This window comes from Hydractinia symbiolongicarpus, chromosome 8, assembly GCF_029227915.1.
Source record: "Hydractinia symbiolongicarpus strain clone_291-10 chromosome 8, HSymV2.1, whole genome shotgun sequence".
In the NCBI taxonomy this organism is placed as follows: Eukaryota; Metazoa; Cnidaria; class Hydrozoa; order Anthoathecata; family Hydractiniidae; genus Hydractinia; species Hydractinia symbiolongicarpus.
The window spans coordinates 5,690,547-5,761,076 of record NC_079882.1 but is presented as its reverse complement, the minus strand read 5'-3'; the positions used below and the strand labels follow the sequence as shown (position 1 = coordinate 5,761,076).

General features: G+C 33.5%; 7 protein-coding genes and 2 long non-coding RNA genes across 15 annotated transcripts; 5 read left to right on the top strand and 4 right to left on the bottom strand.

Annotated features, from left to right (window-relative positions):
- Nucleotides 1-2,641: 2,641 nt before the first annotated feature.
- On the bottom strand, nt 2,642-4,340 carry LOC130655568 (uncharacterized). The gene is made up of 4 exons (XR_008984688.1): nt 4,232-4,340; nt 3,960-3,994; nt 3,125-3,229; nt 2,642-2,794 (listed from the first exon to the last, which is right to left on the bottom strand). It is a non-coding gene; the product is annotated as an uncharacterized LOC130655568 (long non-coding RNA).
- Nucleotides 4,341-8,137: 3,797 nt separating this feature from the next.
- Nucleotides 8,138-8,950, top strand: LOC130653661 (zinc finger MYM-type protein 1-like). Its single transcript, XM_057456182.1, has one exon. The coding sequence runs from the start codon at nt 8,138-8,140 to the stop codon at nt 8,948-8,950; it is 813 nt and encodes a 270-aa protein (XP_057312165.1).
- Nucleotides 8,951-11,067: 2,117 nt separating this feature from the next.
- On the bottom strand, nt 11,068-12,706 carry LOC130653660 (tigger transposable element-derived protein 4-like). The gene is made up of 2 exons (XM_057456181.1): nt 12,399-12,706; nt 11,068-12,253 (listed from the first exon to the last, which is right to left on the bottom strand). The coding sequence occupies exons 1-2, from the start codon at nt 12,704-12,706 to the stop codon at nt 11,068-11,070; spliced, it is 1,494 nt and encodes a 497-aa protein (XP_057312164.1).
- A 1,672-nt stretch (nt 12,707-14,378) lies between these two features.
- On the top strand, nt 14,379-25,385 carry LOC130655473 (adhesion G-protein coupled receptor D1-like). 2 transcript variants are annotated; one of them, XM_057458236.1, is made up of 20 exons: nt 14,796-15,079; nt 15,249-15,405; nt 18,400-18,470; nt 18,588-18,795; nt 18,915-19,015; nt 19,439-19,495; nt 20,067-20,184; nt 20,496-20,633; nt 20,705-20,771; nt 20,944-21,043; nt 21,534-21,701; nt 22,001-22,110; nt 23,183-23,288; nt 23,453-23,603; nt 23,696-23,762; nt 23,849-23,915; nt 24,059-24,135; nt 24,210-24,336; nt 24,512-24,553; nt 24,815-25,385. In XM_057458236.1, the coding sequence occupies exons 4-20, from the start codon at nt 18,711-18,713 to the stop codon at nt 24,911-24,913; spliced, it is 1,680 nt and encodes a 559-aa protein (XP_057314219.1). In that variant the 5' UTR covers nt 14,796-15,079; nt 15,249-15,405; nt 18,400-18,470; nt 18,588-18,710; the 3' UTR covers nt 24,914-25,385. The 2 variants fall into 2 exon arrangements, with proteins under 2 accessions (XP_057314218.1, XP_057314219.1); XM_057458235.1 differs by lacking the exons at nt 14,796-15,079; nt 15,249-15,405 and adding an exon at nt 14,379-14,515 and having other exon boundaries at nt 24,815-25,384.
- Nucleotides 25,386-28,924: 3,539 nt separating this feature from the next.
- Nucleotides 28,925-44,337, bottom strand: LOC130654870 (adhesion G-protein coupled receptor D1-like). Of its 5 annotated transcripts, none has more exons than XM_057457515.1 (19): nt 44,048-44,337; nt 41,909-41,992; nt 41,758-41,783; nt 41,430-41,531; nt 41,179-41,307; nt 38,994-39,099; nt 38,579-38,689; nt 38,126-38,195; nt 37,167-37,272; nt 36,858-37,028; nt 36,295-36,392; nt 36,072-36,177; nt 35,696-35,846; nt 35,435-35,501; nt 30,137-30,203; nt 29,960-30,036; nt 29,496-29,622; nt 29,365-29,406; nt 28,925-29,240 (listed from the first exon to the last, which is right to left on the bottom strand). In XM_057457515.1, exons 1-19 carry the CDS (start codon nt 44,127-44,129, stop codon nt 29,103-29,105), a joined length of 1,860 nt encoding a protein of 619 aa, XP_057313498.1. In that variant the 5' UTR covers nt 44,130-44,337; the 3' UTR covers nt 28,925-29,102. The 5 variants fall into 5 exon arrangements, with proteins under 5 accessions (XP_057313498.1, XP_057313499.1, XP_057313497.1 ...); XM_057457516.1 differs by lacking the exons at nt 28,925-29,240; nt 29,365-29,406; nt 29,496-29,622; nt 29,960-30,036; nt 30,137-30,203 and adding exons at nt 32,784-33,099; nt 33,224-33,265; nt 33,355-33,481; nt 33,819-33,895; nt 33,996-34,062 and having other exon boundaries at nt 41,909-42,041; nt 44,048-44,330; XM_057457514.1 differs by lacking the exons at nt 28,925-29,240; nt 29,365-29,406; nt 29,496-29,622; nt 29,960-30,036; nt 30,137-30,203 and adding exons at nt 32,784-33,099; nt 33,224-33,265; nt 33,355-33,481; nt 33,819-33,895; nt 33,996-34,062 and having other exon boundaries at nt 44,048-44,328.
- A 4,767-nt stretch (nt 44,338-49,104) lies between these two features.
- LOC130655219 (uncharacterized) lies at nt 49,105-50,945 on the top strand. Of its 2 annotated transcripts, none has more exons than XM_057457953.1 (4): nt 49,105-49,561; nt 50,065-50,208; nt 50,336-50,544; nt 50,623-50,945. In XM_057457953.1, the coding sequence occupies exons 1-4, from the start codon at nt 49,355-49,357 to the stop codon at nt 50,933-50,935; spliced, it is 873 nt and encodes a 290-aa protein (XP_057313936.1). In that variant the 5' UTR covers nt 49,105-49,354; the 3' UTR covers nt 50,936-50,945. The 2 variants fall into 2 exon arrangements, with proteins under 2 accessions (XP_057313936.1, XP_057313935.1); XM_057457952.1 differs by lacking the exon at nt 49,105-49,561 and adding an exon at nt 49,568-49,963 and having other exon boundaries at nt 50,061-50,208.
- Nucleotides 50,946-51,900: 955 nt separating this feature from the next.
- Nucleotides 51,901-53,596, bottom strand: LOC130655220 (uncharacterized). Its single transcript, XM_057457954.1, has 4 exons — nt 53,226-53,596; nt 52,997-53,149; nt 52,802-52,915; nt 51,901-52,635 (listed from the first exon to the last, which is right to left on the bottom strand). The coding sequence occupies exons 1-4, from the start codon at nt 53,395-53,397 to the stop codon at nt 52,283-52,285; spliced, it is 792 nt and encodes a 263-aa protein (XP_057313937.1). The 5' UTR covers nt 53,398-53,596; the 3' UTR covers nt 51,901-52,282.
- Nucleotides 52,468-53,228, top strand: LOC130655221 (uncharacterized). Its single transcript, XR_008984598.1, has 2 exons — nt 52,468-52,609; nt 52,774-53,228. It is a non-coding gene; the product is annotated as an uncharacterized LOC130655221 (long non-coding RNA).
- Nucleotides 53,597-55,212: 1,616 nt separating the features above from the next.
- On the top strand, nt 55,213-55,821 carry LOC130653659 (uncharacterized). Its single transcript, XM_057456180.1, has one exon. The coding sequence runs from the start codon at nt 55,213-55,215 to the stop codon at nt 55,819-55,821; it is 609 nt and encodes a 202-aa protein (XP_057312163.1).
- The last annotated feature ends 14,709 nt before the right edge of the window (nt 55,822-70,530 follow it).

Here is a 70,530-nt window from a genome sequence, read left to right as displayed (position 1 = left end):
TAAAGTGGTAAAACTACGGGGGTTACTGTTATTTGTTTGGCTATAAAGAAACTTTCGTTTCTAATCTAGAAGGATTCTTAATAACTAAAAACCTTACTTTTGGGAAAATTTTAGTTCCTTTTACAGCAAAAACACAAAACGGCCGATTTACCTCGTACAACACCACAACCCTTGACATTACTTTGCCAAAAAATCTATGAAATTTTGCCTAACCAGAAAAAAATCCTAGATCCGCCCCTGAGACATTATATGATATCGTTAAAATTTTAATCAAATTAATATAATTGAAATGATCGACGTCGATCTAATTTGCACATGCGCAATATTTTTTTTCGAGTTGTCAAGGTAGACCTTTTTCAAATGTAGGAATAAATTCATACTTGTTCAACCATTGATTGAATTTGAACCAATTCAGTTATTTAAAATTAACTAGTTATCACAACATTCAATAATACAGTTGTGAAGTGAGAAAAATAAAATGGCTGCAAATTTTGTTGTTATTGTATATGATACTTTCACGTTGATAGTTTTTATTAACTCCTTTAGTCAATGGGAATAAATGTTTGCATTTTCATTAAAATCTCTACAACAAAGTAATGTTATAATGTTTTTTATTTTTATTGAATCAGATTTAAATTAGTTGTGAACGTCATAAAAAGCAAGAAAAATCTGCCGCTGTGACATATTTTCATCGACAACTAAAGTGGTCAATATTCATAAGCAGTGATGTCTTATGCAATTAACATTAGGAACAAACTGCATGGTCTACAAATCCCGAATTTTTATATACTCACGTTTATCTTTTGCTCTCTAGTATGTACTAGCTTTCTATATAAGAGTATGGTTTATAAAAACATCAAGTTGGGTTTTCTGATTAACAACAAACCTGGAGATAAGTTTTCTTTGCACTAATTACTCAAAACGAATAGCTTAACTTTTGACAAACATCAAATTTTTCCTAAATGTTAATTTTTTCACTGGGAGGCCATAACATAATATGTCTATACAACAAACTACACTTTTTTAAAATGGATTGTTTGTGGGGACTTAAAGTTTACAGTGTTTCCAAGAACAAAAGATGTGACTTTATATGGTGGTTTTCAATCGCAGTAAAGGCTAGGCTTCTCAAAGTTTTAGTGGGAGAAACATATAACAAGTAATTAATTTCTATTTTTTAAAGACCGTCTCCATTTTCAAGCTCGAAAGGAATGAAAATAAATTTACGTTACTATTTTTTCTAGTGAATTCTTTGAAAACATCTTCAGGGTTTTAATCTAATGTTTTAAGTATTTTATTTGCGTATAAAGTTAAATCTGGAGCTGCGGCTGGAATTTTTTAATGTTCGTATTATCCTTCGTATTATCCTTAACCCTAATCGGTCCGGGGTTTTTCGAACATACTATGACCGGGGGCAGGTTCCGCCTTTTCATAGGATTGTTCAAATCGAATCAAACTTAGCACACTTATAGTACGTCATAAAAGGAACAAAATGGCGGCAATAAATTTTTGCTTGCTTCACCACATTTTCTGTGACGTCATCAGAAGCTTGAAAATTGTTAAAAATGCCACTATCTGCTTAAAATATAATTACTTTTGTTCTAGAGCGAATTTTTACATTCTGTTTGAAGTTTCTGAAAGCTAAATAAAATTTTTTTAACATATCTTCTGGTTTTTATATGGATCGGATAAAAAAGTGCCAAAAATTGCCCCAAATTCGTTATTTTCCGATTTTCGGGTAAAATCCGACAAAATCGGGAAGTCGGATTAGTCACGTGTCAAAGTTATTCAAAATGATTCCTCTTGATGAAACAAAGTTGTGTTGCAAGTTTCAAGTTCTAAGGATATTCCTAAAGGGAGTTATTATATTTTCCCCATTATAAGGATTTCATAGAGATTCTAGGGGTAGTTTCGAGTAATGGCCAATATCAAAGCCTCTGAAAGGTATGGGACCTAAAATTTTAGCATGCAGGTTTCTAATAGATAAATGCTCAAACTAAGTAAGTATCATAGCCATATAAGAAAGCATCAGGAGTTATTAAAAAAAACCGTCAGGGCAGGGGGGGAATCCGCCCCCCCCCCCTTCCCCCCCGGCCCGAATAGGGTTACGTAAGTGAGAATTTGATCAACTATTAGTGACAGAAACATCATTTTACAAGCTTTGTAGCGCCATGGCTAAATACAAGATTGCGAGAAAAAGCATAATTACCTAACTAGCTGGTTATAACTATTTGTAACTAACTAGCTCTTTTATTAGCTCCTGTTGGGAATACGTTTGTAACCAAAATGTCTTAGAAAAGTATTCCTAAAAAATAAACCTTTTAGAAAACATGATAGGGTGTATAACGGTAAAGCAATTCATTATGATTAAGAAGAATAATATATTTCATATCTGGCCTAATGTTATTTTCCTTAGTGCAAACCAAATATTCATGGACTGGATTACCTAGCAAATAGGGGATACTTGCAAAATTTTTAGACAGTTTCAAGTTCAAATGTTTTAATGTGGTTAGGTTACGCTGTAGTTAAGGTTATTTTTCAGAAATCAAAACTGACAAGTTCATTTTTGGCAGGGTATAACGACAAGGTAATGAAAATGCATAAAGGAAATGAGATGGGGTGTGTTTACAAATAAAACTAGCTGTTATAAATGACGCATTTTCTTCTAGTTAACTTTAATTAGACGTTGTAATTAGTGTCAACAGCCAATTGCACATTTCACCCCTTTACTACTACACGCAAGTCGCTCTCGTATGGTTGATGCTGCATCAGCACATTTTCTTCGTTCCACGTGACACTAAAAATAATATACGAGTCACTCTTTTTGAAAAACAGATTTTCTCAAAATAATCATCGAGAAAGAAGAGAGTGGAAAAGTAAAGGAATTGACGACTTATAACGAAATTTTATGACAAATTTAGAAATTTTGATAAGAAAAAATTACTTTTAAAAATAATGATAATTTTTACTTCTCCTTAAAAAGTTTTATATTTAACGTAACTAATGTTTACAGTAACGCATTTCGATTTACTTTTAGTATAACTGAAAACTTTTGTTAAATTTGAAACAGTTTGGTGGAGGGGAAACAAAGCGTCTTATAATTTCTAAACATAAAATACGAACATACCTGTTTCACGCAGGTGGAATAGCACATTGTACGTCCTTTAAGACACTGTACTTTTTGTTTGACATCGCTTGCAGCTTTCATACATTTTGTGTATTCTGCTCGGCACTGAAAAAAAATTATTAACAATAAAGTAATATTTGAGTATTATCAACTCATAGCTATTTTCAACCGGTAAATACCAGAAATTCGCAGCGCTGATTGGGTAAAAATCCTTCACTACGGGCTTTATACAGCACTGTGTAAGTTTTGCGCCCAGTAAACACAAGACGTCTTATGTTGGTAAAAAGAGTCAATGTCAAGGCTGGCCATATAGAGACTGCCATCTTGTTTCACACTTAGGCCCGCCCCACATTTGCTAATGCTTTTTTGTGCTATCATGAGCAAAATTGGTTGAACAATTGTCCAACAGAATTCAAGTCCGTCTACTCTAAATGGTACGTTGACGATATTTTTGTGTTGTTTTCATCCCCGGACTACTTGCATCATCTTGCAACATCTGTTTTACATCAGAGACGGAAAAAAGCAATAAATTATCTTTCCTTGACATATCCTTTACTTGTGATGTGGACCGAAAGTTTATTACATCCATATATAGAAAGCCTACTTTTAGCGGAGTGTACACGCACTTCGATAGTTTTATTCTTGAAAGCTATAAATTCATCATTAAGAACAATATAAACTGAAATATCTATTTCTTTCAAGAAATATTGCCCTCGGTCAGCGTATCGACATCTCAAGCTCGGTTTATAGTTTTGTCGTCTGGTAATATTATTCGGTATAGATAAACAAAACAGCTTATATCCTATTATTATCAACGTATATAAAGGCTTCATACCGTTCCACTTGATTCATCATCAGAAGTGAAGTCTTCTAAAAAGGAAAATACATGATAAGTTCATCTTTGTTTTTGTCTTACGACCTACAGGAAATAAAAAAACAATAAAAAAATTTATAGTTTTGTCATTTTAGTTCGGGCTAGAAAAAATACACATTGTAAGTGTGTGTGTTGCAACCCAAGTTAAACATTGCAATATAACTACCAAGGACACAATCAATTTAACCTCTACGAGATGGAACCTTGAAAAACAGAATAAAGCAAAGTTTCACCTTCAAAACTGCTAGCGTAAGCCAGAACAAAGCATAAAAATAAGAATGCACTTTTTATGTTGCAAAGAACTTCCCTGCTCTCTGAAATTGTCTAAAAGAATGAGTGAAAACAATTTAAGGCCAACAAGCAAAGTTTCGAAACACAAGCTAAACAAACACAGTAGAGCTGATCAAATAGTTTGTTTAACCAGAAGTTTTCAGAACTAACATTATTCTTTTTTTTATCTTGCTAGCGAGATTTGGGGATTCTGATATTCCAGCCTGGTCTAAAGAATTATAATTAAAACTAATACAGTAGAGTCTCCATAACTCGAACAGCCACGGGGAAAAGGAAATCGTTCGAGTTATGGAGACTCTACTGTATTAGTTTTAATTATAATTCTTTAGACCAGGCTGGAATATCAGAATCCCCAAATCTCGCTAGCAAGATAAAAAAAATATCCTCCCTTTACGTGAACCAGCTGGATAAAAACGTTATATTTAATCTTAAGTCTAACTTTAAGGGGGCTATTAGGTTAATGAAAGTCAAAACAATACACTTTTAATCCTGCCACAGACGACATTGTTATGAGAGTGTCTTTCTTTTGAAATTCTTTAGATTTTCTCGAAAACGTTCGAAAAAGACGTTCGAAAGGTTTGGATGACGCATCATTAATCATTCGAATTAATAATAAGGCCTGCAAAACACGTATTAACAAGATTTTTAGACCCAATTTATCAGGAAAACTGTTCGAATTTTGATTATGATGTCAGAAAATTCGAGTTATGGAGAGAAAAGTCTCCAAGGGACAAAAAAATTTGTTCGAGTTAAGGGAAGATTCGAGTTATGGAGGTTCGAGTTGTAGAGGTTTTTTTATAAGAGTTTATTAGAAAATTTTCACGGTGCCAACGAATTTGTTCGAGTTAAGGAGAGATTCGAGTTATAGAGGTTTGAGTTATGGAGACTCTACTGTAACGACTAATATATTGGAGAGGTTTCCCCAATTTTTAATGTTAAAATTCTAATAACATAACACCTACATTTACTTTGCTTCTTATTCAAACAATCAGATACTCGAGGTTCTGCCGCGATACCTAACAAAGTTGATTTAATTAAAATTAGTTTTAATTAAATCTGGTTTTCATTAAAGAAGAACTAACGATTGATTACAAGTTGTGCCTAAAATGTTCATTATAATGTGAATATGAACGGTGTTAATTTTTTTAAATTGGTGAGCATTAGTTGTCGAGATATTTAAGGTAAAGTAGTCCTACGATCTTCGTCGTGGCAGTATTAATTACGACTGTCTGTTCGGTAAAATACTTACTTGTGTGTCGTATGTCCGCGGAGATGTAAAGATACGCATTCTGAATGAACGAAACGAGGGAATGTTAAACTGTATCTCCTGTGATTGTCTAAGAGTAATTTTATTTATCATGTTTTGAAATATTTATCTTTATCACAATAAAATAATGTTTTAATCTTATAAATATAGTTTTAGAGTTTCAGACATGAATTATCACTTGGAAAAAAATAAGCATTACGTGTATTTAACTTTGTTATAAAAATTTGCTTGTGTTACTTTTGTGTGAAAACATCTTAAAAACAACAGGCGGTTCATTAATTTGATAGACTTAAAAACAACACGTCAAATGATTAGGCGCAATAAAATGTACTAGAAGTGATATTATGACAGCAAAACAAAGCAAAAAGTCTCAAAGTTTTTCTTTGTTTACCTGCATGTTGTTGAAAATAATTTTTTCTACGATCATGTTGTTCTACTGGAATTTAGCTTGTCTACTTCATCGTTCGAACCTCGCAATAAATTATAATCTCTCTTGAAAAACCAAGACGTAAGTGCTTTCTCACAAGTCCTGCTGAGCTATGTGCGCCGTGTGATGTCACAAACAAAGCTGGCATATATTCGGTAATGACGGCGACCTTTAATGCAATAACTGTTTGGAAAGTTTGAACATAAAAAAAAATGAAATATGAGATATGTAAGAATGTTTTGTTCCAAAAAAACATATATGTAGGTTTTTACGTGAGTTCTCTCCTTAAAATTCGTTTTTTGCATATGTACCATTTACACCTAAAGTTTAAACACATTTGCCACGATGAAAAATGAAAATTATCATGTTAAAAAATTGTGACTTGAGATCTCTTTTAATAAATTAAGAAATATTCTATGGACAGAACTATGAATTGGGTTTTAAAAAATCTTTCTGAAGTAGGCTACACCTTAATAATACTTCCTAAAAAATTATTTAAATAAACGTTTGCGCGCAGATCCCAACAAGAAGCGTCTCTACTTTTAAAACTTTGTCTTTAGCTTGCATAACAAAGTGTCTTCAGTTATACAGCCTTTAGGGTTATAGTACAACTTAACATAGAATACAACAAACACAACACAATTAACAACTTAATTAAAAACGAGTTCAATTACATTTAATCTTTTGCTCAATTTATCTTCTAATGCTGTGAACAACTTTCCAGGGCTGCACGAGCACACCAGCGATTCGCGATTTTTGTTTTGTGCCTAAACATAGTTGCACAAAAAAACCTTGACATGTTTAACAATGACAAATTATGAAGTGTCTGGCGTTATAAAATAGATGAAAAGAAATTAGCACAACACTGTACGTATATATATGATCGTACGATCGTATCGTATGATCATAAACTAATCCTAAGGGGAAGTCAGCTATCGGAAAATAGAAATAATGGCACAACGTAATGTTTCTTTTGAGAATTGACTTGTTCTTACGGATCAACAGACTCTCCTCTAACTCCAATTCGTAATTACTAGTAGCGGTGCAGAGTATAAAAAAGTTCTCCAAAGTAGGTCTATTTTTACAGAAATCTGCATGTTCTAAAACGGAAGAAATCTTGAATTCTACAACCAGATGTGAAAGCAATCCTAAGCATACAATATGAAAGATTATCATCAAATGTGTTGGTTTAACGAGATCGCAGTTTCCAAGATAATCTACAGTGCCGTAACCACCGGGGGGGCCAGGGGGGGCCGGGCCCCCCAATAATTTTTTTCAAAGATGGTTATGACAAGTTAAGAAAAACGTTTTGTCTTATGTCTAAGACCATTTGTTATATATAAACAAACTAAACACTTATTGAGAATGATTTATAACCGATTTCCACTCTTTTATTTATTTAAAACGCGTGACTCTTATACTTGCTGCATGGAAATGATAATGAAATTGGATGGAAACTACATTCTGATAGTGTTTGCTGCATGGAAATGATGATGAAATTGGATGGAAACTACATTCTGAAAATAGTGTTTGTGAGAAGACGAGAACGAGTTGGACTGACTTCAAAAAAAAAAAAAAAAAAAAAACGTGTAAGAATATAGAATTAACAAAGTAACAGACTAATTTGAAAAAGAGTGAAAATGCCGAAGAAAACAAGTGATTTATCAAAATGGCTTATTAGACCTGAAAAGTAAGTGACTTATTAATAAATAAATATTTAATTACTTTGTTAACCCCACCACTGCTTTTTAATTCATCACATAACTGTTATCCAAGCAACCTTTACACTTGTTTTGCTTTTCAGACGAACAAACGAAGAAGCAACAACAACACCTACAACGACGACACCTACAACGACAGCACCAACAAACCCGGAGAATAATTTTAAGGAAACAACGAGTGATCCATCTAAACCGAACCAACCTCGTTCTTTGAGTTTTCCAAAAACAACGTTTGGTAAAGATCCGAAACAAAGATCGTTTAACCCAACATGGTTTGACAAGTTCCTCTGGTTACATTACGACCAAAATAAAGACGCTGCTTTCTGCTTTACTTGTCTCAGTGCTCTTAGAAAAAGCATGATTTCTGCAACAAAAGCAGAGACAGTTTTTCATGGTAGATAATCTTGCAGCCACAAAGGAAAGGGATAGACGAATGCTGTTAAAACTGTTGCAAAGCGTTCGATATCTAGGGCGACAATCACTTCCGTTTAGAGGCAATTTGGATGAGGAAACACACAGCGAGTTGAATTCGAACTTCCACCAGTTACTTTTACTCCGATGTGAAGATGATAAGGAACTGAGTGCATGGCTTGCAAAAAACCAAAACTACACGTCACCAGCTATTCAAAACGAAATGCTGCGAATCGAAGCACTTAGTATTTTACGTGACATTGCAAAAAATATTCAGTCAGCTGAGATTTTCACAATCCTTGCAGATGAAACAGGGGATGTCTCAAATACGGAACAACTTGTCATTTGCATTCGGTGGGTTGATGATGAATTACAGGCTCACGAGGAGTTCATTGGCCTCCATCCACTACCTGATACTAGTGCTGACCAAATCGTTTTTTTAATCAAAGATATTCTTTTACGAATGAACTTGAAATTAGAAAATGCTCGCGGCCAATGTTATGATGGAGCTGCATCCATGGCTGGTCACAGATCTGGAGTTGCTACCCAAATCAAATCGTTGAATGAAAAATGTTTGTACACACACTGTTACGGACATGCTTTGAATTTAGCTGTTGGCGATGTGATAAAAGAAATCCCTGAACTTAAAGAAGCGTTTGGAACTGCCTATGAAATATGTAAACTTGTCAAAAAATCGCCAAAGAGAGACACACAATTAAAGAATATCAGAGAAGCAACAGGAATTGAATCCAATCGGTCCATGAGTTTTCTCCTACACGATGGACTGTGCGAGGTGAGGTTCTTGAATCCTTTCTTGAAAACCATAAGGAATTAATGGAGCTTTGGACATGGTCATTATCGAATGTTAAGCTTCCAGATATGAGAGCGAGAATCAACGGAGTAATGACTGTTATGTCTAGTTTTAATTTTGTCTTCTGCTGTTGTCTTGGTGAAACCCTATTGAAACATACAGATAATCTTAGCAGGTCTCTCCAAGGAGATATTTCGGCAGCAGAGGGACAGCAACGGGTGTCGGAAGTCTTAGCTGTGTTAGAGAAGATCAGAAGCAACGAATTGTTTGAGCTATTTTGGGAGCGAGTTCATGTCTGGAAATCACAACTCGGAGTATCTGATCCTAAACTCCCCACGAAAAAGAAAGATGCCAGATTATTTTAACAAAGTATCAGATGGCCCTCCTGAAACATATCATTTTCATGACACTGCCAAAGATCACTATCGCCACGTTTACTTTGAAACTTTCGATCTAGTTATTAACTACATCAAACAAAGATTCGATCAACCTGATTACAAGACATACGTCAATTTACAGGAAGTTCTTTTAAAATCGATCACTGGTCAGGAATGAGAAAGTCATCTAAAAGCAGTTTGTCGTTTCTACGAAGGAGATATCAACGAGTCACTTGCTAAAGTCCAAATACCGCTACTCCCAGTCATCGCATCCAACCTTGGTTACGACAAAGAGAAATTCAAAGTAACCGATCTAATCAAGCTGTTACAAAGTTTTGATCAATCTCAAAGAACTCTTCTAAGTGAAGTTGTCAAAATAGCGAAATTGTTGTTGGTAATGCCGTCCACAAACGCCATCAGCGAAAGATCGTTTTCTGCTTTGAAACGAGTCAAAACGTACCTTAGATCAAAAACCACGAATTTACGTTTGAACAATTTGATGGTCCTCCATATTCATACTGATTCCGTTGACAAAAAGGATTTAACTCAAATAGGAGATGAATTTATCGATAAACACCAAAGCAGAATAGACACTTTTGGCTATTACAATAGATAACATTTTTAGTCTTTTGTTCATGAAATTTATGTAAACGTTTATTTCCTGATTTAAAAAAAAAACTCAGAAAACTGGAGCAATTGTCTGTATTTTCCTTTATTTTCGTGATTTCTAGTGATTAAATTTCTTTAAAAAGTACTCTCAAAAAGGCTTTTTTAGCCAATCTAGCGCACTCAAAATTCAAAAATTTTCTTGGGCCCTCGGCCCAACCATGGTGGGGCCTCCTTAGACACTAAAACTAGGCTGGCCCTCCCAAAACGAAATTCGTGGTTACGGCACTGATCTACCTAAGTATGGTAAAATAATAAAAACTTCTAGCTTCGGCACGGTGATGAAACCTTATTTTATCTTCGAAGGTTCTGTCGAGAAATGACTTAACGCATTGATCGATAAGCCTTCAGATATAGCCATTTTTTAACAGTATGTTTCTAAGAAGAAGATTCGGAAAATAAATCAATGTCAAAACAAAACCAGTTTAATATTAATCTGGCAAAAAAGCTACTATAATTAGTATATTGATGTAAAAGAAAAGGCATAGCAAGACTGAGGCCAAAAGGTGAGCCCATGGCAGCATTATCGACTTGCTTGTATAACTGACCGTCAAATGTAAAATACGAGTCTCCTGTAGCCAATGATAGAATTTTTTTAAATAACCCTTACATAATTTACTAAATTTGTCAGTGTTATCATTTAATGCTCTATCAATGGTTTCTTGTGAAGAAATATTCGTGGAAAGAGAATCGACATCTAAGCTTGCCATAAATAAATTACAATTCTCTGGCTCTTAATTTCATTTGCAAACGAAAAGGAGTCTGAAACATTAAACTCATTGACTGTTAAGGGAGTCAAGATTGGAACAAGGAATTTAGCTAACTTGTAATGTGGATGTGTCAATAGTTGATAAAATGAGTCTAAAAGATGAATTACTACAGTAGAGTCTCCATAACTCGAACAGCCACGGGGAAAAGGAAATCGTTCGAGTTATGGAGACATTCGAGTTGTAGAGGTTTTCAACTTTTAGCGCAATATCCTCCCTTTACGTGAACCAGCTGGATAAAAACGTTATATTTAATCTTAAGTCTAACTTTAAGGGGGCTATTAGGTTAATGAAAGTCAAAACAATACACTTTTAATGAACTTTTTAATGTTTATTTAGAAAAGAAGTCGGTGATAACTGTTTGCTTACAACTCATATCAAAATCTTTGGCGATATTACGATTCAAGTCCTTCAGGGAAGCTATCATTTCTTCTCCAAAATGTGAAAAAATACTCAAGTCTTCGAGGACGTTGATAGCTGTACGCACTTGCTCGGCCGTCGGTCTTGTGATCTTATCTTCTTCCTCCTTGTCTTCTTCGTCGACCTCTTTTAATTCTTCGTCTTGAGTCCCAGTGATCTCAGCAATGATGTCAGCAGTCTTCAGACGCCCAAGGGATGTACTGACTTCAATGTCAAAATCAATGAAATCTTCAGTTGATAAGTCAGGATCAATGTGGTCAGGAAACCTTCGTTTTATGTAAGAGAGTTCAGCATCGAGGGTTGGAATTGGGTCTTCTTCTACTTCGCTGGTTAAACTTTTAAAAGGGTCGTCATCTTCGTTGATCGCTCTTTCTGCATCCTTTTGGGAAATTTCTGATTTTCGAAAGCAATTGGTGAATGTTTTGTTGGAAACATCATCCCATGCTTTCCTTAGCATGTACATAGCTGCAAGAATCGATTTTTCCTCGTCCAAGGCTTTTATCAATTTCCGCACTGCTAGCGATCGATATTTTGCTTTCAGGGCGCGGATAATTCCTTGGTCCATAGGTTGGGTTCGGGACGTGGTATTTGGAGGAAGAAAGATCAATTCTACCCATTCCAGGTTTTCAACATGAGGATGTGCGGTACAATTGTCAATAATCAAAGCAATTTTTCGCTTAGAGACAGAGAATTTTTGATCAAGCTCGCGTACCCACTCTTCGAACAGCTCTCCAGACATCCAACTCTTCTTTTGCGAACGGTATCGACAGGGTAGTGTTTTGACACCTTTAAAGCAACGAGGGTTGGCGGACTTGCCGATTACAAACATTGGCAATCGTTCCCCCAAGGCATTACCAGCAGCTAAACCAGTAAGTCTAACTTTGCTGTGTTTTCCTCCAGAACACTTATCACCTTTCATATGCAAAGTTTTATTGGGAAGGCATTGAAATAAAAGCCCAAATTCGTCGGCGTTAAAAATGTCTTCCAGAGGATAGCGGGAGAGAATGGTTGGTGATGTTGTCTCCGACCATGGCGCTGTCATTTCCTCAGTGACGGACCGTGATTCTCCAGCGATGGTTTTGAAGGATACTCCATACCTGAAAGGAATGGATGAGAAAAACGTTTATCTCTGTAGTTGTGACTAGTGTAGATGGAGCTTTACATTTTGTTTGATTCGAATCATGGAATTCTAAATTTAGAATGCCATGGCCATGATTCGAATAGAAAACATTCGATTGTTACCATGTTTTGATTTGTGATGTTTGCCCGTTGTTAAACTGCTTGTAAATCTTTTCTTTATTTTTTTTCCAAGTTGACAGGGTGCTTGGAGGAATTTTGAACTCTTTTGCCACATCCTTTGGCGCAGTACCCTTTTCCAACGCTTTAAGAGCTTTGTACTTGATTTTGCACGACTTATTGTCAATTCGACGCTTTGATCCTGCCACAGACGACATTGTTATGAGAGTGTCTTTCTTTTGAAATTCTTTAGATTTTCTCGAAAACGTTCGAAAAAGACGTTCGAAAGGTTTGGATGACGCATCATTAATCATTCGAATTAATAATAAGGCCTGCAAAACACGTATTAACAAGATTTTTAGACCCAATTTATCAGGAAAACTGTTCGAATTTTGATTATGATGTCAGAAAATTCGAGTTATGGAGAGAAAAGTCTCCAAGGGACAAAAAAATTTGTTCGAGTTAAGGGAAGATTCGAGTTATGGAGGTTCGAGTTGTAGAGGTTTTTTTATAAGAGTTTATTAGGAAATTTTCACGGTGCCAACGAATTTGTTCGAGTTAAGGAGAGATTCGAGTTATAGAGGTTCGAGTTATGGAGACTCTACTGTATTAAGAAGTCTTACAAAGACCATAAGTTATTTTAACGTTAAGCCAGTTGGTTTCATAAATATAATTAAAGTATGACATGTTTTTTAATTGGTACAAACACTTTTAGCTTCTTTCGCACGAATCTAAGTACTTCTTACAAATATTTCTGAGCTGTTAAAACTTATAAATACTGCGTATTTCGTGCATAGGAAAAAGAAATTCCCGTTCTGTTGAAATGCACGTATTTTCGTGTTATAAATGTTCATCAAATTTAAAAATGCGACAAAATCGTGTTTTTCTGCATGTAAGACTACAACGTGCGACGGGATTACAAAGTAATACACTGCACAGTTATTTAAAACATTTAATTGCTATGATAAGCACAATGAAGGTACATTTGACATCAAATTGTTTTCCGCGCTCCGTTTGTTAGGAGCAAGTTATTCTGATCATATTTTTATAAAAAAAATCAGGCGCGCGAGATGACCCTATGATTCCAGTTTTGAAAAGATATCTATAGCTGTGAAGTAAAATGGTTCTCCTTCTCTATTTCTATCCTTCCTACACAAACACTTAGAATAAATCATACATGTATTTTAAACTTAGGTGTGAATAAGGTCAGCTTTGAATTTAAATATTTTTTAAGTTTTATACTATTTACGCGTGAAGCAGAAATAAAGTTTCCTTTGAATATTTACCACAATGGCACTGCAGTGCGGCTTTACAGTTTCCAATCAAATGTTTCATACATTTGTTTTGCCTCTTGAAAGTTTTTAGAAGTTGAATTATTGCAAAATTGAAGATGACACGCAGTAAGTTGAGAACTAGTGTCTATAATAGCAACCATATTTTTTTGGGCGCACTATAAGCTGCAAATTCACAATGGTATTATAAAGTAATAGACGCCTTATTCGTCCACAATCACGTTATTTTGATCAATAAGTACGATTTTCTTTAGTTTTTTAAGAATTTTAAATGACATTAAACGGTAAAAACATTTTGTCTAACATAGTGATGTTGGATGACATGCTAGACTCGTTTCTTCTCGCTCTTTTTTTTTACAACTACATGAGAAAGGGTTTCCTATTTCCTGAAGCAAATAATTTTTCTGTTTATTTAAATTGAAAACAGCTAGGTCATAGAAAGCAATTGTAAAATGATCCACCCCACCTAGTGTGCAAACATTGAATCTCATTTTAAAAAAGGAGAAACTTATTGCTTTTAGAAAAGTCGCTTTCCAATACGAGTTAATTACTCCGCCGTACAAGATAAAAGGGGAAACATCTGCTCTTGACTTTCTTCGTTAAATAGTTGTTAATGGTTTCATTATTTTCTTAATTTGCTAAGAGCAAAATCACCAAAAAAAACATCTATTTATAAAAAAACTTCTGACGAAACGAAAGGAACATTACTTACTGATTTTTCGAAATAACGCTTCCATATAATGTTTGTCACAAGAGTTTGGTGAAATTTAAATAAATTAGCAATGTTACTAATTTTTCAAGTGGTTGTCATTCTTTGTATTTTTGGATCAGGTAAATTTTTTTTAAGCGATTCCTGATGAACGAGTTATTAAGAGTGGTGGACCACCAATAGGGTGCTTGTGATTAAGTTTTAGTGTCACAATTCCTAGCTGAGATTGGAAGAGAGATTCTTCTTTAGTTGGAACGGGAAGAAGCCATTGCATTTATAAAACTTGTATACATTATAAAGCATGTGCACAAAGGATGACAGACAGTTTTTTGCATATAAGAAAACATCACTATGAAAAATCACCTCATTTTGTGCTGTTTTATGCAATAAGGTGTAAGCCATATTATGCGATTTTTGATACGTTATATAAGAAATGCTTAATATATTTTTACAAGTGTTTAAAAGAAGCCTTTACTTATTCTTATTTTGTCCATCTTCCTCATGACAAGAATCTTTGCTTGACCAAAGATTTAGATGTATTTGGAAGCAAGGAGGAATTTCCATTTCGTGCAATGTTGTGACATAGTGCAGTTTTCAAATGTCTTAATTTAGCATATGTGCATTCTTCACACAAGAAGACACACAGACAGACAAGATTAACACAACGGCCAAGAAAATCATCCACAGTATGTAACAAAACTCAACTTTGAATAAAACTTTATTGTGATTATTTTAAAATGATTCAAAATATCTTTAGTGTCAAGATAATTATAAAACGGGGGAAAAAAGATAAATAAAAAAATGAATTTGAAAATATGATTTCTTTCTATTTTCTGTTAACATTTTTCCATTTAGCTAAATCCAAGTGTCAAAAATAATAATGAAGATATTACAACAATATCTAAATATGAATCAACAACCAATGAAGCAATAGGTTTCCACACAGTCATCACTGGACATTCAACTCTACAAACGCTATTTTCTTCCTCATCGCCGCCACCGTCAACGCCAAGTAAAAATTAATACAAATTATCGGCATAAAACGTAATAAATTTATCCCGTCTCCACCATAGAATCGAGTTCCCTTTTGGGGGAAATTTATATAATTTAGAGCTTGGAAAGATCGGAACTGTGATTAATTTTAAAATTCTTTAGTTATAAAAAAAGAAATTTTAAGATTAAAGTAGGCGATTCTTCAGTCAATGATGTTATTAACCTTAATTAATGATTACTGTTATTAAGCCTAATTAATCCTTGCCTAAGTTTCCAGTAAGGTCTGTGGTAAATGTCTTACTAACTAATACTGTAAGAACTGTTTAAGTCTTATTTTTTTACTATTTTCGCGGTAAAACTTAGTTCAGACCTTGCTGCAGGTTTTATGACCAATAGCGGCTTTTCATATGTAGAATATGTTCTTGGTTGGCAAGAAAATGTTTTAGTATGATACTAGTCCTGCTTTCTGATAACACGAAGGAATAAAAAAGCTTTTCCGGGTGATAAAAGGAATCTGTTTTTTACTTTTGAAATACGGAACAGTATCCATTATCCCACCTAACCAGAAAACGTCTGTTCATATAGGATAAGGAGATTTTATTCATGCGCATCTGAGATCTCAGTAGGTAGGTAAACATTTATTTATTTATTTGTTAATTTTATTTAAAGTAGTTTATTTATGAACCAAGATCTCAGCACTAAGATCATGCTAAAACATTTTCCTGGTCTTCCAGCAAATATTTTTGTATGAATTTGCGCACTGTACTCAATGCTCCTTATAAACTTCACGCCTTTATACATAACCAACAGTGGGGAACAAGGAAAAGGAAAGAAAGTAAAAGGAAAAAAAAATATTAAAAGTTTATGTTCATTTAAAATAGCTTTACGGTTTTTTTCACATATGTTATCCAGCCTTCTCCCCAGGGCCTCTTGTATCTTTTCTGACATCGAGACAGTGATACTAATATGACCATGGCGCTGGCCTTTCGATTCTGTGCGGTGATTGGACAAAGTGATGTCAAGAATTTATGCGCTAACGCAGCGAGTTCGATTTTATTTTAACTGGAGTTAAAATAAAAGACAAAATAGTGGTTTTAATTATGAGTTTTGCTAGAAACCTTTAAGTTTGATGATCGAACTTGTCCAAAATAGTGACAAAATAATATGGCAGTTCAAATCTAATGTTTAATATAGCTATTGCATAGCTACTTGGTGTAAATATTGACAGTGACAGTTAAGCAATATAAATATGACTGGCTAAAGGGCTAAAGCTTTATAGATAGATAGCTAGATCGTTGAATATTATATGTAGATAAAAAAACTCAATTATTGACCAGGGATAACATATACCCCCTAAGTAAGTCCTTAGTAGTGTAGTAAGTATAAGGTACTATACAGGTGTACCATTGAATCAATAATTTCTTTACATTCACAAGCATTTTGACATTTTAAGATGACTTATCAAAGTATGAGTAAATAAGTTTATCAATAGAAGTGTGTTGTGTCAAATATGTTCAGTGACAAATAATGAGCGTCCAGTAGTGAATTCTAATCTTAGTTAGCACAGTTTTAGCTATAATAAAGTTGAAGTATTATTTTAAGATTAATTTTGGCACATTTTGCAAGGCTTTAATTCTGATATTCTTGTAAAACTAAGATTCTAGAATAAATTGTGCTGTAGTTGTCTACTGCGCAGAGTACTAATTTTATTTAAACCGGGTCGTGACATATCGTAATTTGTCAGGTACATCTTAATAAAAATCATGATAACAAGCTCAGTTTCCCAAATAAAATTTTGCGGTATACATAGCCTTACCTTACTTATGTGCCGAGTTAAGCTTAATTACCACTTGGCCTAAAAAGATGCTGACAAGCAAAGTTGGTCTGAAATTTCTTAGCGTTATTAGCACTGGCTTTAAACACATCATTTTGATAAATAAATTTCCGTTAAAATCCATTATTTTCTTTGGAAATGTTTATTGCCCTCCCTTAGTAGACTTAGGAAATAGAAAGTGTAGCTGATAAAGAACTATTTTTTAAACTAATTTCTTTATATTGTTCTAAAAGCACCTCATAGCAACTTTTAAGTCAATAACAGGATTTGTACTCAAGTTATTGCTTTCTTTATATTCACGAAATGCGCCCCTAAGAACCTCAATCAAGACGCTTTTACTGATGGAATCTTGTCTGTTTTTCGTATACAAGTTAACCGCTTCACCTTAAGTGTGAGAGAAATTATTTTATAGCAAAAGAATTTATGTAATGTTACAACTGGTGTGCGCCAGGCTAATATTAACGTAATTTCATTGTTGTCAGAAAACGAAAATTTTCTGTTGACACTTTCTTGCCACGCAGAAAACAGTTGTCGTTGTAAAAACACAAATAACAACAAAGTGCTTATTTACTATACAAAATATTCATAAGTAAATATCAACCAAACCAAATACACAACATTTATCAAGACAAGTGAGAGTATGACATTTCCACTATTTGCAAAGACGTCTCAACTGTCTGACCAGCATAAGTTTTAGAAAAAAAATCTTTGAATATAGTAATTTAAATTCACAAAATTAAAAACATTAAAAGCTAGCTAGCTCAGCGTAAGCAAATATTTTTATCTCCATAACATAAGAAAACAAGATAATCAGTATGATTCCGGAAAACTCAGCAGGCACACGAAGTTGTACAGACGTCCGTTACTAGTCGCTGCTACGTTGCGACGTCGGCCACGTCGTTACAACGTCGCTTCGACGTCGTAATCTTCGACGTCGTATTTCGACCATAAACTGACGTCGATCCGACGTTAGGTTATCAGACGTCGGATTTATACTTCAACATGACGTTGTACCAACGTAAGATTCGATAACTCTTTCAAGGAAATATAATTCTTAAAAATTTCTTAGAAAAATGAAAAACTTGTAAAAATACGTCTTGATTTTTATATTTTATTATCTTATTATTAAAATGCGTTTTTCAGCAAAGACAGTTATTCCATAATTTTATAATTTATCAGATACGGACAGTTCTACAGCACAAAGAGAAACAAACGGACGATCAACACCTCGATCAAAGATTTCAACTGTTGTATGTATTTTTTAATTGAGTTTTGTTATTTTAAAATGAGAAAATTATTGATACCAAAAAAGTTTATAGAGCTTTTTTTTTGCATTATTCTTCGTTAGTATCTTATCATTCTTGTAGCTTAATTCAAATGTCACCTATAAAAATGACATTATTACAAGAACTTCAAAGTGTGAACCAACAAACGATAAAAAACCTACCATCAGTCCACACACTATCACCAACAAAGAAAGAACTCCGCGAATGCTAAATTTTTCATCTCCCCGGTCACCATCTACACTGCATCATAACAAAAAATGTCTTTCACATAGTTGCCATCACAGACCGAGTAAGTAGCAAAATGTCAAGAATTAAAAATAAACTCTGTTAATAAATTAGTTTACTGCATCTTGAGATAATGACTGAAGTAAACTTCCCAACTTAGTTTGAAAATTATTTTATCTATAGATTTGAAACATCATCCATTATACGGAGTTAATCCTAAAGATGCTATCAAAAGTTTTAGATCAAAATTACCTAACTTAAAAGGTGATAGGGGATATATTGAGGTAACTTTTTTTAATCTTTGGAACATAAGGAAATACTGAACCTTTCTTTTATCAGGAACTAGTTGTTAGCCCGTAGAAAAGATCTCTTTCGTATATACTTCCTGCATTTTTATTTCGTGCATCCTTGCCCACCTCTTAGCATGTTGTAATGAAGTTTACTTCTAAGGGGGTTATTACTGTGATTGTAGGTGCGATTATAATAATGTTTCCAAATAGTTTTTATTTAGGTCACAGACATAGAAATACATTCTTTTTATATATTGTATTTTCTTATTTCTTCCAACACCATTTATTATATTCTACATAACTTTCTCACTCCCGTGTTGAACACTCGTCTCCTCAGTAATATTTGAAATTTAAGCGTAAGTACTCATAAAAACTTAAAAAGTAACCAATACAAATCTACACTTTCTCATATTACAGGAACTTGTAACAAACATATCGGTTGTCCTTCATACTTCAAATTCCGAAAATCGAACAGTAAGTTATATTGTGTTATATGGCAATAGCTTTGTCTTAGCCTGGTTAAAAAACTTAATGATTTTAGGTGATGGTTGTTAGGCTTACGTGTTGCTTTTAACACACTGTTACGGTATATGTATTTAGATATTGACAAATGCTCAGTTGGGTTTCATTTTAGAAATGCATGTAATAACAAAGTGGCGGTGTAGTTTTTAAGGAGATTATTTATGTAAATGTTATGCGTGGTGAATTTCAAATCCATTTTAATAGTTCTACGTTTTATATCTTAAACTAATAAAAGCAGGTATTCCGTAATCTTTAAATACTGTAATGATTTCAATTGTCATTATAAACTTCGTCGTTATAAAACAAAGACGTGACTGTTGTAGGCTTAAGGTAACAGATATATTACTTAAACAATATTAATAAAAATAAAACTACTTAGGCCGTTGATAATGCTTTACATCGCCAGATATTTGCGTTTATATCACCATGTGATGAAAAGCAATAATTAAGGAGTTTATGCAAAATTAAAACCAGCACAATCTAGCAAACTGTTTTAGAAAAGTATTAACAAACTTTTACTTAGGACAAATCTCAAGAAGTTATTAATTTACTACGTGATGTGGCTGATAAACTGTCTGATGTTTTGGGGCATCCTGAAAATGCAACAGATGCAGATATAGAGGCAACCGGGTATAATCTAGGTAGGAGGAAATTAAATGTTTATTTAAACCCATTCTTTGCCAATACTGCTTCAAAAAAGTACAAACACAAAAAAAAGTAGAAAGCACAAACACGATGACAGTGGTTTCTACTTCTCTTTTTAACTATATATCCTCCGTCTCTGCATTGGATAATGATAAGAATAACTTTCTATGTGGAAGCTGTTCAATGTCAAAATAAGTTAAAATGTTTTTTTGTAATATGTCCAATTTAGATCGAACTGTAATAGAATGGTCATCAAGGAAAGCATATTATGTTTACTATTTCTACGTCAAGATACCCTTTTGTTTAGTATTCGGTGTCCGCAATATCAACTTTAAACTCTTCAATGGTTACCATTTTCCAAACACATTAAATGGAAATTGGACATCTAGTGAATTTGTAGATTTGCCCAACAATATATTCAACTTCGTTAACAGGACAGGAAGGGGTAAATATTATAGCGTATCCCCCCGTTTTGGGATTTTTGTTTATCTTGCAATTCTTGTTTTATCCATTTAGCTTATGGAAAAATTGTTTCTATGATTTTTGAGCCAGTTAAACAAATGAATGAAGATGCCATCAAAAGGTAGGAAACTTTAGATTTGAATTTAACGAATAAGCCAGAAGAAACGCCATCAGAAATAATTCTAAGGAAAGTAATTTAAATATTTATTTTTTCTCTGAAATAATATAACTAAAGGATTCTCTTACACAAATTAACCATATAGAAATTCCAAACTCAAAAAATTATTTTACAGCAATTCAATAATATATGAGAAAGTAATCTCCACATCTATTGTTCCAAAATTGAAGAAGGACTTACACCATGATCACGTAATCAGACTGTACTTTCAAAAGGTAAGTATAAGCATTCTGTTATTCTCACAAGTTATACCAAGGAGGTTATACATATAAATACTGAATAAATGAATAAATTAAATAAATAAATTAATATTTCACTGCCTCAGCGATAAGGTGTCAATGCTTTGATGTTTTTTCTGCCTTTCTTACATAAATTTGTTAAAAAATTTTCAAGAAAAGGTTTTTGTAAGAACCTCCATTATTTTCAGTTCAAAGTTGTTAAAATGTTGCTTGACGAAATACTCAATTTTACAAGCTTTCGCTTGCTTTTTTTTTCATATCAATGTTAAGTTTATTCCAAAAAATGATTTTCCATTCTTTCCAAATAACTATTTTATATGATTCATGTTAGACTATCCAGGTTTTAACATTAAGCTTTGAAGCCTTTTCCATCGCTATTGCTTAATATTAGTGGTTAATTTAGTACAAAAAGCTTTTAGACTAACACTTGTTTTTAGCTATAATTACAAATTCATTCCTCTTAAAGGGAAATAACACTCAGGAAGTGGATCATGAATGTGTATTTTGGAATTATACTTTATCAAAATGGTCGACAAACGGTTGCAGAGTTGATGATGGCATATCAAACGAAACTTATGTCGTTTGCAATTGTGTTCATTTGACAGACTTTTCTATCCTTATGCGAGTTCGAGAGGTAAGATGCTGACATTCTTCTAGGTGATAAAAGAAATTAAAAGCAGGCGCTCACCATGTTTGTATATGGAAAATACAATGCAACAGTAAAACAAGACATTAAACATTCTTCTGAAGTTAAACAGGCTTTTGCATCTCTAATAATGTATCAAATGCAATAGATATCGCTATTATCATGCTTATCAACATCGATCTGTTTCAAGTCTCTTTAAGAAAAAAAGAAAGAATTAGATATCTTATAATTATTTGACAACTAAATGTTATATTTATGTTGCAATTATATTATTAACTAATTTTTAGAATAACTTGTCTACGATTGATCAAAAGGCTTTGCACTGGATTACAGTTATTGGTTGTGGAATATCATCGACTTTTCTACTACTTACAATCTTCGTCATATTGTCATCAAGGTAAATTGATCCATACGAGCATTAATCTTTTTCGATGGACACAGTTTCTTAGGTTTCATATAATTTATCCTTTCAGCATATATTTACTTTTTTCTGCATTTTTATTGGAACTTGCCATATTTTTGTTAACCCTTTTATTTCTAATTATTTAAAAAATTACAGTTTACCTAATACACTTGACAAAAAATTCAAATCTTCCTTTCTTATCAACCGATCTATTTACATTTACACGAAGTTATTTGTAAAAATTATAAATACGTCTGTACCTGGTGTACTACTGCCTTATTTTCTAAGTTACTTTCAGTTATAACATCAGCATAACAAACTAACAAAGTTGCCGCCTTATTTTTATGCTTGGCACGTGGTTTGGCATCAGTGGAACTTTCAAAAATTGAGACATATTGATGGCTGCAATTTGAACTTTTCTCGACGGCTTAGGAGTCCAATTTCTTCTACAAGCAATGAATAATAATATTTTAAGACTTTTATCTTGTTTTCAAGCTTTTTGCACCTGCATCAAAATAAACATTTTATTTACTTCAGGTTTACTGCAGTTCTTTAACATTAAAATAAGCCTCCATATCCCTAGACTTAGAAATATATGCAACTAAGTTGTTATAGTTTTGAAAAATATAACGAAAAGTAAAAATGCAAAAAAAAACTGTAAGGACCTATTTTCTGCTTTCATTGTGTAAAAGGATGTGTATGGGCGTAGAATGAGGTGGCAATGGTGCAAATTAAAGGTAATAATATAGTTAAAGGTTATAGAGGTTCAAGTTTCCGCATTATGACAAATGCCACCTGCTCTGGGCGCATACTTTATGCTTTGAGGTTAGCCAATACCATACCAAATTAAATATCGGCTACTGCAAGTTTCAAGTCAGCTCTTTGAGTCAATTAAAAGTTACAGACCGAAAATCCCAGGGTAAAGCAATTTGACCCCTTCCCCGGCCTCCAACTTAAATAAGGTTAAGGCAGAAAATTTAATTTCACAGTAAAAAAGGTCCAACACTGATTACTTGTTACCATTGCTTTACATAAACCTACTTTTTTGCACTCTATTTTATTTCAGTGCTCTACGAAACCAAGATCGGTACAAGATTCATATCAACCTTTCCATTTCTTTAATATTTGGAAACCTGCTTCTTTTAAGTGTAGATAAGATCAAGGAAAATAAGGTAAAAATAATTCGATTTTAAATACTTTTGATATTGTTTTTGTGTTTTGTCATCGAAATTTTATTATCTATTGTCATTTGATTTTCCGATATTCAGATGTTTTCAGTCTATAAGCTCTCTACTCTACTAAATAAACTTTAGTTTACTTTAATAAACCGTTTTAGGAAACTTGCATCACCTTTGCTGTTTTGATGTATTATTTTTACATGTCTTCGTTTTGTTGGATGTTATGCGAAGGGGTTTTTATCTACCGTGCATTGATTCGTGTTTTTACTGAAAGAGACAGATTTATCTGGTATGCCATCTTGGGATGGGGTATGCAGATTTTGTGTTGTAAAACAAGTTCTTAGTACATGATACCATGTCATAAATGCTACATACATATACGTGTATTCTTTTTATTGTAGTTTTGCCATTGGCAATAGTGGCAGCATGCGCAATTACACTGGAAATAGAAATGATCGACACATATAGGTACGATGCTATTTATCATTAAAAAGTTTAAGTCGTATGACTCTTTACCTAAGCTGAAATAGCTTCTCCACCGCTCTTCTTTGCAGTTGCTGGCTTTCGTGGAGAAATCATGCAGTGTGGGGATTTGTTGTTCCTGCGATAATAATTATCATTGTAAGTAGTACAACCTAGCTAACCATTTTTTACTTAACTGAAACATTTGACTTGCTATTGTACACTTTGTCGCCTATGAAGAAACATAGACCCTAAGGCCTTTTTAAGTGTTTGTAGTATGTAAGATCCTTTAAATATCGTAGATCAATGCGATTGTGATACTCACGTCATTGGGTGTGACAATGAAACACGTGAAACAAACAAAAGAAGGAACCTTCAAGTAGGTGACAGAAAAAATTCTACCTTTTCTATTTAGAATTTAAAGTTGGTTTTTATTTCCAAATTTATGTTTAGAACGTATGTTCGTTTGACATTCTTCCTTCTGCCGATATTTGGAACAACGTGGATTTTTGGCATTTTGGCTTTTCATAAAGACTTGAAACTATTCCAGTATATATTTGCAATCTTAAACTCGCTACAGGTATGGTGTAATTGCACAAGTACCTATACTAGAATGTTACAAACATTGTGTGATGCTTTTGCATCTAAAGCAATAATAAGCTTAAGTGCTAAGCAACTTGCCCAGTCTTAGTTTGTGGGGAAACGACTAGACGTGAGAGAAACAACTAATACAAACTTATTTTATTTTGTTTTAGGGTTTCTTCATATTCGTATTTTATATTTGTTGCAGTCGAGAGGTAAACGTCGGTTAACTATTTTTACCATCATGGCTATTTCATTAAAGATTTCGTGGCCACAGCCTCTAATTTCAGAACATGAGCGCTATATAAGTCCAATTTTCATTAATTTGACAACATTTTTATGATTTTAATGATTGTGAAAGATTACTACGACTTGTTTTATTTTATGCTTTATTGACCGCCCATTTATCCTCGTTTGCGTTTAACCGCCCATTTATCCTCGTTTGCGTTTAATTATCTTTTTTTTTTCATTGTCAGGTACGAAAACATCTTCTGGGAACAAAAGTTTCAATTTTTGCTGAATCTCAAATATTTCCAACAAAGGGACATGGTAACTTATCTACGGCGCAAACCTGACTGTAAAAACGTTGTCGGTCCTGTAACAAAACATTAGTGAAAGTACGGCAAAACTGTTTTAGCAAAAAGCTCGTGGTTGATTCGACTTCGAATGAATTTGATACATATACGTATTTGTACTAACGAATTATAGTGTCATAGTGTCATAAAAAAATATTATAGTGTTTCGGATGAAATATATGTTTCGAAAAATAACTTTTCCGTAACTTTAGGGGAAACAAATATACAGTTCGTAACCGTTGTTACTCGTCATATTAAAACAGTCGGCCAGCATTTTTTATTTAGCGAAACAAATTTGCAAAATTTATTGTCAGTTTACATAAACACACTCCTAAAGTCTGTTGTTATAAAATTAATAGTTGGGAATAATATAAACTTTAGACCACCTTCAAAGTTTATATTACAGTAAAATGTTTAGCTACGTAACTGCACTTAGCATACGAAAGATAATTTAAAAACTTTGTTCCAGACAACTGACATTAGATTACTTTCACTTTTTAGTTACAATCCACGTTGCAGCTTAGCAAAAATCAGATTGGTTGAGATAACAAATACAAAAAGAACTAATAGGAATGGTTAGAATAAAAAGCACGATGCATACCTATTTAACAATTTTAAAACATTGAAAAAAAATATTACCTAAATATAAAAAGCTTTTAGTAGATAACAAATTAAGCAAAAAGAGACTTGCTAAATGGCTGTCATCACGTTTCATATTCCTTCAGCTGCATGTCGGAGCCGCGAAAAACGTACTCACTTAATTTGCTATTTATAAGAATCAGGTCTGTGATTGGTCAACTATTGGCGAGCTGTTAAAGAATCAGGTCTGTGATGGGTCAACTATTAGCGAGATGTTAAAGAATCAGGTATGTAATTGGTCAACTATTGGGGAGCTGTTAAAAAAAATTAGTGAGTAAGAATCGGGTTCTGTGGGATTTAAAAATAAAGCTGCAGCTATTTTGAGCACCCAAAATACGACTATTATTAAGAGCTAGTTGTTCATTAGTGGAAATTCGACCATCGCAGCAAAGTTGATAAAAGATATCACATTTGTTATTTTCACTCAAAAAATCCGCGTGTTGTTAAAGCACGACTCGGTTTTCGCCGACAAACAGACAGAATACGCTTTTTATGATAGAAAAAACTAGCCGGGAGACCGGGCGTCGAAACGCTGGGTTAAGCCACAAGTAAAGGTGTGACCCAGCGTTGAACACTCTGTAGAGCGCCTAATAAAAGCCGTACAGGTATACAGTATGTCGTTAATCAAGTGAAGCGCATACACTATTATAGTGTTGCGACTGTACATACTTTTTTTTAAAATAACTTCCCTGCAACAATAGCTAAAATAAAAACAGAATTTACAAACGGTTGTTACTCCATCATTATCTAGGATAAAAAGCTTTTATACCATACAGAATAATAATAAATAGAGCTGTAGCTAGCTAGCCTTCAAAATCTACGTTTTTAGCCGTAAATATTAAAACTGGTGTGTCTAAGATCTGTACGTGGCTAAAAAATATAACAATATATTTATCTTAACAATGAAAACAAACAGAAAACAAATATTAAAAAAATATGAAGCTTTCAGAAGACAAAAAGGTAAAACAAGCCTTCAAATCTCACACTGAGCACACACGAACACTTTCAAAATCAAAATGGCTTTCTTCCGGTCGCGAAAATCTTGGATTATTTTTTTATAGAATCAGGCGTCGTGATTGGTAAAACAAAGTCGTAAAAATATATCTCATTTGGTATTAAAAATTTTGTATTTCCGTAACAGGACGCATCTTTCGCGGACACACAGACAAAATACGTTTATTATTAAAGAGAGTAGCCGTTAACCCGTGGAAAAATCCACGGGGTCGCCCGTCCTTTATATATCGCATTTCGTGTTTCTGTAACAAGGACGCGGTTTTCGCGGACAGAAAGACAAAATACGGTATTATTAAAGAGACTAGTCGTTAGCCCGTGGAAAAATCCACACGGTCGCCCGTCCTTTAAATTTACTCGTCGCAACAAAGTGGACAAAAATACATCGCATTGGTGCGCATTTTAAAAATTTCGTGTTTCCGTTACGGGACGCGGCTTTCGCGGACACACAGGCAAAATACGGCTATTATTAAAGAGACTAGTCGTTAGCCCGTGGAAAGATCCACGGGTTCACCCGTCCTTCTTATACCGCATTGCGTGCGTCTCGCTACTTGCGCATCTAAGCTACCATTTTGCGTGACAAACAGACAGACAGATATACGTATACGGGTATTATAATATAGACTAGTCGTTACCCGTGGAAAAATCCACGGGGTCGTTCGTCTTTATATTACAAGCTGTTTTTGTGTGCCTGTTACACGACACTTTACTTGCGCACAGACAGACAAAATGCGGCTATTATTAAAGGACTAGTCGATGGCCCGTGGAAAAATCCACGGGTCCGCCCATCCTTTTTATACCACTTAAGCGCGTCTTGCGTTTGGCTTACCCCGGTGTCGAAACGCCGGGGTAAGCCAAAGTCAAGGTGTGACCTGACGTTCAACACTCTGTGGAGCGCTTAATAAGAGCCGTAAACTGTGCCACACGATCAGGTGGAGCGCTTTAGTACAGGTATACAGTATGTCGTAAATTAAGTGAAGCGCATACACCATTATAGTCTTGCGACTGTATCATATTTTTCAAAAAATATTCCCCGCAACGATAGCTGAAATAAAAACGCAGTTTACAAACAACAGTCGGTACCCCATCATAGCAAAAACAATCAGTCAATATTATTTTATTTTGCGGAATAAGTTTTTGTGAAAGTTAAATAATTTATCGTGACACTGGGCTAAGCGCTTTCTACAGTTAAACCGTGTTGCACAGGCATATAGGAATAATACGCATTTGGAAAAAAATTTTCTCATAGACTCTGTTTAAAAAAACACAACAGGGCTGAGCGGTTAGTCCAGGTAAACATTGTTGCACATCCGTACAGGTGTAATTACCGAGAAAGTTTGAAAATGAATTGTCACATTGGGTTGACCCCTTAGTACAGGTACACCACGTTACGGTTTACTGCATTTTTATACTCTCACTTCTAGCCAAAGATAGGAGCTAGCTAAATGGCTACAGTCTCAACACAAAAATAAATGGTGGGTAGGATAAAAAGCTCTTATACCATACAGAATAGTAATAAGTAAGGTTCTAGCTAGCTAGCCTCCAAAATCTTCGTTCCTAGCCAAAAATCCTAAAACTGGTGCGTTTAAGGTCTGTACGTGACTTAAAACATAACAATATATTTATCTTAACATTTAGAACATACAAAAAAAACAATATTACGAAAATAAAAAGCTTATAGAAGGCAAAAAGGTGAAACAGACTTACAAACAGCACTGAACTGACCTTCTTCTAAAAACTAAAATGGCCATTATGTTTCGGTCCTCATGTTTCTTCGTCGGCATGCCCAGGCCGCGAAAGTCTTGGATTGGGCTTTCAAACAATCAAGCGTTTTGATTGGTGTATTATGTGCGAGTGGTCAAAACAAAGTCAGTAAAACTATCAGTAAACTGTCCCATTTGTTTTCTGTAGCTCCTGAGCAAAACGGCGATTAAGGTCACGGGGGTAATTATTATTAAAAATAGCGTATTAAAATAATGCATTCATTTTATCACTCAATTTATTTTTCTTACTTATGGTAATAAATTAAAGTAATTCAATTACTTAAAAAAATAAATTAATTTTTAGAATTTATCTTAATCAATAATTTGATTTGCGATTAAACAACCCCCTGGTTTCTAAAAATCGCGGAAAGATCAAGGGAATATCGGTAACCCTTTTGAACAGACAGACAGACGGAATACGGCTATTATTATAGAGACTAGTCGTTGCCCATGGAAAAATTCACGGGTTCGCCCGTCCTTTAAATTTACCCGTTGAAACAAAGTGGATAAAAATATTTGGCGCTTGATATTCGTGTTTCCGTAGCATCATTTTCTAACTCAGCGGGGGGTCAGCGCAGAGACAGACAAAATACGGCTATTATTACAGAGATTAAAATATTATATTCGCCAACGATAATACAAAGGCAGTCAAGAATTCCAAATGCAAGTGTTTGTGATTTGAAAGCACAAAATGTCTATTCTCGATACTTAGCACTTCTTGCATTTTCATATCAGTTGATACAACATTGTTTTTTCTCTGTGTTGTTGTTTTTCCATCATTCTTTCATCATTGGTGCTCGTACACATAAAGCGATATTGTTTGATTTCAACCGTTTTTTGGAAGTAATACTTGTGGAAGTTAATTTTCTTTCACTTTTTACCGGGAAATATTGTTTTAACAAGGCTATACGAACCTGAAAATTGAAGAATATACAAGAACCACGGAAATTGAGACAAAATATGACATAAAAGTGCCATAATGAATTCATTTTCAATAGTTTATGAGTACATGAACGTTCCACTTAAAAGACCACCCACCTGCTTGCTACAGCATATGTAGAAAGTAAAGATAAAGAAACCCTAAAAATAATTAAAATTATATGGATATTGCTTTACCAAAAACTGTATTTTGTCAGTTAATTTTTTTACAAGTAGAAAATAACATTTACCTGAAGAGAGTTCAAAGTTACAAAAACGTATTGAAATACAGCCGTTTTCCTGCTTAGCGAAAACACTCCAAATATCCATGTAGCTCCAAAAAGCGGCACAAGAAACAATACGAATTTAATGGTTGCTCTATAATAGTGAAAATTTATTTATCAACTGTTTAGAACATCCAACCATCTTTTAAAGAAATTTTAGTTAGTTAAAATATAAATTGTTTGCGCAAAATGAAGTCACCTTTTGGGTTTTGGGTAATTTAAAAAATATAAAAGACATGCAAAGGAATCTTACAAATTCTCTTTTAAAATCAACTGAAAATGCTCTTATTTTTGTGGTTTAATGTATTAAGAAGGTAAGGCAAGATTGGTAAAAAAATATCGGCTGGTACAACATAAATTCACTGTCACAAAATTTGATCACTTTTTATCCATATTGTTGCTCCTAACAAATAAAACGAAATCAGACTGACCTGAAGCTGTTGACTCTAGATTTTTTTACTTGCTTTCGCATGATTAAAAGTGATCTCAGTAGAATTATAATATTTATCTAAAACAACAACAATAACAACACACACTGACAATTTCCGTACTCGTAATACTCTCAATGCTCGTTAAAAGATTAAAATATTTCCCAATAACTGTCTTACTAGCATGATTAAAAGAGCTGGTGTTAGAAAAGCCCAAACAGCATTTTCTTGCAGTGATAACCAACAACTAAGGAAAAAAAAGGATGTGTTTTATTGATGCTAGGAGAAGCATTTTTTTTAAAAAAAAGGGAGGCATGTTAAAAATAACACTACTTTAACGTCAATATCCTATGTTAAATTAATGAAGCCATTACAGTGCACTTAAAACTTTGAGGCCAAATGACTAGAAAACAAGGTGATGACGTCCATGCTTTTTCACCGCGTGGGTAACTAAGGACCACCTAGGACCCATTTGGGTAGTTTTCCCAGACTTGGGTCCCCAAATCCGCTTCAGAATGGACAAGTTGATGACGTCATCAAAAAACCTTTAAACCCTAATATCTCTGCAACAGTTTGTCAAGAGTACATCAGCGTTTCAAGATCTATCAGGAAGGCAACGGGTATTTGACTTCGAATGAATTTGATACATATACGTATTTGTACTAACGAATTATAGTGTCATAGTGTCATAAAAAAACATTATAGTGTTTCGGGTGAAATATATGTTTTCGAAAAATAACTTTTCCGTAACTTTAGGGGAAACAAATATACAGTTCGTAACCCGTTGTTACTCGTCATATTAAAACAGTCGGCCAGCATTTTTTATTTAGCGAAACAAATTTGCAAAATTTATTGTCAGTTTACATAAACACACTCCTAAAGTCTGTTGTTATAAAATTAATAGTTGGGAATAATATAAACTTTAGACCACCTTCAAAGTTTATATTACAGTAAAATGTTTAGCTACGTAACTGCACTTAGCATACGAAAGATAATTTAAAAACTTTGTTCCAAAAAACTGACATTAGATTACTTTCACTTTTTAGTTCCAATCCACGTTGCAGCTTAGCAAAAATCAGATTGGTTGAGATAACAAATACAAAAAGAACTAATAGGAATGATTAGAATAAAAAGCACGATGCATACCTATTTAACAATTTTAAAACATTGAAAAAAAATATTACCTAAATATAAAAAGCTTTTAGTAGATAACAAATTAAGCAAAAAGAGACTTGCTAACTCAACTAAATGGCTGTCATCACGTTTCATATTCCTTCAGCTGCATGTCGGAGCCGCGAAAAACGTACTCACTTAATTTGCTATTTATAAGAATCAGGTCTGTGATTGGTCAACTATTGGCGAGCTGTTAAAGAATCAGGTCTGTAATTGGTCAACTATTGGCGAGCTGTTAAAAAAATTAGTCAGTAAGAATCGGGTTCTGTGGGATTTAAAAATAAAGCTGCAGCTATTTTGAGCACCCAAAATACGACTATTATTAAGAGCTAGTCGTTCATTAGTGGAAATTCGACCATCGCAGCAAAGTTGATAAAAGATATCACATTTGTTATTTTCACTCAAAAAATCCGCGTGTTGTTAAAGCACGACTCGGTTTTCGCCGACAAACAGACAAAATACGCTTTTTATTATAGAAAAAACTAGCCGGGAGACCGGGCGTCGAAACGCTGGGTTAAGCCACAAGTAAAGGTGTGACCCAGCGTTGAACACTCTGTAGAGCGCCTAATAAAAGCCGTATAGGTATACAGTATGTCGTTAATCAAGTGAAGCGCATACACTATTATAGTGTTGCGACTGTAACATACTTTTTTTTAAAATAACTTCCCTGCAACAATAGCTAAAATGAAAACAGAATTTACAAACGGTTGTTACTCCATCATTATCTAGGATAAAAATATTTTATTAAAATAAAAATAAAATAAAAATATTATACCATAAAGAATAATAATAAATAGGGCTGTAGCTAGCTAGCCTTTAAAATCTACGTTTTTAGCCGTAAATATTAAAACTGGTGCGTCTAAGATCTGTACGTGGTTAAAAAATATGACAATATATTTATCTTAACAATGAAAACAAACAGAAAACAAATATTACCAAAATATGAAGCTTTCAGAAGACAAAAAGGTAAAACAAGCCTTCAAATCTCACACTGAGCACACACGAACACTTTCAAAATCAAAATAACTTTCTTCCGGTCGCGAAAATCTTGGATTATTTTTTTATAGAATCAGGCGTCGTGATTGGTAAAACAAAGTCGTAAAAATATATCTCATTTGGTATTAAAAATTTTGTATTTCCGTAACAGGACGCGTCTTTCGCGGACACACGGACAAAATACGTTTATTATTAAAGAGACTAGCCGTTAACCCGTGGAAAAATCCACGGGTCGCCCGTCCTTTATATATCGCATTTCGTGTTTCTGTAACAAGGACGCAGTTTTCGCGGACAGAAAGATAAAATACGGTATTATTAAAGAGACTAGTCGTTAGCCCGTGGAAAAATCCACCGTTTCGCCCGTCCTTTATATTTACCCGTGGCAACAAAGTGGATAAAATATATCGCTTTTGATATTCGTGTTTCCGTAGCACGATTTTCTATCTCAGCGGGGGATCCGCGCAGAGACAGACAAAATACGGGTATGATAATATAGACTATTCGTTGCCCATGGAAAAATTCACGGGTTCGCCCGTCCTTTAAATTTACCCGTTGAAACAAAGTGGATAAAAATATTTGGCGCTTGATATTCGTGTTTCCGTAGCATCATTTTCTAACTCAGCGGGGGGTCAGCGCAGAGACAGACAAAATACGGCTATTATTACAGAGATTAAAATATTATATTCGCCAACGATAATACAAAGGCAGTCAAGAATTCCAAATGCAAGTGTTTGTGATTTGAAAGCACAAAATGTCTATTCTCGATACTTAGCACTTCTTGCATTTTCATATCAGTTGATACAACATTGTTTTTTCTCTGTGTTGTTGTTTTTCCATCATTCTTTCATCATTGGTGCTCGTACACATAAAGCGATATTGTTTGATTTCAACCGTTTTTTGGAAGTAATACTTGTGGAAGTTAATTTTCTTTCACTTTTTACCGGGAAATATTGTTTTAACAAGGCTATACGAACCTGAAAATTGAAGAATATACAAGAACCACGGAAATTGAGACAAAATATGACATAAAAGTGCCATAATGAATTCATTTTCAATAGTTTATGAGTACATGAACGTTCCACTTAAAAGACCACCCACCTGCTTGCTACAGCATATGTAGAAAGTAAAGATAAAGAAACCCTAAAAATAATTAAAATTATATGGATATTGCTTTACCAAAAACTGTATTTTGTCAGTTAATTTTTTTACAAGTAGAAAATAACATTTACCTGAAGAGAGTTCAAAGTTACAAAAACGTATTGAAATACAGCCGTTTTCCTGCTTAGCGAAAACACTCCAAATATCCATGTAGCTCCAAAAAGCGGCACAAGAAACAATACGAATTTAATGGTTGCTCTATAATAGTGAAAATTTATTTATCAACTGTTTAGAACATCCAACCATCTTTTAAAGAAATTTTAGTTAGTTAAAATATAAATTGTTTGCGCAAAATGAAGTCACCTTTTGGGTTTTGGGTAATTTAAAAAATATAAAAGACATGCAAAGGAATCTTACAAATTCTCTTTTAAAATCAACTGAAAATGCTCTTATTTTTGTGGTTTAATGTATTAAGAAGGTAAGGCAAGATTGGTAAAAAAATATCGGCTGGTACAACATAAATTCACTGTCACAAAATTTGATCACTTTTTATCCATATTGTTGCTCCTAACAAATAAAACGAAATCAGACTGACCTGAAGCTGTTGACTCTAGATTTTTTTACTTGCTTTCGCATGATTAAAAGTGATCTCAGTAGAATTATAATATTTATCTAAAACAACAACAATAACAACACACACTGACAATTTCCGTACTCGTAATACTCTCAATGCTCGTTAAAAGATTAAAATATTTCCCAATAACTGTCTTACTAGCATCATTAAAAGAGCTGGTGTTAGAAAAGCCCAAACAGCATTTTCTTGCAGTGATAACCAACAACTAAGGAAAAAAAAGGATGTGTTTTATTGATGCTAGGAGAAGCATTTTTTTTAAAAAAAAGGGAGGCATGTTAAAAATAACACTACTTTAACGTCAATATCCTATGTTAAATTAATGAAGCCATTACAGTGCACTTAAAACTTTGAGGCCAAATGACTAGAAAACAAGGTGATGACGTCCATGCTTTTTCACCGCGTGGGTAACTAAGGACCACCTAGGACCCATTTGGGTAGTTTTCCCAGACTTGGGTCCCCAAATCCGCTTCAGAATGGACAAGTTGATGACGTCATCAAAAAACCTTTAAACCCTAATATCTCTGCAACAGTTTGTCAAGAGTACATCAGCGTTTCAAGATCTATCAGGAAGGCAACGGGTATATAAATTTCTCAAAAAACAATTTATATTTTGACAGACTTTGATGACGTCAGCAAAATTTTTAAACCCTTATATCTTCTTAGGCATTCGCCAAAAGCACACGATTCTATGGGTTGCTGACGTTATCAAATTCAAATGACGCTTCTTTTTCATTTTTTATCTTGCCTTAGTGGATTTTTCCACGCACTTTATCGACTAGTTGTTGATATTTGCAACATAAGATGGGCGGAACGTATTATTGGCATGTGTGTTTTTAATGATTTATTTAAAGGCAATTTGTCCATGGTTTTATTTTATATATTTTTGAAAAAAAGTGGATTTGGTTATTATTTAATAACCACCAATCTGCAAAAAAATGTTTTTTGGTGCTCAATATGAAGAATAAAGACTTTAGTTATTGGTTCAATCTGTGAAAAGCAATAAGACAGCACGGTGTATGTGCACCGGTTGTATTGCGTTTTAGTGCTTAAAGGCGTTGAAAGGCATAAAAAGGCGTTGGTTTCCAGTTGGGGTGGGTTCACAACGCGTCCTTAACCCTTAGTTGCGTTTTATTCTACATAGGGTTAGATGTAGACCCTACGGGTCAAATGTTTGACTAAAGATATTTTTTTCTTGGTACGCCCCTGCTTGACCTCACTGAACATATTTATATACCCCACAACATTATTTCTTTTCTTTCAAAAATAACATATTCACTGGCCCATGATTACAAGATTTCTGTTCGCCATTTTGATTTTGTGAGAGATTCTTGCTTTTTTTGACAGAAAGCAATAACCGAATCAATTATTTAAAGTTTCAGTTTATTAGATTCTTCAACGGCGTTTAAAGCATATTAATTCCCTGAAAGGAAATGTCTAGTGAGCTGAAAAAACTTAACGAAGTCGTTTGCGTACTATATACGTTTTGTCATGCTTTAAAAGAACATTAGCAGCACGAAAATCACGTTCTTCCTTGCACATGTGTCTCCAGGTCTACTCTATTCGACCAATAAACTTACGTTGTATAACTTGTCATCTTGTACCTCAACAAAGCAGTTGTTATGCAAGCTATTGCGGCAGGAGCACCTATAATGAAAACAAGTTATCGGTTAAAAAAGCTTCTACATTAATATATTTATAAAATGCATGATTTTGAACGAAATATCTTACAAGAATGTGTTGTTTGTTAAGCCTCATCTCCGTGACTCACGTGTTGATTTTTTATTTTATTCTTCTTGTCATATTTTTCAAAATTAAAAAAGGGATCCTCACGCACTCACCCCAGGCAAATAACAGATAAGCTCGAAATTTTTCAGTTTCGTCGAACACCAATATCAATCCTCTCCATATAAAGATAGCTTCGCATAACATCCAACAGAATGCAGAGAGATAGAAGTAATGGAGTAATATTGAAACTCCAAAACAAACACGCTAGATAACAAGAAAAATGTTTTTGACGGCAAAGATTTACACAGTGGTGGTTGTGAGTGAAGGTAATGAATAACCTTTTCTTACAATTTAGGTTCCTTGATTGGCTAGTGGTTCATATAATGATTTAAGAATGATATAAAATATTCTAAAAATTAACCATGCGAAACCGGCAAGCTAGTATTTTCATAGAAATATTTTTTAAGCGGAATAAATATAATAGTTCACCTTATTCTCTCTTGCAACATCAGTTGTTAACAATGTCAAGTTTCCAATAATTAAAGCTATTGATAGATTAAGATGGATTTTATATCGTTCCTGTACTCTCAGCTTTCTAAGAAAAAAAGAAGGAAAAGAATATAGTATAAAGTAAAAGAAAATGAAAATATAAATAAGCAGTTTCAAATAAAAAAATAAGAACGAAAAGATATTATGCCAATATGCTCCTCACCTAATTCGAAGGATAATAGCACAAGTAAGAAGAAGAAAGAAAATGGAAATGCCACAACCAATAAATGATATCCAATGCAAAACTATATCGTGTGGAATCTAAAAGATAATACAAGTTTCTAATCGAACATGAAAGCATTTTTATTCAATCTTTCCATTATCGACATTGTTCATATGTGTTCGATCGAACGACTTTTAACTGGACTAATAAAGTAACCCTCCAGTAGTGTGGATAGTTGTGGGTTTAATTCCCGGCCAGGTCATCCTACAGTCTGTATAAATGTGAATTAATCCCTCCTGGTTAACGTTTAATATGATGATTGTTATCCTGAAGTTGCCTAATTGAGGGTTGCATGACTTTCGTAGCTCAAATATAGCTTTAAATGCACTAAAACCTCCTTGCAAGGTTCTCATTTATACCAACATTAAAGAAGCTAGTCTGAATAAGCAATAATAACAATATGAACCTTAAGACTAAAATGTCTACATGTTATCCTTAACATGTAGAAATTTTAGTTAAGTACGAAAATAACTTTTAAGTACAAAATATTCGATTGGACCTACATCAGTTACTCTCATCAATACTGAAAAATCGGTCAAATGATTGCAAACGCAAACAGTATGTGTCTTATTGGAGCCACTGTCAACATTGCAGCCTTCTGTCGACCATTCACCAGTTGAATATGAACCTTTCCAATACACACATTCGTGTTTCAAGTTCTTCCATATTATATTCTAGAGCACAATTAGCAATTAATTAAAAAAATGCAACAATGATAAATTAAGCCATAATAGCTCTTTGCTTTGTAAAAGATATTAGGAAATATGAAAAATTATAGAATTTAGATGTTTTAGAAAAAGTAACCTACTTACCTTTGGCTTTTTGCATACAATTTTGATCATGTCTTTCTCACTTAGTGGTTTTAATAATGGTGAGTTTAGTGTGGTAGAAATAAAATTGTCGTACAACGTAATATTCCTGTAATAAAAAAAATCATTGTTGACTTCCGTCGCCGTTACGCAGGGAGAAATACTACAATGGCCTGATGAAAGATTGAGATTTATATAGTCCCAGCCAGTCCAATGACCAATCTGAACACGGATTGCAAATAATCTGATCCTCATGCCAAGTAAAAATTATTTTGTTTTTGTTAGCTAGCTAGCTGCACAGACTAGCTGTCTGATGAAAGGAAATTTTAAGGCGATGAAAAAAGTTTTGTCACGTTTTGCCAGTCAGGGAAGATTCAGCAACTTAAATAGGGCAGAACAAACTACTTGAACGATCCAAAGCTGAATACTTTGCGGTCAAACTAAACGTTCTCACCGGGAGATAAAAATGTTTCACTAAGCGTTTTTGCCACATTATTGCCCTATTGGTATGTGTTCGTACGATATGTGTTTCTATGAAAAGGTTCAGCCTTTACCGTAAGTACTATTCCGAGGGTCCCGAAACTCAGAAAGTTCCCATCAAAACAACAGCTTTGTCCATCGTTTAAGCGGACAGTCTTTTCGTAAAATATTGTGTGATTAATAATTCAAGTTTCTAACTATAAAATAAGTATGAAGTACTGAAGTCACTGATTTAACAGTGCCTAATAATTCCGAATAAATAAACAATTACACAAATTGTCCCCAACATACGCAACGAAGTTCAGTACTACTTTGACCTTAAATATCTCGAGAACCATAACTCGCAATTGCAAAAAAATCAACACATTCCATATTTACGCTGTAATCAAAATTTTAAATGCAACTTGTTCACCATTTTTTTGCTATTCATTATTTTGTAAAGACAAATATCGGCAATTCTTACAAAAGGAGATAATAATTACCTCTTAGAATAATTTCGAACCATTTCAGGAATAGTCTGGAAAAGCATAGATACAACTTGTATGGATTGCACTAGTAATATAAGCAAAATCGACACACCGTTGTTCCTCATTTTCGTCTTACTACTCCTCAACCTCATCCCGGGGTGGGATGAGTTACAATTTCAGGGACTTAATAAAAAGGGGGACTAAAAAAAAGGAAGCAGGCAAGCATTTAATAGCAGCTAAAATGGGACAGAACATATTAATTAATTAATTAATTAATTAATTAATTAATTAATTAATTAATTAATTAACATATAATTATTTAACAGATTTTTTTGTAAAATTATTTTGTATATGGATGTTTAAAATTAACATAAAATTAACTTTAGGAGGGGGGGGGTTAAAGAAAGGGAATTAGTAACGATTTTTGGTGTGTAATGATGAAGAAAAGAAATAAAAAAATTGTTTTACCTTTACCGTCGGTATAATTAAAAATGTTTCTCGGCAATTGAATGGAATGCGACGATGCAATGAAATTGTATTTTTTTCTTCTTTTGATATTAAGAAAGGAAACATCTAATTCTGAAAAATCGAAAGAAGGGGACAAGCTAGAACCGCTCTTCATATTATTCTTTATTATGATTTGGGTAGTACAAGCTTTTTGAATAGCGAAATCCTGTTACAGCCATTAAGAGGAAAGTGTAAGAACAGGCATAACAAAATGATAAATAGTTTCTGAGACATGCCTTGTTTTGAAATTTATGTAAGTTTTATACGACATCAAACGTTATTAAACGAAAGTTCGATTCTCATAGGTTCACCAGCTTAACTGAACAAGCAAACACGTGAATATGTTCCTTCTAAGTTCTTGTATCTTGATACTTACCTAACCTGCAAGTTGATTGACAATCACCACCACCTATCTTGAAGGGTATTGTGGATAACTTGGTTAAATTTTTTATTTTCAACAAAAGTTGCAAAGTTCTGCTAATCTAAGAATAGTTAAAACCAGTTGTGTTAATAACATTTCATTCAAGTTTTAAAAAGCATCCCGTTTTTTTAAAATCATTTGTTTAACTTTATAAGGTAACAAGAACATAATTTATTATGCATACATTTCTAGCTTTCAGGCTAGTTGGAATACCCACGTAGGCCGAAAAACGAATAAAAATATTCGTCATTTTTTTATATTTTTTTACCTTTTTGCCTTTATGGCGAAGAACTTGAATCTTTGATTAGAAAAATACATAGGATCGTGTGCTTTTTTACGAGATAGTGATTCTGTTTTGTATTCGTGACTACGCTTCCCTCAGACAAAGGTATTTGATGACGTATTAGGTAATTGGTGGATTTTTCCACGGGCTTATCAATTCGTCTTTTCCATTATTTTCTGATTTACTTTGTTCAACCGAAAGTAAGAGTTTATTTTTTACGTAACCAATCCCGTTTAGACTTAGGCCGCAATTCAAGAATTTAAATACGAAAATAAGTTACATTAGTAGGCTAAGTTTGTTTGTGACTGAAAATACTGAACCATGCCAAAAATCCGCAATCCTTTCTTAAAGCTGCACTAATAATGAACGTTATTGACATAAATTTGATTTAAACGTAAAGAATGAGGTAATTTTTCGGTTAACAAATGAGACATAAAACATCCTCTTTGCAAATGTGACTAAACATTTTTTATTCAACAACAATTCAATGCAAAAGTTAGTAGAAATGTCTACTCCACAGCATTGAATGGGTTCAGATGAATATAATTTGTACCCATTTCCCGAGTATTTTCAACAGCGCCGGTAATGCTAGCACTTTGCCAACCATTCTTTATAATACTAACTCCTTTCTTTGGTTGGAGGAGCTCGTACGCCTCGACCATCACTTTGGAAAGCTACGGTTTCAACGTAGACAACTTTAAATCTACTTTGATTGAACATCTAGTATCCGTCTTGTTCTTTTCAGGTTAACATACCTCTGCGAGAAATAGCCTTGAAATTTAATCGATGCGCGAAAATAAATTTTAATTGAGGACAAAAAATGTATGTATATGACGTATATGATAATGTATGCATACACTAGGCAGTTTTTAATCTTTTTTCGTTGTTTTTTTTTAGATCACAAATTAAGGGTGGTTTAATTAACACGGACCAGAAATTAAGGGCGGTTTTTATTAACGCGGTTGGAAGTCAACAGCGTTAATAAGCACACAGCGTTAATTTCGTGTAATAAGGTAAATCAATTTTGTAATTTCGCACATTTGCCAGACGGGTGGCTAAGTTAAAAATCAAAGGAATATATTTTTTATTGTGATAGTCACGGGTCAATATACCCAAAATAAACAAGAGAGAGTTGAAAATCAGAACAGCAAAAATGTTAAACACATGTGAGGAACATTTTTACTGTAAATAAAGATAATGAAAGTAAAGATTTGAGAATAGAGAGGAAGCCACCATATTGTTGTTTTTGTTGTTGTTGTTGAATGTTTCCGGTCTGTATATTTACTTAAATTCTGCGCCATCTCGTTATCACAAACTTTATTAAAGATTGTAATATGTTGTAGAAATTGCAGCTAACAGGCTGCAAAGTTGCTAGGCTAGGCAGACGGCATTAAAAGGTTGCTAAACAATTTCTCTAGCACGCCCACTCACCGAAATAATCCACGTCGGGGCCCATGAGGACCTCACAAATCATAGAAAATAGCCATGCTGACGTGGCAACAATTAGCACCTTTTAAGAACTTGAACTTAACCAAATAACCTCAAATCCACTCTGAACATTGAAAAGTGAACAAGCTAAGATGTTTGAATCTAATATAGAAGTAGCCTACGCAAATACTTGTGGTGGCGAACTTTGAGATTAGATGTCTTGTCTTAACATATTTTGACCAATTTTGTAGAATTCCTAGCTAACATTCCTGTAATTTTTTTCAGGCTAATTCAAATGTAAACAAAAGGTTTATAAAATACAGAATATATTTTATAGGGGATGTTCTAATAAAAACTGTAGAAAATACAATCGAATTTTCCTGTTACCGACATGTAGACACATTTACCACATTTTTATAGACATTCTACCTTCCTCGTTCCTGCATGATCTTTTATGTAGTCAGTATCAACTCTGCTTTGAACTGGACCAACTCCACATATACTTTTTAAAGTATTGCATATTTTCTCCTTTAACTTTTTTGCGATGGGAGCAGTTCGCTAAAACAACAAAATCCCTACCAAGTACATACAGTACTCTTAAAACGCCTGGCCTAAATAGGGTGTGTAAAGAAATTATTTAAAGAAATCTTTAACATTTTGCAATAATAAAGCATGGTAACCTTTCCTGTTTCCGTACTTCTCCGAGGTGTACTCACTGCTGATGTTGTTAAGTGGTTATTTTCTGTATGTTTGTTACATTCATTTTCTTCTGATTTAAAATTCTAAAAAGAGAGATGATGCATTTGGCTGGGACTTGAGTTTTCTTTCTGTTTCCTCGTGTTTGTGTTTTTTACTTAAAAAACTCCTGAGCGGTCAACAAAATAGTTCGAAAAATCAGGAACTCCAATTTTGTTTTTACTGTTCTACATAATTTTATTTTCATTTACCAGCATTCAGCACTCTTAATCAGCTGCGAATAGAATTTATTAACTAATCGGTTAGACGTACCTGCGTATATTCTTTCCCAGGCATATCTTAAACAAAAAAAAACTAAAGAATTAAAAAAAGCAATACACAACAAGCATAAATTTAAACCAGATTTATTAATTCATAACTTATAATTAAGATTTAAAACATATTAAAAGTTTACCAGCCTTACTTTTATCGGGGTTTAATTTTCTTTTGCATATGTCTTCTAAATTATTTTGGTGTGAATGGTCAGTTGATTCAGTGCTGGAACCACCTGGAGATTGTAATAGCATTGGTAACAGATTAGAATTCTCCTCGCGTGACTTGACAAAGAAATATAACAACGTATGTAGTTCGCGAAAATGAATACTATGTAGTGATAAACAACCGAGACGTTGAAAGTATTATAACAAAAGTTTCTTAGTAAATACTGTACATGTATGAAAAGACTTTTAAGGCCGCAATGGATGTGAAAAAATGATCAAGTCCTTTCTCAATTTTCTTGCTCGCTGATTAATGATTTTTAGTCACTTCACTTCCCCGTAATGCACTAGGCTGTAAAGAAATTGTGATCAAAGAAAACCATAGTTGACTTTTTTGACACAGGAAAAACAGCTAACCTTATGTGGTATGGGACGAGGGGGGGGGGGGGGGGGGGGCATAAACTGTCCGCACCATTTTCAAAGCCTCGTAACTTTTACTGAATGAAATTTTTTTTTTGACATTCAATTTTGTGACCTTTCCTATCTTTTATTGGAGTTTTTAAAAATAATTTTTTTTCTCTAAAAATTTCTATTGCCACATGATGACGTCATAGGTAATTTTGTCGCATATCAATCCAATTTATCTTAATTAAGTAGTTAATGACATAAATGCGCATAGATATACCATGACACCTACTAACAATAATGTAGTTAAGTATCAATTTTTCTTGAAATATTTTTAAATCAAAATATTTTTCTTGAAGATTTAAATTCTAATTGATTTTCATTTTCTCCCTAGAAAAATCCTTTGTTTTTATAACACCTGTTTCTAACAATATCTTACATTGTTATATTAGTTCTTTTATTGGCTAGTACTGTAAATTGTTTTAACAAAGATTAAAAAATGAGAATTTCCAGAAAAGACATTTTTCTTTGACTAATGTCTCATTATTACGTCATCGCTTTCTGGGATGACATATTAACCCAGATATTTTGTCACTAATTAATTCACACAATATTGATGCTATTTTGTGCCAAGTTTCGTCAATTATAACCAAACAGAACAAAAGTTACAGCCCGCGGGCACTTTATGCCCCCCCTCCCCCCCTCCATACTTACGAGTGTGAAAAAAGCCCATACATGTTTTGTTTTTCCTTCGTCTATTGTCACTCTATTTCTGTACCTTGTTTCTTATTCAATAAAAAGTACCTAAAACAAGAACTTTTGAAAAAACGATTTATCTGGCTATAAAAGAGGAAAGATTAAAATTATTTATTTATTTATATCTATTTTATCTTCGTTGTTTATTTGAATAATCCTGCCACATCTGGACTTTTTGATTTGAGAATCCCGGGCCAGATGGTCAGGAAGTTAAGTCACAGAATGTTATTGGTACTTTTCATACTTTATCGATTACCCTTAAATTTAATTTTTTCTCAAAACTTGTTCCCCAAAAAGTAACATTATTTAGAAATGTCGAACCTTTTAAGATTAAATTGTTGTATCAAAGAGTACGTTGGATGTATATTGTATCTATATTGCCTGTAAATTATCTGCTAAATTCCATATGGCATCAAACATAATTTGTTAATAAAGCATTAGTTTTTCCTCCTGAAGAAGGTAATTATTCTTAAATCTTATTAAATGCTTTAGGGAAATCTTGTGATCTTATCAGAAACAATTGAGAATTCTCCTCAAAAGTCCTTAACTTTGAATGGCGCAATAACAGTGTTATCATTATTGACCATTAATTAATTCAATGCAATAGATATATGCTGCAGTATCATCTATTAAATGACTTGTTATTTATTCAGATAGTAGTTGTTATTAAATTATTATATTATTAAAATGGTTCCTGCTAGGCTGAATTAAATGTGGCGTCGGTATGTATTGTCCATATTATTTGGGAAAATAACGAACCATTTCATTATGATATGATATTATTCCGATAATCCGAGGTCGAAGTGCTGTTACAGTCGCCTTACTGATACATGCTGCTTCAAAAATAATATATGCAAGTTTAGATTTAGTAAAGATAGTGAAGGGAATAATCTAAAAGTTGAAACGATATTTTGCACACTACTGTTCATTCGTTAGAAAAACAAGAAAAAAACAAAACTACTTACTGCATTGCACCAGTAACACTGCCGTCAAAAATATGAAACGAAACAACATGCCTCTAGAGAATTTAATAACAGAGAATGCCATCAAACAAAAGATGCGTTATTTTTGCGGATCCGGATATTACTGTCATTCTTGCACTAACAGAAAAAACCCAGGGAAGATAGTTTCTTCAAACCAGTAAAACCTAGTGCAATCCAAATTAAACACCTTATCCTTCACAAAATAAAAATGAAACTGGGAAAGTCTTTTTATATGTGTTTTTAAAAAATCTTTTAACTTTTTAATCAGATGGTATGCAGCTGTACCCTGATATAATTTTTTTGAAGCAAAAGCTTTTTTCGTTGACGATACAAATTTATAATCCTTCTTTATATCACACAGTATCTTTTCTTGCAACAAAAGACATTGTGACGTTGATATACAAAATGTATGTATTCGTTCACTTATGGCACAGCGCTCGGTCACGATAAAATGACGTCACAAAGTACATTGAATAAAAAAATTTTAACAAAACAACATTATCCTAGTAAGAATTTTTGTTTTTCTTGTCTTTTTTTTTGCACTGCGAAAGAACTACCAGACATTTTGCGTTTGCTAGACAATTTTTGCTCGTCAAATTGAAAGTTGCTGTTCCCGTTAGACCAACTGCTCCAAAAAAATTTAATTTTCGTTTCGAGCTTTTTTTAAAGTTATAACAACATCATGCGCAACTTCTTGGCTCTGAGCTGCTGATAAGTGAGGATTGTGAAAGATTCTTCTGAAATTTTACAAAGAAGTTGCCCCCCCCCCCCCAAAAAAAAAAAAAAAAAAAAAGCTTTGCATATTAGATTTGGCACCAATGATTCCTCATTTCATTTCAGGAGCATTTGAAGAAATCAATCCAGAAGATCCGTTATATCTTACGTTTCCCATTATGGCTTCTACTGCTTCTCCTCTAACCGACCACGGAGTTTATTGACACTTTTAGATTCGTTGCCCGTATTCTATCTTAATTTTCAAATGAGTACAAAGCTGTTTGAGATACAAACGTGTCCTTTTTTGGCTCGTAATTTACAAAGTTTTGGCGACCACAATGCTTTTTCGACGGCAGCCGAACTTCTAGAAAAACAAATAATCATAGTAGAGATTGAACGGAGGTTTATTTGGTCATAGTAAAAGAAATTCGCGTTCAGCTTTACCTGTAGAATATATCCTTACAAAGAAACTTCTAAGGAGGAGGTTTTCTTACATTTACATCTTAACATTTTTTATTAAAAGTTTGTTTATGCTTTTGGTTTTTAGGTTATGTCTAGATCGGCAAGTCAAACTGTCTTTACGTGACAATTTTTTTGCTATAATTTCCTTAAATCGTGTTACAACAATTGATTTTAATCCTGCCATTGTAGCCGTATAATCATAACATTGACCACAATCTTGTCGAAGTCTAAGTTGCAAAATAAAAGATATTCGTTAACAGTCTACTTTCCTTATATTTTGTGTAGAAACAAAATGGTACGCAGTATTATTTTTAAAAAGAATGCAAACAAATAATCTTTCTATTATAATTTCATTTTGAATTTTAGGCGATGTGTTTTTATCTACAGCAGAATACTTGATATGTTGAATTGTTGTCTCTTGGATCACTTATTTTTCTGAACTGACTTTTTTCATCGTTGCCATCGTGAACAGAGAAAATATGGATGCAATACGATAAAGCCTCCTTATTTTTTTGAAACTATAGAGTTTGTAATAAATTATAAAATTAAAAGAACATACACACAAATTGTTCTATTATTGTTTGCCGAGTACGCTTTGAAATTCTGCATCGTAATACATAGGATTGATGATAAAAACTTGTGTATTAAATGTTCCACTTCGTCTTTGAACAAATAGACACAAACTAAACAGGTGTAAAAAAAATTACCTTTCTTTTAAATCCAGTTTTATGGTAAAAGGAGACGTTGGATATTTTAAACCAAGATAGCTTACTATTTTCTTCTAAATTCTGCTCAGAAACATACCAAATTATTGCATATATTGCATATAAAGTCAGTTGAAAAAGCAACAACAACGATGAAATATTTTTAGTTATATTAATAATCTTTTTAAGGCTATTTAGTATAGCATTTTTTAACAAATACTGCCCCTTGTGTTGTCATACTTCTTCATCAATACTATTTTTTGATTTTACTATTGTGTTGTACTGTTTGCAGAGTATACCTTATTTTACCGCCAAAATAGAATACTGAAGGAATTCTATTAATTTTTGTGAAATACTAAAAGCAAATAAAAAATCATAAAAAAGGAATCATTTATTAACAAGTTATCTATATTCCTGCAGTAAAGTATAATTTCTTGTACCCTGAACTATTAAATGGTCTAGTTATTACACAATATTATTCAAACTGTACGAAGATAAGAAACACCATTGACGGAGATCTTACCTGAGCCGTTGGCAGTGCCTTTGAAAAACTCGCTCTACTGTTGTTAGGTGGTAATTAACAGCAAATTCGACGAATGATTTTAAAAGGGAGTAGGAAACGCTATTTATATTTTGCATATTATAATAAAAAATTGATTTTTTAAAACTTATTGGGAGGTGCTAAGAATTAATAGAACAATTTCTAGCGTTCGAAATACTTTTACAACCCTTCATTGCATTTACATCAATTTTCCCTTCCTTGTCAAAAAAAAACTTGCCTTGACGTTCGTGCAGTACATATTGTCATTAGAGATTCATTAAGGTGTCGGTGCTCTCAACCGCAGAGAATAAATAAGTTTAACTGAAAATTTAGATGGGCAAGCTTAGATTTACAGCACATTAAAAGGACTTTTTATTTAATTCGATGATCTGTCCGAAACGGTTTTCTACAACAAGTAAAACTGAACTTAAGAATGAACTGGCACGTCTTCTTATCATAAATTAAAAAATTGTCATAAATTAAATAAAATAATCTCATAATATTACCTTGTAATAACTTCATTTGCAGTTGAACAAAAACGAATCATGAACGGTGATTAAAACTGAGAATTGTCTGCTGAGTTTATCAAATCACAATGATTCATAATCAGTTTATATGATAAACAAGACCCACTTGTTTTTGAAGCATTTCGTCCTTCTTTTTTCGTTTTTAGTTTACATTTTACTCGCCTAAAAGCTCGTGAAATATTTAAACGAGATCAAAAAAAAATATATTTCCGTATTTTTTCTCGACACTTTGTGATAACTTACAGCGGCTGCAGCATTTTAACTGTTAAATCTTATTGATGATTGCAATGGAAAACGCCCTCTTTTAAACAATGAACAAACGAAATATATTGAGCATCACGAATCACATTGAAAGTTTGAATCTTCGACATAACACTGTCGCAATTTTAATGACATTTAGCACAATATGTGCTAATAACGAAATGCTTTTCTAACTGGTGGAAGTAAACTCGTTCTCAGGAATATATTCGACTTTCCAAACATCAAAATTTCACTCATATCGGAGTCTTATTTATATATTGTGCACAGATTTTTGAATACGCAAATTTTCCTGTTTTCCTTCATCCTTTTAAAATCTTTGCCAAAATAATTGTAATTGTTTAGGGAGGAGGTGCTTTATTTAGAAAATATTTTTCTATATTTTAATTAAGTCCTTGTGATTTATTTGTGTAATATACATAATTTATCGACTTGTCTAGCCTCGTGGGAGCCACACATTTCTACTATACCCTCAACCTACACATGAAACATGCAAATCACATCCACAGAGAAAAAACAGTTGTTTCTTACTCTCATGCGGAATGCGTAATTAGTTGTATAAGACCATAGTCACTAGAAAAACCTAGAACAGGTTTTTTTAGACCCTATCTGACTTACTTCATTTATGAAAATAGATTTTCATGGTTTCTGCACTTTTATCTTTATAAAATAAATTATTTCAAAAGAACTTTGATAAGTTTAAGACCATGTCCTAAGATAGCAGTAAGCTGTTTAATATCCGCAGGCATATTATCAAAATAAAATATCAAGCTTAATGTGTTCCTTAAACATTGTTTTACTCATCGTCTTTATATATTTCAAATATTTTCGTGTTTTGACAGTTAGGAAAAAAATTAATGAATTGATTCAGTACATTTATTAAAAACTAATGTCACAACAATTTCGGCCATGGTAGGTATTTCACATAATACTAGCTACGCGCTGGAGAGTGTAAATGGAGGTGATACACTTTTTTGCAGATTCATTTTTGGACAGTTGTGACACCATCTGATATTCTTTGTAAATCATACCACTAAAACTTTTTTTAAATTTATGAAGAATGTTCAAAACACTAATCTGAATGACAAAAACGTACATAACCCTATACTTCTTGGCAAAACTGTTAAATACAACACCTCAATGAGAGATAGTTCTCAATGCTATGGATAATAAATGGTTCTAAAGTAAGTAATCAAGCTTTCTCAAAAAATAAACAAATTTTTATTTAAATTTCCAGGCTCGTTTTTAACCCGTCCCTTCGGCATTCCAACCTCCTTGACTACCCGATTTCTCGAACTTTCCTAATCTCGGCCTATTTTTAGGGTCCCTTGGGTACATTTTATCACGTTAATTTTTCGAATTTCATCACACACAAAAATTTGATCATTTGAACATTCAAATTTCTCAAACTTTCTCAAAATCAAGATTTCGAGTGTTTACAATTTTCTCTTCGTTTACAAATCATGTCTGGGATAACGCGTAAGCTCGAGATAACTTCGGTTAAAAATTGCAAAGCTCTAAAGGAGTTGGAAAAAAAAGGTTTGACACATAAAGATCGAGGTTAATGCGTGTACCCTTAGGGCCATTTGATTTTCAATTAAATTGAAAATCAAAAATCAAAATTTGTGAATAATTTTGATTTTCAATTCGATTTGAAAATCAAAATTCAAAATTCAGTTTAAAATTTCAAAATTCAAAATTCAAAATTCAAATTACGTGCAAAAGATAAAAAAAACAGAATTCAAATTATAATTTCGCAATTTCAATTTTTGCTGGGTCAAACAATTTTTTTCATCTTCACAAAAAGAAGCTGGCCACCTGTAACCTTTGTCATATTGTGAAATATCATGAACACAAACACCCGGCTATGATGCAGGACCTTTGGAAAGAGGTCACAGAACAATTTATACTTGACCCCCTGTTAGGTTTGCGCAACTGTCCCGGACTTTCAACATCTTTCCTCGGGTGGCCAATCAAACTGAATCTTAAGGGCGAACAATTGATTTCTGTTCTGATTGATGCAATCGTTTACTCAAGGTTTTTACGCGCGCTTAGCCCTCAGATGTCTTAACGCGCCAAAATAATGGATAACATTGACCGAGATTACATTGTAAATGTGGCTAAACAACATAAAAACTTCAAGGAAATTAGCGAGTTTTTGAAAGCGACAAATCCTGGTGTTCGTGGATTTTCTGAACGTTCGGTTAAACGTTACTGTTCGAAACATGACATCCGCCTACGTATAAACCAACAAAAAATAGAGAACATCGTGGCTTCAGCTGTTAAAGAGGTAACCAAATTCACCTGTGCTTAGCGTATGAGTGCATGATGTGAAACTGTACAAGTTATTGCTTATTTAGGTTGGTCCTACATACGGTCGCAAAATGATGACTGGATACATTAAGCAAAAACACGGTTTCAATATCACCAGTCAAAAAAGAATTGGAAAGGCCCTGTCAACTGTTTCGCCAGCATATCACGCAAGACGTCAAACAGATACCGCAAGGTCTGTTAATCCTATCCCTTACAGGGCTGACTATTTTGGTCACAAACTTCATATAGACCAAAACGAAAAATTAGTAATGTACGGTACAACGCATGTCGTAGCATTGGACGGTCACAGTCGCTTTGTTGTTGCTGCTGCTACAATGCCAGTCAAAAGCAACCCCGTGATATATTCGCATATATACAGGTTAGAACATGTGCAATCAATTTCGCTTGATTCTAATTTAGATATAGCTACGCACGTAAAAATGCGCAGCAAATTCCAATTATTTGTTTTTATTTAGAAAGGTATTGACCACATATTGCATGTTTGACCAAGTTCGGGTGGACCACGGGAGAGAATTTTTTCTCATGCTGGGGATGCAGGAGTATCTGGCAAATATTCGTGGTGACCAATTAAGTTTACCTTATCAACAAACAGAATCGAAAAGGGTAAATTACTTTATTATTTCCAATATATTTTAAAAACATTTCGTTCTTTCATCACAAAAAAATACGAAAAATACGACTATCATCTTCTGCACAGGTTAACTTTTCATAAGTTTCATATATTTTCTAGAATCTACCAATTGAAAGATTTTGGGTTGAAGTTAATGGTCGAGTTAATTATCCAATCAAATCAATACTAGTCGACATGGACAATTCATTGATTATAGACATGGATAACAATATTCATAAGTTCTGCGTTTCTTTTGTCACCTGCAAAGTTGCAAACTTTGGGCTGCAAACATTGGTAAGAGCCTGGAACTGTCACCCAATACCTGGTAGGTAGATTATACAAGTCCTGGCATCCTGTTAACAACAACTATTCAGCTTCTTTGCACCTTTAAATTTTGTTTCAGGTAGAGGAGTTCCATTGAATATTAAAGAGATGACAACTCGATATCCTCCAGTGCAGCAGAGTAATGTCCCAGACACCGCAACAGCTATGCAAATATACAACCAAACATATCAAGGACGGATTTCTGAGCCTAACCAATTCGGTGACGATCCTTTAAAAGACCATCCACAGTTTTTAGCTAATCGAAACAGAGAGTTTAATGAAATCTGTAATATTGAACAAATTTATAACGATGTTGTGAACGAAAATGATAGATCGTTTCGACATGCCGTACATTGTTTTATTGATATCACTGAAAGATACAACGCTCTTTTGTAAAATTGTCTTGTTGCTTTCGCGCTCACTTAGATAGATAGATGTGCATATTTTACATGGCTAGCCTCACAAATATCGAGGGATATACCCTGTCTATTATTTTCAGGAGGGGCCATGGCGTAGATGGAGAGTCCTAGAGTATTTAATGCTCATTTTGAGCTACGCAGACCCAATTAGAGCCCGCGCTCTACTAGACAACTCCCGGCAACATCCAACGGCCCACACAGTGTGCCATCTTCCCAATTTCCCTCACATGGCTTGGGTTAACCCGGGGCTATGGTAACATTCACTCGCCCATGTTGAATCGCCGTCAAGAGGAATCGAACCCCGGTCTCCCGCACAGAGTACGAGAGCTATAACCACTAATCTACGGCGCCATTCTGCATTGTTATCAGGAAAAAATTTGAGTGGGAGAAAAAGTTTTAGTCTTCCTAGTAGGGATTAACTTTCCAAAAAAATATTCAAACGAAACATAAGAATTTTTTTGTAAAAAGCATTTGAATTAATTTTTATCTCCTTTGACGTTTGTTACCCTGTTGTTGGTTGGGCGCACAGAAAGATCTTGCTTATGTACCCCCGGATTCTGTTGCGCGAACTCGCAAGATCAAGAGTGTTTTTAATCTTCGCTAAAGGTCAAGAGTATTTTTAATCTTCGCTGAAAAACACTTGCGAAAGACCTGGTTTCTATTAACTTGAAATCAAAATGCTCCTTAACGATGTTTTGGACGTAAATATGAAAACGATTGCAAAAAAACCGTCGTCAGCCTGGAGTGTTTTTTAACATTGGTTAGCCTGAAATTTTCTTTATTTCGTTCTCATGCGTAAAGCATCTTTTTTATGGCAAATATATTCGCTTCCAGACTTTAAAGTTCATGCAAAATGCAAAAGACTGAAAAAAAGGATCTTTTTTCAGAGAATGTGTAATGTACCTAAGTATTGCCGCCACTTTAAAACATAAGTAAAACATATTGTGAAGAATAAAATATATTTTGAAACATAAAAAATACAAGTTTTTACAAAATTAAAAATATTTACACTGTGACAGATAAAAACCGGGTCATAAAAAACAGTGGTAAGAAGATTTTTGCCTTCCTCTCTCCGTTTTAAGTATATAGTACATAAAATAAACTAAAAGCTAAAATAAATAAGAAATAATTTTTTGACATCGAACCGCCTTAAAACTATGTAAAGATAGTTTGAGTGATCGATCATCGTCAAATCAATAATGTAGAAAAAGGTAATTTTTGAGGCTCTATGAAGAAGGGTGCGCAAAGTCAGTAACGCTATCAATGTTAGTTTTGAAAAAGTATTCAGAAAGATTTTCAAAAGAACGATGGTGTTTTATAAAATTTAATTCGGAAAGACAGAACGTATTTCTGCAAGCACTCCATCAAAATTATTAGTTTCAAAAATTGCGTCGAGTTCGTTGGACCTGCAATGTGGGCAATTTTGATTTTCTAAAAACCAGCGATCTACACATTCGCCACAACCAATTATTCTTCTGCAGCAGGAACCCATTTTCACCGGACTCCGGCTCAACCCACGACATATCAAGCACTCGAAGCTTTGTTTTGCCTTCTCACAGATCTTTACAGATGATAATGCTCGTTGTGCTGCCTCTCGTGTATCTTGGTCCACACAAGTTAAAATCACGCCAGATTGGACGAGGCTGGTGAGGTCAGCAAGTTTTTCCTTTATTTCTTCTAAAATAAATTAAAATTAAATATTTTGGAAGGGATGGATGTATTTTTAACGTGGAGAAAAAGTTACCTCTTTGAAAAATGATTAAAACATTAATTTTATTTAACTGTTTAGTAAGATTTTTATTTTTTTACATTTAGAAAAGTTGGCGACATTAAAATTACTCACCAAAATTAATGGACTGTGTGCTTGTTCTTCGTGGCGTAAAATAATCAAATGTTTCGAGATCATTGGCTTTTACTGCATAAACCTTCCGAGCCGCGGCTTTCCAGAAGCTTATTCCTGTAAGAAGAAAGTGTTCTCTTTAAAACTGTGAAGAGGAAAAACAATTTTCAGTCCATATTCAAATATATATATACACACCTCTTGTGGCTGCGGAGTCCTCGTATCGTAAACCACCTCCTTGCACTAACACCAACGTTCGATCTTCGAATCGTGTTTTTGCCATCTCCGTGATTGCGTCGACGTTTGCTTCTGCTTCCGTTATTGTTATAAACGAAATTCGTTTCTGATTAACTGTAAAAAAGAAGAGTATTTATAATTTATGAATGTGTAAAATTAGAACGTTTAGTATAGAACAATATCAACTTACCGATTTTTTTGTTCTCTATATCCGCCAGAATAACTTTTAAAACATAGTTCTCCGCAGCCGCACCTACACGTTTACGCGACATCGTGGACGAAGATGTATGCAACATTGTTGGCCTTCGAAACGCGCCGATGTCATTGACCGTTGATGTCGGTAGGTTTCTAACCTGAGTCATGCCTTGATGTGGTTCTCCCTCCACTTGGTAATACGTGCCAGAAGGCGACTCCCGAAGGCAATCAAACGTCCCATCCGGATTCGGAAATTCTGAGGAACCGAACTCCTCTGTTATGTACACCGATGTAACGTCAAGCTATAATAAACAAGAATGAAATTATCATAGTTCTTTGAAACTCTGCTAGTCTACAATGGTGTGAATAACGCATACCTTGTAAATCATTGCCAGTCTTTGTACTGATACTTGGCTTCTCCGCAGTGTTCTTTCTGTGCGATCCCCGTCACGGCCATTGTAAAAAATAAATGAAGAATCCATATTTTATATCGCTTTCTATCGTGTGCAAATTAATCCTGCAACTGACTTATCCCCCCTCACTGGAGGGATTATATAGGCATGTACCAGGACACACCAAAAAGGGGGTTAATGCAAGGGTTAGGCCCTTTTGAACCCACACGAAAAACAGTTTATACGACCCCCTAATTATGCCGCAGTTCAGGGGGTCGGCTAAAAAATGCGGGAAACCTAAATCTTATTGCATCATAAATATTGTTACAAAATAGTGGTATGCAAGAATTGAACCACCTGTCAATTGTACCACCTGTCATTTTAAGTTTTGAAATTTTGAATTTTGAATTTTGAATTTTGAATTTTGAATTTTGAATTTTGAATTTTGAATTTTGAATTTTGAATTTTGAATTTTGAATTTTGAATTTTGAATTTTGAATTTTGAATTTTGAATTTTGAATTTTGAATTTTGATTTTTGATTTTTGAATTTTGAAATTTTAAACTGAATTTTGAATTTTGATTTTCAAATCGAATTGAAAATCAAAATTATTCACAAATTTTGATTTTTGATTTTCAATTTAATTGAAAATCAAATGGCCCTAAGGGTACACGCATTGAGGTTGATGCTGCCATAGAAACATTAAGAACTTTATCCCTTCTTAGCGACAACGGCAACGACATGCGTTCTTTATTACAACGTTTAGAATTCTTTGTAAATACGGACAGAATATCTGCTAAAAAGCAAAGTAGCATTTTGAATTTTTTAAATGATTGAATACATATAGCATGAGAACAGTAATAATTGATTCTTCTGATTAATAGTCCATCCCTAACCAGGTTTAAAAAATTTAAATTATTTTTCTAATGTGTGCATGATATTGACAAACTGTCCTTATCTCGACTTTTTTAATGACCGATGCTCCGTATATCGACTTTCCACTATCTCGAACTTTCGTTATGTCGACTTTTTTCACCAGTCCCATGGAAGGTCGACATAACGAGCGTCTATTGTAGTTCCATATAACTATTGATTACAAAGGTGAAACCTTTTTTATCAGAAGACTTATAATACTGTTCTTATAATTTTTTAGCTATAAGAATAGCTATTTTTTATGTGTTGTTACATGACACCGAAAAAGAACATGTTTCTTTTTAAAACACGATTAAAAAAAGCTTCCCTTCAAAAAATTTTAGAAAGAAAAAGGATAATTATAAAATTAACTATTCAAACACTTACTGCAAGGGGAAAGATAACATAATATCAAAAACTTGATCTGAAACTTTTTCCCTCTCAAAATTTTCTGAGGCTAAAATGATTAAAGTTTCTTCATCCAACTCGTTTCATCCAACATGACGTGTTCATTATTTGACTTTTCACCATGAAGGACGTTGGACCTATCATGATTTCCAACGAGTTATTGGGTTCCAGGGGGAAAATACGAAATTGGTTGAAAAGAAGAAAAGAAAGAAGATATTTTACAAATATTATCCAAGAACTGATGTAAGAACACAGACAAGAATTTCGGAAAATGTTTCAGATTGATTTGGGTGATTTGGAATTTGTGCTGAGCAAAACTTTTGACCTTATCTCGCCAAATGAAAGAGTTGGTTGGGCTAGACCGATTGAAGCAGACGAACAATTGGCTTTAACACTCCGTTGTTTGACTACTGACGAGTCATTCAAATTACTAAGCTTCCAGTACCGCATTTTAATGAATGCAGTGTCTTACATCGTGAAAGGTTGCTGTAAAGCTGTGGTTAAAAAATTCAAAGAACGTTGGAATTTCCCACACGGTCTTGGTGCGATCGACGGGAAACATGTAAGAATCCAAACGCCAAACAATAGCGGATCAATTTATTACAACTATAAATATACACACTCTATATTTTGGATGGCTACCGCAGGTCCGTCGTACGAATGTTTATTTGTCGATGTTGGTTCAAACGGGAGAGTCAACCATTCTGGAATCTGGAATCGAACCGTCCTTCTTCAAGGAATTCAGTATGAAACAGTTGAGCTTCCAGCTGACGCAAAGCTTTCGAATGGTGAAAGCGCTCCCTATGTGTACCTCGGGTATGACGCTTTCGCTCTTAAGAAATTTATGACAAAAGATTTTCCTCAACAGGGCTTAAACTAAGAAAAGGCGATTTTGTGGAATTTTGTCAAATCGTTGAAGAATAATTTTTACTGTCATTAATCTTGAGCCGAAATATGTAGAAAATGTAACCCTTATGGCACTCACCCTCCAAAACATGTTAATCAAAAGCCGTAAATCATCCAAGGTTTATCGAAAACCTTTTTTTGCTGATATTATCCTGGAGAATGGAGAAATAGCAGACGGAGAATGGCGCGATGAAATCCTTTCGAAATCGCTTTACTCTTTAGAAGTTTCACGAAGTGGACACAATGCTTCTTTATATGCACAATCTGTTAGAGAAACTTTCATGGACTAATTCTTAAATGATGGAGCAGTAGAATGGGAATGGAAGTACTGTTAATTGGACATAATGAAATAGATATGCTTGGTTGCATGTTGCTACTTTTTTTTGATCCTTTCTGCTAAGAAAATTATATAAAGTATACGAAAATAAAAAGAAATATATCTAGTTATTGTTTATCATTTCAATATAACTTTGTCCTCCTTGTTCATACTGGCCATGATTAAATGATAACCTTGGCCTTGGGTGGGAATATTGAAACCCAATTGACCTTTAGCTCCTGTACGCTGATGGGATTTGGAAGTAAAAAGTGCGCGAGGTTGGGACTGATGAGTGTTGAATGGTGCGAAAGGTGGTTGCATAGGTTGAAAATGGTATTTAAATGGACTTCTTTGCTCTTCTACTTCTAACATATCAGATAAAATTTCGGCTTCGAATAAAATGTCACATATACTTTTTTCCGCTATTCTTTTATTGCGGTTATCCAAACTTGACAGTTTTTCGTCAACATACAATGCAAAGTTAGAAATCTTCGGAGCTGTCACGTCATTCTTTGGTGTTGAGGTTGGGGCAGCTGCTTTTAATGCTATTCCGTCTATTCGGAAAGCAAATCCAACTTCTTTTCCCCAATCGAATTTTTCTTGGGTACGGTGTAGTTTCTACCTCTTTCTCTGTTGACCCATCTCCTTGTAGATTATTTCGCTTCAAAGTATCCCTAGCCCTGATAAATTGAATTAAAAACGACATTATCGTAATAAACCCAGTCACTCATGTATATTTCGTCAGCACTCTGCCCGCTCTTGGTAGTCTTCTCTTTGTTCGTTCCAATTGTGCCCTCAAACCGTTTATCTTTGTTTTTATTGAAGCAGCTGTCGTTTCCAAAGCTGTTGCGATTTCCGAGTATTTGGCACATATTTTATTATTCGTTACAAATATTATGTCATTCTGTACAAATATTATGTCATTCGGTACATTTATAATGTCATTTGGTACATACATTATGTTATTCGGTGTTGATACTTTTTCATTCGCTGGAAAAACCTCATTCGCAAATTTTTCATTCAGAAAATTAGCATTTGGCAAAAATATGGATCGTTCATCAATTTACCCACTCAGATGGAGAACAACGTACTGTTGCAAAAAGATGGCAGCCATAAACATGGACTCCATTCTAAGTAGCATCAATTTAGAAAGTTGTGTGGATAGTTTTAATCAACATTTCATCAACATTTGCATTGTACTATCAGCTATAGAAAAACAAACATTGCTTGGAGATGGTTTAGGATTTAGGAAAATCCAGCTTTAAAGTCAAGCGATGATGGGGCCTCAAATATAGGTCTACCATATTCTTTCATTTCATCAACAGCTCCTTCTACCCCGTAATTGAAGTACCCACAGTTTCTTCTACGATCGCATTGTTATATTGACCAGCTGCCCACGAAGAAATTAGAGTGCTGTCAACTGTTCGTATGCGATGATTAGCCCAAGCACATCTTTAAATTTCCAATTTCTCGATAATTTGCAGCTAATATATGTAATGAAGATCTGCGATGTAAATTTCATTTAGAGTCTCTAAAATACCTTGATCCTCCATGTGGTAAAATAGCTTGTAAAGTAATCCTAACACACCGTCAAATACGTCTCGCCAGATCCTTTCTCAATTCGCTAATTGTGTATGTTTTTACCAGTGACCATGCTACCTCTATTTGAACCTCTTTTGTTCAGCATAAATTCGACATACATTTTTTTTCCCCTTATCAGACCGAACTCTGCTGGGTATACCGTAATTTTTGGTTGCTTTTCAAAACACTGCACTGATTTATTGCTGTCAGAACACAACAGAGCAACTGGCAAACGACACAATCCATCGATTATTACTGTTACCATAAGGTACCATCGGACTAATTTGTGATTACCATATATGCCACAGATGGTTCGGCCCTTTGACGTTGTATATTCTTCTATGCAGTCGTCTTTTCTTTGTTCTTTTATACCAGACTCGTCGACCCTGCACAACATTCCCATGATTTTTAAGTAATTGTCGCAGCATTACTTCTTCATAGTACGGGAATTTAACTTTCTGAAACACTTAAAATGTGCGAATGTTAATTTTTCATCGGATGAAAAAAGTGTGAATGATGCTTTTCCAGCTAATGACAAAATATATGTACCAAATGACAAAATATATGTACCAAATGACAAAATATATGTACCGAATGACAAAATATATGTACCGAATCACAAAATATATGTACCGAATGACAAAATATATGTACCGAATGACAAAATATATGTACCAAATGACAAAATATATGTACCAAATGACAAAATATATGTACCAAATGACAAAATATATGTACCGAATGACAAAATATATGTACCGAATCACAAAATATATGTACCGAATGACAAAATATATGTACCGAATGACAAAATATATGTACCAAATGACAAAATATATGTACCAAATGACAAAATATATGTACCAAATGACAAAATATATGTACCAAATGACAAAATATATGTACCGAATCACAAAATATATGTACCGAATGACAAAATATATGTACCGAATGACAAAATATCGTTACCAAAGCACGATTCGCTTACTATTTCAGCTATGGCGTTCCATACATAGCTGCCTTCTTGACTTTTTCTGCTCCTTTTCGGTATTAAACATAATTTTTTCCACACACACTCTTGATTTAATTATTTACAAGCATTTCATTGAAAAAAAACATTCCATTGTCAAAAAACGTTCGAGAATGTGTTCGAAAATTTGAAAAATACTGAGGAAGTCGTAAAAAGTTGGATGAAATTTGACTCAAATGCATCCAACATGAAAATTCATGAAAATTGTGTTGGATGAAGCTGAACTTTATCCAACATATCCAACATGACTTTTTTATATTTTTTTCGTTTAACATAAATGCATCCAACATTTCATCCAACATCAAAAATTTGCGATGTTGGATGAAATTTTGGATGTATTTGAGCCGGCATAAATCGTAGCTGTATCTTTAAGACCATTTTCACATTGTGTAGATAGATAAATACATAGTTTGCCTGTGCACTTTATATTCCGTGAAGATAGGCTTAAGCAGATATAAATACAATGTTTACTTTTAGCAGCAGGTTAACAGTCAAAACAAAATACATTTTCCACAAAAGCAACCAAACTTTGTGTGAATTTTTTATGTGTATATGCCGCAGGTTAGCAAACAGTCCAGTTTTTACTTTTTTTAAAAAATGTAGTGAGAAATTAGTCAGAAACCGATTCTGTAATTCTCTAGCTACAGCTACAACCCCGAAATTAATATATATTGGGAACAAGGGCTGAATTTTAAAGATTTCAAACAAAAGCAACTAAGAACGCCGTTTCTATCTAAGTAACGTACGGCAAATTTGTCAAAGTTTACTTATTAATGTTCATAGCGGACTTTTACGATGTTAGGTTACTTGGTTAGCTTTAATATGTTTGTGCCTAACTATCTCTATAGCAAATATATAAACATAAAAACCTTTAAGTTACATTTTTTGCCTGGCTATTCTTTGGGGTAATTTTGCTTTAAAATTAGTTTCATCGACAATTGTAAGTCTTCATGATTTGTGAAATAACATTACATATCTTAAAATATTATTCAAAATAGCATCAAGATCGTTTAACAAGTGTGAAATCTTTCCTTTCGTAGCTTTTTTTATAAATTTTATATATATAGTTTCTTCTCCTTTTCTTTTTCTACCCTCCTAGATCAGACAGAAAACGCGATCGAGAAACTTTTAAAACAACGTAATGTTGATCGCGATGACGTCAACAGGTAATATTTTTCTGCTTTATTCATGTTCTGTAAGATTATCCTCATCTACGTTATTGCAACATTTCATATAATGTGGTAGACTGTGTAAATAATCGAAATTTAAAAACGTTGACGTTACTGATAAAACGTGCTTCCGTGGCGTGCGTGTGCTCATAATTTTCTCAGTTGCGCATGTGATGTTTAGATAAGCCGTTGGTGCAGATGACATTGAAACAAGTTTAATTTCCAAAAAGTATATCACGAATGCAAAACACCATTTTTAGGAACAAAGGTCATTTAATGATCTGGCTAGAAAGTTTCAGTATGCAGTTTTATTCGTTAAATTACTCGCCAAAATAAGTTTTATATTGCGATTATGAGGTGACTAGAATTCAAAATCTGTTTCCAAGAGTAACTTTTTATGTCGCTGGTGTGAAATCACCCAGTTGGCTAGCCCTCAAAAAGTTAAGGCAGACTGTTGCATGGTCATTGCCATTCGCAGCCTTAACCTGCTAAATACTTTTGTAAATACTTTTAGTAGGAAATACTTCGCTCGACTTTCGTACCATAAACGAAGTACATTATTTGAAGTATTGGTGCAAGAAAAAAGAGATATAAAAAACAGTGTAAGACTGCATACAAAATCAGTAATTGGTCTGTAATTATTATGTTGTTAATAGAGTCTCAAATTGAAATCAGACATGTCAGTGATAGTTGTGTCTTTTTTGTAGCGTTTTTTTTATCGTAAGGAGAAGGTTCTTAGAAGCAGTATCACTAGTTTAAATTCATCACTCATATCATGTTAAGTGATGTTCAAAAATTAATTGTTAGTTAGAACTTTAAAGTGTTTCCGGGTTTTTTCGACAACGCTAGTTTTATTTTGCTTATGTAAAATTTGTCACAGTTGGCAATTAAACCGTAGACGACTTTAGATTTTTGTAGTTTCGAGATTTTCATTGTGAAACGATTACTTGATGTAGTTAAATTATTAGTGAAGACGTTTTTACCTAAAACATAACTGTGGAATGACGATAGTGTGTTATTCTTGCGTTTTGAAATGATTTTGTTAAACAATTCAAGGGGTTGCAGAAAAACTTAAGACAAAGATATTCTGATCAGATTTTCATCAGGTACAACCTGTATTATATCTAGTGTTTTTGACCTGAGTTTCTCTTAAACGATTAAGCTTGGCACGGTTAAAGAACAATTCGTTACAAATTTACATTCTTTTTGTCAGGATTAATAACAATATAACAATAATGGCTCAATATTTCAAAACTAATTTTTTGCTTTGTAGAAAATAAAACTTATACAGAAATAATTTTAAATAATACGCTGATATGTTTACTGGTTAGAAAAAACCGTGTGTGTAAAGTCTCCTCCTTTTAAAAAAATAAATGTTTATTTTCAAGATACTGCAGTATGAGTATCATCAAAACACATTAACAACAACGATGTTATAATAAACTGTGTAAATTATTTATAAAGCGAGAAAATTATAAATTTCTGGTCTTTAAATTAACCAAATCTGTTCTGTGCTTGATCAACATTAAAATTTATGACACAGCATAAGAATATATTAGATTGTCTGAAACCATACTTACATACAAGTTAGGTATTCTTATATCAACTAGTCGTTAGCCCGTGGGAAACTCAACAGGTTCGCTTGTCCTTTAAATTTACCCGTGGCAACAACGTGAATAAAATATATCGCATTTGACATTCGTGTTTTCGTAGCACGATTTTCTAACTCAGCGGGGGGTCCGCGCAGAGCCAGACACAATACGGCTATTATTAAAGAGAAGATATAAGAAAACCTAACCTTTTAAATTATAAGCGATAGAGAATATTTCTTTGAAAATATTAGCATCAACTTCCGTTGCACAGTATACATCCGCTATTTCTAACACACAGCGGAACAGAATTGATTTGTATAAACGGGGATTGTTTGATTTAACGAACACTATTTAAAAAAGATAACAAGAGCTTTTGTAAAAACTATTTAATTTTTTTGATTGGAAATGATGAGCAAAAATGGACGATTGGGAAGTATTTCATTTTACTTCAGACGCAAAATATTTCGAGAAATTGAAAAACATTAGCTACTGATTGTTATGGATGCTAATATTTTTCCCATTTTGTGATCATAAACGCACGAAGGTTTGAGTTAACAAGAATATTATGATCCAGGATTGATAAAATTTGTTTAAATAAGCGAAATAAATTGTCAATTTTCAAATTAAACCAAGACTTTCAATTAACCTAATAGGTTTCGAAATTTGTCCCAAAAAACTGAACTTCGAATATTAGCGACATTTGGGTTAGCGGATTTAAATGGTATACCGTAGGGATGTATTTTCAGTTCCTGCATCATACAAAAATTAGTCAGAACCACAAAAAATAGAAACTGATGGAGAAAAAATAAAAGAACATAGATAAACAATTGCTAAAAATCTTATCTACTCATATTTTGTGGTTGAGTCTTAGGAACGTTTGAAGTAGGTATACCTTGTGTTTACTTCAATTATCCGCCATTGTAGTAACTCCAGCGATTTTCGCCGAGACTGTGTTGTAGTTATCAATGCTACACACTACATAAGTGTTATAAATGAGATAGGTATTAGTTTCTTTTTCTTTATGGATAATTTAAATGAGTCATATTAATCACTAGGATTTTCGTCATGTTTTTGTCATCGGAGAATTCAATTTTTAACTTATGCTGCTAACACACAAAACCATGCTTGTTCTTTGAACTACTGACGAAGAAGTTTGCGATTTTGTCGGTCGTATTAAACATTTGTTCTTGCATGATTTAGTGGATCTTGTACAACTCATAAACTCCATCCAACTTCCATCGTGTATTGTGTTCACGCATTGATGAAATAATGAAGAACACTTTAAAAAGCATTTTAATTGGCTTTCTGCTTTGACATGTCCCGGATGAAGCAATATAAAGATTGCAAGGTATCGCAGAAATGTATTGATGCCAAGTACACTCATTTTTTTCAATCTAAATTAAAGCAGACACACAATTACTTTGTTGCCAGGTGGAGATGGAGATAGGCAATATATGACTTTACGCACTTTGTTTGTATTTCCAAACGAAACCTTTTCATTTTAACCTTATTCTAAATATTATATATATTTTCTTCATTTGCCCAAATAAAAAAAGAAAATTGACAACGTGATGTTTACAATATAAATAGCGCATCTCATACGATTATTTTAAACTAAATTTGTTGGTACATTTTCTGTAAATTAAAGTAGCTTTCTTACCTATACAGAATCCACATAGAATTTATATATGGAACGCACAAAGTTTTTAATTCGTTTTTATACTGTTTAAAACTCACCCCCTAGCGTATTGGTGATTCTGTAAAGTGATTGGTTAAAAAACACTTGGTTTACTGCTAATTATGCATGACGTAAATTTATCGGTCTTTTCTGTTTGACTGAATTTTTGCTATGGCGCAAAGAGCTTACGGTTTTTTTGTTAACGCGTGCGCACGTAGACCAAATCTTTACTTTTGTCAAAGTGTGCATGCGCTATTGAAAAAACTAGTGAACTTATAACGATAATGCAGTCAAATGAAAACGAGCATTTACTTTTGTTGTGGAAAGCGTTCGTATGTTCCTTTTGACAAAGTAGGAAATCTAACTTTTTAGTTTAGAATTAATATATATGTTTTTATAACATTTGAGTAGTTCCGATTTCTATATACACAACATAAAAATTCGAATGAAAACCCAGTTGAAAGATGTTAGTTTCAATAAAGTTGTAAAACACACTGGTTCTTGCCTTAGATAAAAAATAATATTTTTTACGTGAATCAACCAAAATATCTGGTATTATTAAATAAAGGAAGGGGGCTTAATACAGAGACTCAAAAAGTATCTGTGGGAATGGGGTATTAGAAGGTCTCTGTGAGAATGGGGTATTAGAAAGTATCTGTGGGAATGGGGTATTAGAAGGTCTCTGTGAGAATGGGGTATTAGAAAGTATCTGTGGGAGTGGGGTATTAGAAGGGAGACGAATAAAGGGAGGGGCTAAAAAGAGAAATTACGATGTACAAGATCCCATTTTGAAGTTGTCAACTTTAAAATGGGATTTCATTTATTTGTCATAAATAGAATACACATAGCTAATATCTTTTCTTGCATATATTTGCTCCTATAATACTTACACTACACAATCGTTTTTACCAGAACCAACTACTGTCATTAATTTAAAAAATCTCTTTGACCTTAAAAGAATGTTTGTTTGAGGTTACAAGCTGGCGTGACAGCTATTTATTGTAATGACGTTGATATGTTCGGTTTGGTGCAGGATTATGTTACCATTGTTGATCGCCACTTAAGGTTTTTGACGTACGGTGGTGTGTATGTATTAAGTTACATAGATTGTATCGATTTTCACACGTTCTTTTCTTATATCATCACGTAACATATCTTTATACATGCATGTTTCCGGAAGTGGCGATAGGTTTGCGGAAACCCCTGTGTTGTCATCCAAAAAAAGTTACCTCTTACAAAACGACAATGCGTCTGTTTATTCACGTTGTTAATAACCCTAATAGGGGAAGCATCATATCAAGTCATTAAGCGAGCACTTAATTCCGTCACTGCACTTCCTTTTCCACTCGCCTTTGGTTTTTACGAGTTATTATATACTTTAACTATGTTAGTTAAGGTTTCGTGTTTAAATAACAGTACCGATACAATGGCGTTGCGAGTCGTGTGTGTGTAACCAAGGAGGATTTTACATCAAAAAATAATCATACAGTTTTTAACGGATACTATGACTTGTTCTGTGAAATATAATGCTCGAGATAAAAGTGCAGCTGAGACTTCAGAAATCTGTGCTCATTAATGAGGCCTATGCATTTTACAGTTAGGCGGGTTAAAATAAACAATATCTTATATACAGAAAAATCAAGCCACAAAAAAGGAAGAAAAAAATTATTTCCGGTTCTAATAACTTTGAAATGTAAGACCATTCGAAGTAAAACTTCCGCAACATTCTCAAAAGATTTAAATTAAAACGAAGCGACTGTTTCTGGTTTGCTACTTTTATATTTCTGTCCAATGTAAATGTTATTCTCCCTTGTTACAAAGGCTTAAATTAAATGCAAAGACTCGTTCATGTGAATTGTTTCTGTATTGTTCAGGTAGTAATGCACAGTATTGAAATCTGTAAACTTTCGTCTGTTCGTCATCATAAGAAACAAACGTCAGTTATACTTAGAGAAACAAAAATGTGAAATTACCGTTGATGGGGGTTCTCTATGTTTGTTGCATACACGTAGAGACCTAGAAGGTGAACTATTTATATCAATATTTGCGCGGTCTCAAAAAAAATTACTTTACCTTAACAATGTTTAAAAACAACCTAGGAAAATAATGTTTCTTTTTTTAAAAAAATAAGGGCTCGGGCACTTGAGCCGTCGTGTCTGTTATCATAATTTAGTTTTTCTTGGGAGAATTTTTGGCTTCCAGATTGTGATAAAATGTAATTTGCTCGGAGCAACTTTTATTTTTCTTAGGTTTTCTTCGGAAATGCAAATTTGTATAACTTTTGTGTGAAAAGAGGTATTAACAAATTCCATTAAGGTGTTTTTTCAAAGGAATCTATTGATATGGCAAGTTTGTACATTTTTTAATTCACTTTTTCCAAAAACTTATATCACGTATTTATTGCAAAAGAGTTAATTAAAACTTCGCGGATGTTACCGTTTCTTTACTTGTGGTGTAAGCACTTGACGTCAATTGAGTTGTTGGCGTTTTGATGTTTTTAAAACCACGCTTTACAGAAAGCTATGCAAAATATGTTGCAAATGATAATACGATATCAAAATTATTTGCAAAGTGATGAGTTTGTTATCATATCTCGAGTTTTACGAGTCTTTAAAATGCTGATTATCAAATGGTGAGCATCACTCGAGCGAGTTTCTACACATTTAACTCGACGCTGTCTCGTTCATAGCTGATAAACGTAGCAACTGAATGTTCTTTTGCTAAAAGGAATACAAATAAAAAGTGATACTATTAAATTTCTATTTTAGTCGTTCCCATAATTGTACAAAGCAACCGAAAGAAAAAAAATATTTCTGTTAATATGCAACGTGTGGATGGGATCAAAAATTGATAAATGTACGCAAATACAATGACTTAATCCCCAAATTTTGCTAAAAACAAGATTTTAAGAAAATGAATTTCAGGAAAGTTTAATTTTGCGAATGATGGAATTGACAAAAATTCGCAAATTAAAGCTAATTGTGTGCGAAATTTATTTCATTATGGCATATAAGAGAAGCCTCTTAACTTCTTAAACAATCGTTGAACAAAACTTCCTGTTATTTTCAAAAATATTTATTTTATTAAGTTGCATTACTATTTAAGAGGAATTAATAACCCCCTAGATAGTTATCAATGACTTCAGTTACATCATCTACAGTTCTAAGCGTTAATATTAGAATTTTAAATTGACTTACTTTACTTTAGCTTGGTGTGACTATAAAATGTTAGCTGTATCAATAAACACTGGTTCATGCTTTAATCTTTCAGTCACAATTTACACAGTTACACTTTATGCCAGGAGAAGAGTTTGGCAGTATTTCATATACCATTTTAGGTGCAACGTTCCACTTTCCACAAAAATTGTATAGCAGATGCATTTTAAATTTGACTTGAACGTCATCTGTAATAATAATATTGACAAATAGTTAATGAAATACAATTTTATTCTACATATTTAATATAGTTAAAGTAAGATCACCTACTGTAAGTGCTTGTATTTGTGACTTCTATTTACCCGCAAACAATGCCCTGGCACCAATACATTAGTATCCATAATATTCATCCATCAGCCTAAAAAATGTAAATGGTAATTTGCGATAATCGAAAAAAAGAAGAAGCTTGTTTTGAAGAAAAGAAAAAGTTAACTTAAAAATTCAATTTTAGTGTTATGGGCGGCGCTAACGCTTAAACTCGAGAATATCCCACTAGTTTGCGATTGTATCGGGCAACTACTTAAATCACGCGCCTCCGATATCATTTTTAACTATTTTTTCACATACTCAAAGACCTGGGCATATCAAACAACACCTAAAATACTTAATAACTCTAACTTTCACATGGCAAGCACTGGGTAGCTCTCAGGTAAACAACCCTTTGGGTTAACAGCTCTCATGCGTTTATCCACTCAGTACGCGCTTCTTTTCACCAAGGTCATAAAAAATTTAAAAGCGCTCTAGGAATTCAGTGTTTTTGCATATCTTTATTTGCAATTTGCTTTTCCAAATTTAAGCGTGTCAACATCTGGCATTCAAATGACTTGGAATATGTCATTGAACACGGCGACTTTACAAGTCAATAAACAATGAATATTTAGTCATTTTTACCAAGACGTGTTTGGAGCACTAACCAGGGCTAATGATACACTAAATGTTATGAACGTTACTATATCATTAAGTAAGATGGAAAGTTATTGTATATAATATCTATTTAGGACTATTTTTATTATTTTCATAGCCGTGATAGCAATGGAGAACCCATCATGGAACGTCTATCATCATAAATTTTTCTAGTTTACTAGATCTGACATTCTACTTAAAGCATGTTTACGTGATATTACCCAACAAGGTGCTAGTTTCATAAAAAAAATTCAGTTTATCGAACTCACTAAGCATGTCCGTCGTTTTTTATCAAATCATCATAAATCAGAAAATATGCAACAAAAACAAAAAACACAGCAACGACAACGGTTTTCTCGTTTTAATGCCAAAAAAGTGAAAGTACAAACTATTGTTCATAACAAATCATATAACAATCATGCGTCAGGCGATCTTGAAAAACCTATTTTCAAATTCAGATCAAAAATATGTGAAAGACTGATTTACATTTGTTGCATATGTAACAGATGTTTATACAGAAAATCTGTAATAACTTATGATCTTTAAAGGTATGATTCTACTTTTGCAAATGTAATAGATACAAATATTACCAGTTGTGATGGTAAGAAATTTGAATGCTGCACATACTCTGCTAAGTTTGAAAAAAGTGAATTACTATGTCGAACTGTTCCTAACTCTCTCCATTTAAAAGAGATTCCTGCTAATCTGAGAAGCCTAAATGGACTTGATAAAGCACTTATTTCAAAACATCTTCCCTCTATAATTTTTTGTTATAATGTCTAAAGGTCAATTTCCTAAGGTGAAAGGAGCAATTTTTCACATTCAATAGATTCTGCTAATATATCCAATGTATTACCACGGCATCCAAGCGCCAATCTTTATTCTTGTCAAACTAAAAAAGAAATTGCACTATTTTCAAACAGTCTTTTCCGAAAAAGTCTAGTCAGCTCTATTATATCTCAAATTGAGTAACCCTTTGTATAGTGACATTTATATTTATGTCAGCTAATTTTAACAGGACTTGATTAACTTTGATAAAGATGAAAAAATTTCAATGGAGTGGAAACTGAACAGAACTATGTAGAGGAGACTGCAAAATGCCCTTATTCAGAGCACAGCCAATCCACTACGGAAAGTTTTACTCTTCCTTTGTATATCCAAGAAGATGTATTTGAACTTGGACCCGGTGAAGGTAACTCACCTCAAGAGTTTGCATTTCCTCAGGTTTTCAGCAATGGAAAATTTGGGTATACCTATTAAAGAGAAGTCAAATTCAGTCCAACAAAATATTTAACCAAAGATTGTTAAATTTCAAGCAAATGTTTTCTTCTGTCACAGACTATATATTTTTTGTCCAGTTTTAATTACAACAGTTAAGTATAACACCTCAAATCAACATTGCTACAAAAGGGGTAACTGATAACACTATCACAACTTTGCAATTATATGTTGCTCTCAGTCGCGTCTGCAAGATGGACAGTATTTTCCTAACTGAAAAAGCATTCTAACGATATTGTCCAGGGTCCTTCTCTTTCATAATCATTCATAACGCAACTTACCTTTTATGCTTTGTCCAGTCCAACAAACTCCTTAATACTTTCTCATATTTTGCAATTCTGAACACTAATATTTGAGATCTTTGCCAGTATTGATTGATTAACACTTTCAGGTTGTCCATGTGTGCTTTGAATTAATATTTAGAATAAATAATTTCTGAAAAATAGAAAACTTGTTGTATTTATGTATTTACCTTATATTTTATATTTTGATTACTTTAAAAAAGAACCAAAAACGTCAACCTAATGAAGGTTAGTTAGTTTGTTTTCATGTGTTTGTTTTTACCAAAAAAGGAACTACTTTGAATTTCGTAGAGTGTGCTGAATATTTGGCTATCCGCAAATTTACTGTATTTGAAAGAATTATGTTTGTGCATCCATTGTAATAGTGTCCATAAATTGTGTTCAAAAAAAACATTTATGGTACTGGATTAATTTTTTTTAGTCCGACGCTTATATTGATTACCGTAAATGATCGATTAAGCCCCGAAAAATGTCAAAATGAGTTATGGGGGAGGGGGCTTATTCGGGAGGAAGGGGGAAATGGGAGGGGGGCTTATAAAATTATGCAAAAATCTAGTGTGCTAAAAACAACACAACATATCTTTCTAAAAGTATAATAGTAAAAACAAACACTAATCGATCTCAACATAATGGTTGGAAAGAGAAAAAGGGAGGTCGAACTTGTTGTTCCAGCAAAGTATGTTGCTTTGACAGGGAGCAACGTATTCGGAAATATATTGTTCGACAAGTTGAAACAAAAAGAAAAACAAAACCACAAGTATTATTAATACCTCAATAGTAGTATTTCCCCAGTCCCTATCAACTATATTAAAATTAATTAATCCGTAACATCATTTTCTAACTCAGCGGGGGTCCGCGCACAGACAGACAGACGACGGCTATTATTATAGAACTAGTCGTTGCCCGTGGAAAAATCCACGGGTTCGCTCGTCCTTTATATTTACTCATGGCGACAAAGTGGATAAAAATACATCGCATTTGATATTCGTGTTTCCGTAACATCATTTTCTAACTCAGCGGGGGGTCCGCGGAGAGACAGACAGACGACGGCTATTATTATAGAGATTCTGTTTAACCCTTATAATCGAAGAGATATAATAACTCTTGTTAGAATTAGCCGTAGGGCCTTTTTATATGAGAACTGGGAAACTCGCCTATCGAGTTTCCCGGTAGAGCGGGATAATATCAACTCGGGTTTATATGTAAATTTGTCATTTTCCATCCCGGGTTTATATGAAGAAAAATTAGCGGGAAATTAAAAGTGTCGGGGTGAGTATGTAAACAAATATGGCTTCCATCAACAGAAAAAAGAAGTAACAACTTTGTTATCACTATTAGTTTTTTCTTAATTTTTTTTTAAATTACCATCATTTCAGACCAATTTAAATATTATTCATTTAAATATATTATGGGGCTATTATTTATCTCCCACACACTTGAAACAGGATAAAAAGTTAATTTTAGATCATTCTCAATTATAATTTCAGCGAAACCTGGTGTTTTCAGCATGTTTCATGATTTTGTTTTCTTTTTATTACAAGTACACTATGATACAAAAACAAATATATATCCATTGATTTGCATTAATAGTGATAATTATTTGCTCTTCTAAAGCTTAC

Coding starts and splice junctions, on each gene's coding strand:
- LOC130654870 (XM_057457515.1), bottom strand. CDS start 44,129: ATGGCATTCTCTGTTATTAAATTCTCTAGAGGCATGTTGTTTCGTTTC. Junction 36,393..36,857: donor TATTGATGAGAGTAACTGAT/GTAGGTCCAATC, acceptor ATTATCTTTTAG/ATTCCACACGATATAGTTTT. Junction 29,241..29,364: donor ACATATGCTGTAGCAAGCAG/GTGGGTGGTCTT, acceptor TTCAATTTTCAG/GTTCGTATAGCCTTGTTAAA.
- LOC130655220 (XM_057457954.1), bottom strand. CDS start 53,397: ATGACTCAGGTTAGAAACCTACCGACATCAACGGTCAATGACATCGGC. Junction 52,916..52,996: donor GGACTCCGCAGCCACAAGAG/GTGTGTATATAT, acceptor TTCTTCTTACAG/GAATAAGCTTCTGGAAAGCC. Junction 52,636..52,801: donor CACACAGTCCATTAATTTTG/GTGAGTAATTTT, acceptor AATTTATTTTAG/AAGAAATAAAGGAAAAACTT.
- LOC130653659 (XM_057456180.1), top strand. CDS start 55,213: ATGTTTCAGATTGATTTGGGTGATTTGGAATTTGTGCTGAGCAAAACT.
- LOC130655219 (XM_057457952.1), top strand. CDS start 49,656: ATGATGACTGGATACATTAAGCAAAAACACGGTTTCAATATCACCAGT. Junction 50,209..50,335: donor AACAAACAGAATCGAAAAGG/GTAAATTACTTT, acceptor TATATTTTCTAG/AATCTACCAATTGAAAGATT. Junction 50,545..50,622: donor TGTCACCCAATACCTGGTAG/GTAGATTATACA, acceptor TGTTTCAGGTAG/AGGAGTTCCATTGAATATTA.
- LOC130655473 (XM_057458235.1), top strand. CDS start 14,467: ATGTTACTAATTTTTCAAGTGGTTGTCATTCTTTGTATTTTTGGATCA. Junction 23,604..23,695: donor GTATGCCATCTTGGGATGGG/GTATGCAGATTT, acceptor TTTTTATTGTAG/TTTTGCCATTGGCAATAGTG. Junction 24,337..24,511: donor CAATCTTAAACTCGCTACAG/GTATGGTGTAAT, acceptor ATTTTGTTTTAG/GGTTTCTTCATATTCGTATT.
- LOC130653660 (XM_057456181.1), bottom strand. CDS start 12,706: ATGATTAATGATGCGTCATCCAAACCTTTCGAACGTCTTTTTCGAACG. Junction 12,254..12,398: donor ACATCACAAATCAAAACATG/GTAACAATCGAA, acceptor CATTCCTTTCAG/GTATGGAGTATCCTTCAAAA.
- LOC130653661 (XM_057456182.1), top strand. CDS start 8,138: ATGCTGTTAAAACTGTTGCAAAGCGTTCGATATCTAGGGCGACAATCA.